This window comes from Taudactylus pleione, unplaced genomic scaffold, assembly GCF_031769625.1.
Source record: "Taudactylus pleione unplaced genomic scaffold, aTauple2 ptg000431l, whole genome shotgun sequence".
In the NCBI taxonomy this organism is placed as follows: Eukaryota; Metazoa; Chordata; class Amphibia; order Anura; family Myobatrachidae; genus Taudactylus; species Taudactylus pleione.
The window spans coordinates 405506-466453 of NW_028284833.1; the positions used below are offsets into that span (position 1 = coordinate 405506).

A 60948-nucleotide genomic window follows, 5' to 3' on the forward strand; every position below is an offset into this window, starting at 1 on the left:
GAGAGATGCATCCAACGGTGTCAACCCAAGTATAATCAGTATTGGGGTGGGTATCCTTTAGAGGATTATCACACCATGGTGGGCAAAATTTTTAACCAAACCGACTGTTGGGTGTGCTGTCACGTGCCCCAAGGACAACATAATGTAGGATTATTGTCATTCCCATTAAATATCTCTGAAATTTTAGAATTGCAAAAAGGGAAGACACTGGACAGAAAATTTCTTAATTCCAAACCACCCCATTTTAAGCTCCACCAGTACCGAGCAGATAAAACACTTTTGTGTTTGAACATCACCAACTCCAATGACCCAGGAAGTTGGGAGGTGACTGGGAATAGCCAGACGATGACCTTCTCACAAAGAGCTGACCGTGAGCCTATGTTACGTAAAATTAGGTCAGGTGGAAGACACTTCCGGTATAAATATACACCGAGTAACACCAAAGAAATGGCTGGTAGAATACCAGAAGGGTACTGTGCTAAGGTTATACAACCAGAAACATGTATTTGCCAGATGGGAGAACATGAGATAGGATCATTTGTGAGGGAAATGTGTTTGATGATCATGATACATACTATTCCTTATGTTCTACCCGATGATGTATATTTTATATGTGGAAGGAGAGCGTATAAGTGGCTCTCTCCAAGTTCCGAAGGTTTGTGTTACCTGGGAAGAGTAGTCCCAGAGGTTATGACCCCCACACATGGTGAAATGCTTGGTATTCATAAAAACACACCATCACCATATCTTCACACACAGTATGAACACAGAGACAAAATAAATATGATACCTGGTGATGTGCATAAAGCCACACAGTTAATTAGTGAGACAACTGGCTTTCAAGTTTTGGTAGCACTGGATCCCACCAGGATCGCTCAGGGTACACTAAATGTTAGATATATCCAAGACCTTGCTAAATTGATAGATAATATCACTGAGATGTATGATGACACATTCAGATATACAGGTAGGGAGTTGCAAGCATACAAGAAAGAACTGGTGCAACATAGACTAGTGTTAAATTATTTAACAGCTGTCACTGGAGGGTATTGCGTAACTTTGGCCACCCAATTTGGGTGTAAAGTCCAATTTGGAGTAAAGTGTTGCACTTACATTACAAATGATACCAGCGACCCCAGAAGACCAGAAGATGGATGAAATTCTGCAGTTAAAATGGGGATTTCAAAATAACCATAATGCTTCAGTGGCTGAAGTAGAGGAGAAGGTAGAGGAATGGGTTTCATGGTTGAACCCAGTGAAATGGTTCTCAGGTCTAGGAGAGTGGGTCCAGGAAATGACTGTGAGTATACGTAAACTCCTGATCCTCATACTGGTTGTCATCACAGTAATTGGCTTATGGGTCAGGTGTGTTCCTACTGTGTTGAAATGTGGAAAATGTAAAGATAAGGTGAATCAAACAAGTGAAATTATGACGGTGGCCAGTAGTAATAATTTGAATACTGAGGTAAATGTAGAACTGCATTACAACCCTGAACTAGAAGGTACCATCATATAAAGTATAAGATTTAGACATACATAAAATGTGTTATTAAAATTTTATTTTAAAACATCTTAAATAATGTAAGTCCCTATTTCCCCTCAAGACTTTCTTTATAGGACTGGTGCATCCCCACATCTTTCCCATGATCTTCCAAGATCCGCGGTGTGTGTGTAAGGGTAATTGTATGTCCCCTCCTAGAGACACATTATTAATGGTTTAAGAACCACCTTGTGCCATCCTATAATATAACATTAAATAATATATCATAATGTAAGCCTAAATTAATTTTTAAATCAGAATATGATAGCATGTTGTTTGCTATCAAAGGGTGGACTGTCGAAGCCGGATAATTGGCTGAGACAGTATCGGTTTAAAATTAGATCGAGGCAACGCCATTTTGTGAATGGCAATGAGATGCCATTTTGCGACTGGCCGCCCAATGCCATTTTAGTGAAACTCGCCATTATAAGTACATACGGCGATGCAATTATTTAGCGTTGTGCAATTCCCACGCAATAGAAAGGAGTTAAAAGTTCCACAACATAAATACAGACAGCCACTAATACATATAAAATGATTATCCCTGCAAAACACGTACCATGGTGTACTCCACAAAACACAGTCGCACAGCTCTAACTAGCGTCTTTTCCCAATTCCCCAATACTTACACACTGCACACTTACATAAAAGGTTCCCTAGCATTAAAGTGTAATATCCAAGGTTTATGCAGTAATTATTAATGTTGTATAATAAAGGTTATTTGATATCTAAGGTTTAGTATATGGTAAGCAGACCGTGTTTGGTGTTGTACTGATCCACTGTGTCTCAACAGATTTCTGGTATTATCGGTGAGAAGATCGCAACATGCGTCTGCAAACTATGGACTATAGAGAGTTAAAACATTACAATGTACTCTGTAATGTTATCAGCTTAGATTAGCATGCAGCGGGATAAAGGACACAAAGGGTTGTTGGAGGCTGTTTGTGTCCATTCAAATTGACCTATGAACTATCCTGTAACAGAAGAAACTTTAAGAAGAACCAATGGAATCGTGCCAAACTTGTCTATTGTATTGCCTATTCCTGTGAGAGTATATATGTGCGCTCTCTGAACCCAGTCTTGAGTCTTCTTGCTGTGCTTTTGACGGAGGTTTCTATTGCTGATGCCAGTATCTGGGTGCAGAGCGCATGTATGTAACAACTGTACCTTGGGTCTGTATGATTTATTTGCGCTAATTGTCTTTAGATCACAGCATGTAACCATCTGTTTTTATATTGAATAATAACTTTTTGTGCTTTGGAACCACACTCAAAGTCTGAAAGCATTTATATAGTGTGCGACTCATTACGCTAAATAGCGAAAATTTTAGAAGGTATAGGCAGGATTTTAGAAGGTATAGACAGGATTGCATAGAGGTTTTAATTAGGTATCCATAATAGCGGGGATGGTAGCGGTGGATGAGGGGGGTGTTCCAGCACATGGGCGCATCCAGCAATTAGAGCCAAGGAGTGCAGGGTGACTGTAGGGGGCTAGCATGGCCAGGAGTGCTTGCATAGATGTAAGGGCTGGCTGGGAGCTGTGGTTCCATGGTAGAAATTAGAGTCGGGAGAGCCACTATTAGAGGGAGCGTCTGAAACTAGACGGAAGCGCTCAGGTCCAGGTGTTCAGGATAGCCGGAATGGTAGCGGTGGATGAAGGGGTGCATTCCAGCACATGGGGGCATCCAGCAATTAGAGCCAAGGGGTGCAGGGTGACTTTAGGGAGCTAGCATGGCCAGGAGCGCTTGCATGGATGTAAGGGCTGGCTGGGAGCTGTGGTTCCACGGTTCAAAGTAGAGTCGGGAGAGGCGCTATTATTGGGCAGCGTGTATTACTATTTGGATTATCATAAAAAATGTGTCGATCTTTGATTTGTCGATCTATTATATGTCGATCTAAATAATTTCGACCTATATAAATTCGATCTAATACTGTTCGACATTTGATATGTCGAACTATTTGCTGTCGATCTAAATATTTTCGATCTGTTGATATGTTTATTTGTGTACTGTCGATCTATTAACTGTCTACCTATTTTGCATCAATATTTTTATTTTGTCTATCCTGTGTTTTGCTTGATTATGGCTATATGCTATGTTACGATCATATGTAATGTCGATCTAATGTGGGTGTCGATGTAGTGTTTGGTTGATCAAGTAGTCATGTCGATCTATTGTTGGTCGATCTAAGGTACTTGTGTAATATACATGCAGCATACATTGTGCGACTTCAGTATGTTTTTTAAGATGTATTGTTTCAGCGTTTCTGAGCAAAACAGATTCCCAACTGAAGGGTTATTATTGTGAAAAATATGTAATTTATATTTAATCACACTTTTAAAAAGGACCTGCCATATTCCAGTGCAGAGTTTAGGTAGTGCTTGGAGATGGCAGCATATAAAAGCCATGTATCCACTTGGCAAATGAAGGAACTTGGGGGGAAGGGCAAGAGTTGTCACATTCTGCGCTACACTCCTCACAGGGTGATCTGTCTTTTGGCATGAGCGCTCACTAGGTTTTAGAAGCTGGTCCTTTGGAAACAGTGCAGAATGTAGGATGACACTCAGAGTCCTTGCTGTACTTCTACACTGAGGGGTATATTTACTAAAGTGCGGGTTTTTAGAAGTGGCGATGTTGCCCATAGCAACCAATCAGATTCTAGCTATTACGTATCTTCTAAAAGGTGTTAGATAAATTTTAATTAGAATCTGATTGGTTTGTTAAGGACAACATCTCCACTTCTAAAAAACTGCACTTTAGTAAGTATACATCTGACTCTTAAAGAATCAAAAATAAGTGGAACATGAATGTGGTGTTTGAATTTTGCTTTTTACACTGCCATAGTGAACTCTGGCCCTGATTCAGAGCCGGATGCTCTGACAGAGCGCTCGCTCTGAATCAGGGCCATCCCTCTTCCTTTTTGAAGCGGCCTCCTGGCGCTCGCATAGCTGTGGGTGACCACCCACAGCTATAGCGAGCGTCCAAAATGATGGTCGCGATGGTCAAGACCATCGCGACCATCGGGCTTGCGACGAGACCCTTGCGGTAGGGTCTCGCTGCCGCAAGCCCTGGAGTGCTTTTGGCTCTATCAGAGCCAAAAGCACTCCAATCACACATCACTAGTGTTGTCAGTGGGGCCGGCCGCAGACGGTAGGCGTTCCCATGGGAATGTCTCCGTCTGGGCAGCCACCCCCGGCACGCCCACCAAAGGGGGCGTGCTGTCAATCACCATCGACAGCACGCCCCCTTTGGTGCGAGACCCATAACGACGGCTTGGCCGTCGTTATTCGGGTCTTGCGCATGCGCACGACAGAGCCGCCTCCGTCGTGCGCATGCGCACTTGGGCAACATCGATCCACTTGCGAGCGCTCAGCGCTCGCGAGCGGGTCTGAATTAGGCCCTCTATACCAAATCAATGTCAAAGTGGAAGAAATATCCTGATACCTGTACCAACATGTCCCTACATGTATGGTGATCTCTCTCACTTTCAACTAGGGATGCGCGCAGGACCATTTTTGCCAGATTTGGAGTCGATTCTAATTTGTCGTCCGACTCTGGATTTGGATTTGCCAAACTGCAATTACTGGATTTGGATTTTTTACAAAAATGGACAAAAAATGCTAAATTCACATAAATTGGTTTTTTTTGTTCCTAGAGTGTTATTAACCTTAATATCATTAATTTCCAGTCATTTACAGTCATTTTAGACGACCTCACAGCTCACAATATTGTTTTCACCATTATTGGCCAAAGGCTGCAGTGAGCTGGCTGGATACTAAGCAACAGAACAGCTGTACAGACACCACAGTTTTTAAAGCACATCTATGAAACATTGCCACACAGCAGTGGCAGAAATGAAAGGTAGCTCAAGATGGTTATGGTGCTTGTATACACAGTGGGCTTATGCCCAAGCAGTCACGGTGCTTTTATAATACACAGTGGTCTTATGCCCAAGCAGTTACAGTGCTTGTATACACAGTGGGGTATGGCCCAAGGAGTCATGGTGCTTGAATACACATGGGGTACAGCACCAAAAAAAAGTGTTTTTTTTTACTTTTTAAACTTTTAACTTTCTTGAAGGTTTTTTTTTTTATTTTTTTACTTTTTATTTAAAGATTTTTTTTGTACACACAGCCACTTGTAAGTGTGGAGTCTTTGGACACAACCACTTAATCAGCAGAGCATAGCGCAGCATACATCAGCTTGCTCAGTGGCCCTATACATAGCCACCTTCAGCAGAGTATAGTGCAGCATGCTGTCAGTGCCCCTATACATAGCCACCATCAGCAGAGTATAGCGTAGCATGCTTTCAGTGTCCCTATACATAGCCATCAGCAGATTATAGCGCAGCGTGCTGTCAGTGCCCCTATACATAGCCACAATCAGCAGAGTATAGCGCAGCGTGCTGTCAGTGCCCCTATACATAGCCATCAGCAGAGTATAGCGCAGCGTGCTGCAAGTGCCCCTATACATAGCCACAATCAGCAGAGTATAGCGCAGCGTGCTGCCAGTGCCCCTATACATAGCCATCAGCAGAGTATAGTGCAGCATGCTGTCAGTGCCCCTATACATAGCCACCATCAGCAGAGTATAGTGCAGCATGCTGTCAGTGCCCCTATACATAGCCATCAGCAGAGTATAGCGCAGCGTGCTGCCAGTGCCCCTATACATAGCCATCAGCAGAGTATAGTGCAGCGTGCTGCCAGTGCCCCTATACATAGCCATCAGCAGAGTATAGTGCAGCATGCTGTCAGTGCCCCTATACATAGCCATCAGCACAGTATAGCGCAGCATGTCCCCTTAGCCTATCAGCATGCTCAGTATCCCTATAAATAGCCACCATCATCACAGTATTGCGCAGCATGCTGTCAGTTCCCCTATACATAGCCACCATCAACAGAGTATAGCACAGCATGCTGTCACAGTGCCCCTATACATAGCCACCATCAGCAGAATATAGTGCAGCGTGCTGTCAGTGCCCCTATACATAGCCACCATCAGCAGAGTATAGCGCAGCATGCCACCTTAGCCTATCAGCGTGCTCGATGCCCCTATACATAACCACCATCATCTGAGTATAACGCAGCGTGCTGTCAGTGCCCCTATACATAGCCACCATCAGCAGAGTATAGCGCAGCATGCCACCTTAGCCTATCAGCGTGCTCGATGCCCCTATACATAACCACCTTCATCAGAGTATAACGCAGCATGCTGTCAGTGCCCCTATACATAGGCACCATCAGCAGAGTATAGTGCAGCATGCTGTCAGTGCCCTTATACATAGCCACCATCAGCAGTGTATAGCACAGCATGTTGTCAGTACCCCTATACATAGCTATCAGTAGAGTATAGTGCAGCATGCTGTCAGTGCCCCTATACATAGCCATCAGCAGATTATAGCGCAGCGTGCTGTCAGTGCCCCTATACATAGCCATCAGCAGAGAATAGCGCAGCATGCTGTCAGTGCCCCTATACATAGCCATTAGCAGAGAATAGCGCAGTGGGCTGTCAGTGCCCTTATACATAGCCACCATCATCAAAATACAGCGCAGCATGCTGTCAATGCCCCTATACATAGCCACCATCAGCAGAGTATAGTGCAGCATGCTGTCAGTGCCTCTATACATAGCCACCATCAGCAGAGTATAGTGCAGCATGCTGTCAGTGCCTCTATACATAGCCATCATCAGCAGAGTATAGTTCAGCATGCTGTCAGTGCCCCTATACATAGCCATCATCAGCAGAGTATAGTGCAGCGTGCTGCCACAGAGCCCCTATACATAGCCACCATCAGCAGAGTATAGCGCAGCATGCTGTCAGTGCCCCTATACATAGTGTCATATAGTCGGGGTAGGGAGTCCCTCTCCTAGGGTAGATGGACACCTCCTTACACACAGCAGCCAGGAAACATGGATGGAGCCCTCCCTTTTCGTCTCACATCCATACCCCAGGACCCTTTATCCAGCTTTTAAAAAAACACGACACTGTTTAGCAGAAAAGACTTTTCCTGAGGGTTTAAAAACACCTATGATAGGAATCTGGGACACATATATATGCCATCCCAGACTTCTCCAGTGCTTCTATCACATATCCCTCCCCTTTGTTTTGTCCTGTGGGGCGGAACAACTGAAGCCCCCAAACAACGAACACGCTACAAAGCACCTGCATTGGCCAGCTGGCTTCCTGGCCTGTGTTCGACTGTAAACTTAAAGTTTGCAGTGCCAAGAAGCACCTTGTTATTCTCCCATTGCTCACTTTGGGGGTCATTCAGTCAATGTTGCCCCACTGCACATGCGCACGACGGAGGGAGCTCCGTCGTGCGCATGCGCGAGACCCGGAGAGCGACGGGCTCTCCGTCGCTCCGGGTCTCGCACCAAAGGGGGAGTGCTGTCGATGTTTATTGACAGCACGCCCCCTTTGGTGGGCGTGCCGGGGGCGTGGCTGCCAAACGGAGGCGTTCCCATGGGAACGCCTACCGTCTGAAGCCGGCCCCACTGACATCACTAGTGATGTCAGTGGGAGTGATTTTGGCTCTGATAGAGCCAAAATCACTCCAGGGCTTGCGGCAGCGAGACCCTACCGCAGGGTCTCGTCGCAAGCCCGATGGTCGCGATGGTCTTGACCATCGCGACCATCATCATGGACGCTCGCATAAGCTGTGGGTGGTAACCCACAGCTATGCGAATGTCCATGAGGACGCTCCTAAAACAGGTAGGAGGGCCCTGATTCAGAGCGAGCGCTCTGGTCAGAGCGTTCAGCTCTGAATCAGGCCCTTTGTTCTCTGATATCCATTTCAAAGGGGCATGGTCAGTGATCAGCCTGAACTTCCTTCCCACCTAGTAGTACCTGAGAATTTCTAATGTCCACTTTACAGTCATCGCTTCTTTCTCGACCGTAGCATAGTTTCTCTCATGTACATTCAATGCCATGCTTAAGTAACAAATAGGGTGTTCTTTACCTTCTTTGCTCTGGGACAGGCAGGATCGCTCCTATGTCTACATCTGATGCATCAGTTTGCACAACAAACTCCCTGTTAAAATCAGGGGTCATCAGAACTGGTTGGGTACACAATGCAATTTTTAACTCCTGAAGAGAGTTTTCTGCTTCAGGTCTCAATTTAACCATGACTTCCTGTTTGCCTTTGTAAGGTCAGTCAGTGGGACTGCAATGGTGGCAAAATTGGGAATAAATCTCCTATAATACCCAGTAATCCCTAAGAAGGCTCTCACCTGCTTCTTATTCAGGGGTTGTGGCCAGTTTTGTATTGCCTCAATTTTATTAAGCTGTGGCTTTATCAAACCTCTGCCAGTGGTGTACCCAAGATACTTTACTTCTTCCATCCCTAGGTAACATTTTTTGGGGTTGGCTGTCAATCCTGCTTTATAGATGGAGTCCAACACTGCTTGTACTCTGGGCAAGTGAGACTGCCAATCAGGACTATGAATGACCACATCATCTAGATAAGCAGCAGCATACTGTCTATGGGGCCTTAGAATTATATCCATCATCCTTTGAAAGGTAGCCGGTGCCCCATGTAACCCAATAAGGTGGCCAAAACGTGATGCCGAAGCAGCATGAACTGAAGACCAAGTGGCCGCATGGCACAATTGTGACGTGGAGGCAATCCCTACCGGCCGCCCATGACGCACTCACAGAATGTGTGGAATGAGCCAAAATGGAAGAAGGAGGCCGACTGTCGGCACTAACATAAGCCTGATGAATAGTCAGCCTGAATCAACGTCTGCTTAGACTGTGTCCAGCCCCTCCGAACAGCATCATAGAGGACAAAAAAACGACCCAGACTTATGAAGGGATGCTGTCCTGGCAACATAGGTGCGGAGAGCTCTAACCACATCCAAGGTAGAAGAACCACCAGAGTCCTCCACCAATGATGGTACCACAATAGGCTGATTGATATGGAAAGCCGACACAACCTTGGGAAGGAATGCGGCTACCATCCGGAGTTCCGCCATATCAGCATGAAACACAAGGTAAGGTGGCTTATAGTACAGAGTACCCAATTCCAAAACTGTATGAGCCAAAGCTAGAGCCAGAAGGATGATCATCTTCCAAGACAAGTACTTAAGATCAACCTCTTCCAAAGGTTCGATCATGGGCGACTGAAGGAACAGAAGCACTAAGTTCAAGTCCCAAGGAGCTACTGAAGGTACAAAAGGAGGCTGCACATGCAAGACCCCCTGAAGAAACATCTGCACCTCAGGAATGAGGGCCAATTTGCATTGAAAGAAACTGGAAAGGGCAGAGACCTGCACCTTTAAAGTTTCAAGGCGAAGGCCAGAATCCAATCCCGTCTGGAGAAAAAAACAGAAACCGGGACAAACGAAAAGTCCTAGACGGAAGACCCCGACTGGAACACCACGAGATATAAGAACGCCAGATATGATAATGTGCAGCTGAAACTGGCTTCCTGGAGCGCAGCATGGTGAGAATAACGGAGTCTGGGATACCTCTACATCTTAAGATATTGTTCAAGAGCCACCCTGTTAAACGCAGCTGCGCTAAGTTGGGGTGGACGAAAGTACTCTGCTGTAGAAGATCTGGCCGCAGAGGAAGGTGCCACAGATTGTCTACCATTAAGGACCGAAGGTCCGAGAACCAACTTCTCTGAAGCCAGTTTGGAGCCACGAGAATGACAGAGGCCGACTCATGTGTTATTCTTTTGAGAAGCCGACGAAGAAGAAGAATCGGAGGAAAAAGGTAGACGAAGTCGTAGATCCAAGGAACTGTCAGAGCGTCGACTGTCTATGCTTGCGGATCCCGAGTTCTTGACACGTATATAGGAGCTGATGATTCAATCGTGACACCATGAGATCCATCTGAGGACACCCCATCGATGAATAAGCATGTTGAACACGTCTGTATGAAGCTTCCATTCCCCGGGATGGAAGTTCTGGTGACTTAGGTAATCTGCTTCCCATTTGTTCACACCCGGGATGAACACTGCCGACAGGATTACTGACTGATTTTTGGCCCACCGGAGAATCTGAGTTACTTCTCGCATGGCCATGCAACTTCGAGTACCGCCTTGTCGGTTGATGTAAGCGACAGCCGTCGCGTTGTCGGACTGAACTCTTAACGGACGAGACTTTAGAAACTCTTGCTTCTGTCAGAGCATTGTAAATCGCTCTGAGTTCCAACACATTTATGGGCCACTTCTGTTCCAGAGGGGACCATCGACCCTGAAAGTGATAGTCGAGGACTACTGCTCCCCATCCTCTAAGGCTGGCATCCGTTGTTACGATGATCCAGTCCCACACTCCGAATTTTTGGCCCGATAAAAGATTGTTGTATTGTGTCCACCAGAGGAGAGCCACTCTGGTAACCGGTTTCAGACAGATCTACCGATGTAGAAGCAGATGAGACCCTGACCCCTGTGACAGCAGGTCCAGCCAAAACACTCTGGAGTGGAACCGTCCGAACTGTAGCGCCTCGAAAGCAGCTACAATCTTCTCCAAGAGACGCAGGCAAAGAAGTAGGGACACTTTCTTTGGTCTGAGGACCAGCTGAATGAACAATCGGATATCCCAGGCATTGTCTATTGGAAGAAAAAACCCCTGTGATGCCGTATCAAGGATCATGCCCAGAAACAGGGTTGAGATTTTGTTATGATACTCGCACGGTTGTGTAAGACCTCTAGAGCCAGGGAGAGGATCTTCTACCAATAACAGCCACCCGCTGTTCCCTTAGTGCTTTATTTATACACCGGTACTTAGGTGGCTGCCTGGATTTACGCCTCCAGCAGTAGAGGCTTACACAACCAATGAGAGACTGCAGGACTGCTGAGGAGTGGCAGTGCTTCCTGTACTGATACTAGCTGGAGTGAGGCTGCAAATGATGAGTACAGGGACAATGGTGCAGCTGGGTAGTCAGGCAAGAAGCGAGAGGACAACCTAAGCAGGCAGCACAGCAGGAATGACCAGGACTCGATACTGCAGGATATCAAGACAAGACTAGACAAGAATGGACTACGACAAGAGTGACAGAAAACAAAACAAGGACTGGACAGACAAGATACATACAAGAACTAGACAGACAAAACATAAGATAACACTAGACAGACAATGAACAACGAAGTGGCAGGACCAGTGGCTGAAGCAACAAGTTCAAGGTGCGGCCTTGTGGGCAGTGGTGCGGCTATAGTGCCGACGTTGCGGCGATGGTGCTGGTGTTGCGGCAATAGCCGTAGATAAACAGCCTAGGAGTTGGAAATGGCTTTGAGAGCCAATGGTGCGGCAACTGTGCCGAAGTTGTGGCGATGGTGCAGTACTTGTGCCGATGTTGCGGCGCTGGAGCGGCTACTAAGCTGTATGATGAATGTTGGCAGCACGGGGGCTGCTACATGAATGCTATATGGTGTGGCTATGACAGCCGAGATGCAGCTTGAGAGCCGAGATGAGATGCAGGTTGAGGTGTGTCTGGAGCAATATGGCAGACAGATGAACTCTGGCATGACAGAAACACAGGCTGGAAGCAGACTGACACGGCTAGGCTGGACTCTGGAATGAAAGTCCACAGGCAGCAGCAGGGTATATTCCACAGGCTAATCCTAAACAGGCAGACAGGTGCAGGATACTGGAAGAATAACTCAGCATACAGGAACTGTGAAACAAGGTAAGACCGGCAATGAATTCAGACTTCTGAGCACAAACACTCTCTGGATGTCAGGCAATATAACCGGCAGTGAAGTGAAAGGCTGGCTGAAACTTAAAGGAAGCAGGGTCCAATCAGAACCAATTCATGGAGAGAGCACTTCCTAATCAAAGGCATGTGTGCACATGAGCTCTGCAGAGAGAGCTAGTTAATTAGTGAACACATGAAACAACACACAGACAGACATGAATGACAGGCCATGAATGGACACAGACAAGACAGGATTTCCAGCTACTTGCAAAAAGCCAGAAAAAGGACAGGACATGATGCAGTATCCCAGTAACACTAAGACTGGGAACTACCACCAAGATGATTTGCTAACCACAAATCCTAACAGATTTGATTTCTTGAAGTTGATTATCCAACCGTGTTGGATTAGAGTGTGATACGTCAGTAAAGCATGGTCTGAGAGAAGGGTTACCGATGGAGCCTTGAGTAATAGGTCGTCCAAATAAGGGATTATGCTCACTCTCAATGACCGAAGAGCACTCATGACTGACATGAGTTTGGTGAAAATGCGGGAAGCGGAGGTTAACCGAATGGCAATGCTCGAAACTGGTAGTGTTCCTGCAGTATAGTAAACTGTAGGAAGGCTTGATGCGGTTCCCAAATGGGAACAAGGAGATAGAAATCCCTGATATCCAGGGACTGCAGAGATTCCATTTTGAAACAATACATCTTCTGATATAGGTTTAAGGACTTGAGGTTTAAGATGGGCCTGACTGAACCATCTGGTTTGGGCACTACAAACAGGTTTGAGTAAAACCCCATACCTCATTGATGCTCTGGAACCAGAACTAGCACAGATGATACTATTAGAAACTGGATAGCCTCCTGGCCCTGTCTGCAGATATTGGCAGACTCGTAGTGAAGAACCGAGGTGGAGGGGGGACTTCGAAGTCTATTCGGTACCCCAGGAAAATTAGTCTGCTAATCCACGGTTCTGAAGAGGTCTGCTTCCAAACTTGTTGAAATTTCTGCAAGCAGGCTCCCACCACAGGGGAACCCAGGTGGGACGGAAGACCGACCTGCCACTTTTTTTTTTTTATAGGTGGTTTAGGCTCCTGTCGATGTGCAACAGTGTGTGGGCGACCTCTACCTGTGCCACCTCTTGCTTGGGTGGGAGCACCTCTGGCTCTACCACAAAAGGAATGTGGCACCCGAAAGGAATGAAACGTAGGTCCAGTGTAAGATCTTCTGGAGCCGGAGCAGTTGACGGGAGGAATGATGACTTACCCCCCCCTCCGCACCCTCCCCGTTGCCTGGGAAATCCATTTGTCCAATTCCGGGCAAAAAAGCATGTCACCAGTGAATGGTAAACCCTCCACTGCACGCTTGGATTCTGCGTTCGCGTGCAAGCAGATGGCTCTGTGGTCCGAAATAGCAGAAGCAGACATGCGAGCACTGATCTAACTGATATCTTTAGAAGCTTCTCCCAGGTAAACTGCCGACTTACGGATGTGTTCTGCTAGTAGACATAATTCTGCTCTGGAAGTACCTGAGTCCAAACCTGTAATCAACTGGTCAGCCCAGTAAACCACAGCCTTGTCAACCCAGATGGTAACAAGGGTAGGTCTAAGTTGAGCTCCCACTGCAGTATAAATGGATCTTAGTGTCGTCTCCAACTTACGATCCGAAAGGTCTTTTAGTACCGTAGCTCCAGGTACTGGAGGGCTGGCTTCGAGTCCCTTTTGTTAGAGAGATGGGAGACAGACGCATCCACAGGAGGAGGTGTTTCCCACTTCTCCATCATAGATGATGGGAAAGGATAGCCAGACGGAAACCAACATGGAATTTGGAACCGCTTATCCGGTTGTTTCCAGGCCACTAAGAGCTGCTGTTGAAGTTGTGGTGAGAACGGAAAAACAGCTGAGCTCTTTGGTTGTACATGAAATAATTCACACTCCAGGGATGCTGGAATTATATCCGCAGGTAAATTAAGGGGCGACTGAATTCCTCGTCCGACTCCACTGACTAGAGAACAGTCGTAAGAGGATGCTTTTGAGATGGTTTTTTGTAGGAAGTTTAGGGTTCAGATATTGCTGTACTTATGCCTGTACCAGGGTGTCTAGAGACTTGGTTAAACCAGCACCAAGGGAGGTTGAGACCTCCATGCCTCAGCCAACTCTGATGTAAAGTCCGACATAACTCCTACCATGTCAGTGGCCCATGGAGGAGCAGGTGAGTCAGTAGTAGCCATAGATGGCTCTATTGCTATACAAGCATCACATAACATGGACCACAGACAAACATCCTTTGAGAAGCCTTTGTTCTGTTTGACATATAAACACAGTCACCCACACAATTGGACAGTACAGATACAGAATACAGAAGGTACTTAGGGAAATAGAGGAGATCACACCACTCCCTTCCCACAGAATTGATTCCCTGCACTATGTACACCCTCTGGTGCTAGTCACAGCCTCTAGGGATATTTCTGGGGGAATCAGCCTTCCGTATCAGTGCTGCACACTCTTTGGAGAGATGCAGGCAGACACAGCAGAAAACGGCAGTCAGGCTGTTCTTAACAGCCGCTGCCGCGCTTATAGGGTTAGAGAGCCCTCGCTGTTAGGCTCCACCCCCTTATTCATGCTCTTAAGAGCTAAGAAATGGCTGTTGCACAGACGTTAACACCTCCCCCCTGCAAGCCTCGCTGTTGAGGAGCACTATGCCGCAAGTGTCAGCGGGGAGAGGGGAGGTGGACGTAAGAAATGGAGCAGCGCTGTAGCGCTGTGCTCCCTGTGTAGTCAGCGTCAGCAGTGGGGCTGGAGACGGGGGATGCGCAGCTGATGTACTCACTGCGCTCCCTCTGGAAGGCTCTGTCAACAGCATTGAACAGCACTCTTTCTTCTTGCTTGTAAGAGTGCTGTGTAGCGATAAGGAGCTGTCAGTGGCTTTTGATGAAACCCTGTGCACTCCTTCCTGTATAACAGGGCACCAGGTTCCCTGGACCCCACCTTTAGAGAGGTGGTGAAGGGCACCAATATAGTGTAAAAAAGATGCAATCAAATAATAAAAGTAAAGAAAAATCTATGTATATTGCTGGAGCACAGCAGATTGTGACCAGCTCCTATAGGCACATTATCTAAACTGAGGGCTGATGGGGCATAGAGGGGGAGGAGCTTCACACTTCTAAATTATTTAAAATGCCAGCTCCAGTTATCCATGCCTCTATACCCCAGTGTAAGCACCTCCAGTGTCCCCTAGTGGATGAAAGAGAAAAATGAAGTGCCATACAAGGACACGTAATTGGTTAGCACAATACTTAGAAAGGATGCACATCCAATGTCATTCCTGGTGCCCAGACATTTGCATTGACACTTCTGTATATTTAACGTCCTTACTCCGACTCTATCTCCTGAGCCAGTGACCGAGTTTCTCCCACTGCCTTGTCCTTAGTGATTATTTTGTGTGGTGTGAATGAGTGGGGAGGGGTGGACCAATGGAATGACAGAGGTGGACACAAGGTGGGAGTAAATGGTTATCTGGACGAGATATATTTGGAAAGGTCCCCTTGACCCCCTTTTCGACTTCATCAAATACATCAATAACTGATAGAAATCTCCTTTTCACCACACAATACAGCCAAACCTCAATAAACTTCCTCGACCTGGAAATTTTCATTGACAACCAACAGATACTCATCAGAAACCGGTAGATGTCAATAGCTACATTCTATCTACCAGTGGTCATCACCCCACATGGCTCGACAACATTCCGACAGGACAATTCAAACGGATCAGACGCAACTGCACGAGACTCACGGATTACAAGGAAAAAGCCGACACCCTTAAACAGCAATTCATTGACAAAGCGTTTAAACCAGACAAGTTAGAACTCACCCTTGCCCAGATAGGAAAAGACGAAAGACAACGACTACTAGACTACAAACCACGAACACTAGACACACACAACAGCATCCCTTTCATCACGCAATACAACACCCACGCACTGGCACCTGCTACTACAGGACGAACAACTCGCAGACATCCTTCCCACCAGACCAAAAGTCATCTACAAAAAAGCACCCAACATACACAGAAAACTGGTACAGAACCACATCCGACCCCCGCAACAAACACAGAGCACCATTGACAAAACCAAACTCACAGCGGGTTTCTTCCATTGCGGAACCTGCACGAACTGCACAACCCTAAAATACTGCAGCACCACCCCCAACACGTCATTCACCTCATCACAAACAGGAAAAACCTACAAAATAAAGGAACACATCACATGCAACACTTCCAACGTCATTTATCTGATACAATGCCCCTGTAACCAACAGTACATAGGAAAAACCACAAGACCACTCAAAACAAGGATAGCGGAACACAGAAACATCACCAAAAAATCAGACACCCATAGCATACCCATACACTTCCAAGAACACCACCAAAGCAACACCCTAGGCATCCGTTTCACAGGCATCAAACACGTCACAAGACACTGGAGAGGTGGCGACCACATCAAAATCCTCAACAAAGAGGAACTCCGGTGGATCTTTACACAAAGGACACTGACACCCAGAGGACTCAATATCGACAAAGAGGTAAAATCAGTTATCAGCAAATAAACCCACCCCATGTTACCAACACGCAGACGGACACCACCTACCCCTGCCATGCCACAAACCCCATATCTCTGCCCATAAAGCATACACGGTACTCACCCCACCACACAAACAGGAGCACCAACCCACTACTTAGGCTGCCCACCCCCCACAACCCCCCCCACCATTACATACCAGGACCCCACCACGGCACACACCCTGCCTAAACACCAACACCACACCAGTACCCCCACCCCACCGTACTTAACACCCCCACATCCACACCACAATCCTGTGTACAGCCTATGTACACGTCCCATCCTCTGCAACCTACACCTCATCCTCCCAGCCCACCTAGGTTCCGTTACACACCGCCTCCCCCTAGGAACCCCCGCACAACCCCATCCACATATTAGCCCCCCCTCACCCCACCAAGAACCCCCCCACACAGACTTTGTATCCCACCACCCACATCCAGCCCGCTTGTATATTAATATCACTTAATGGTCCTTCTACATCAAATCAGCCAACAGCCCTGCAGCTCACACCATAAAAACCCTCTCTTTTTTGCTGGGAATGAGGGACACACACAAAATGCGGCCCCACCACACAGCGACATCCCCCACACAACACATCACGTATCCATCGCCCCATACCAAAGCCATTTCCACGGACTTATGATGTCAGCACTACTCACCACTACACCCACTTCACCTCCCATCCTCAAATATACACATCACTATGTTCACATTACCTTTCCCCCCCACGCCCACACTGTACCGCGCGAGTTGCCACACACACCCCTGTCCTTTAAGCACCCCAGTCAGCGTTACACAGCATGCCCGCACGGTTGCCATGACAACCACCACCCTCACCTACAGGAGCCATCGCAGCACACTCCCCACCTCCGCTACTCAATCAGATCCACCCCACAGCTCACACCCACTCAGCCCGGCTCCACAGCGACCGCTCGCATCATGTGACATTCTACACGGAACGCATGTACACCACAGTTGTCATAAACCCACAACCAAACAGGAGTATCCACGTCACCCGCTCTCCACGCCCCCTGCAGCCTATCTCACCAGATCCTCAAACACACACCCACATCACCCTGACTATGCCCCAGCCGCCCGCACCACGTGACGGCCGTAACGCACATGCAGCCTCAGCCCTCCAACACACAGGCCTAATTACAGTAATCACAGACATCTGTGTAACCACGGCCCCTAATTACAGTAATCACAGACATCTGTGTAACTATGGCCCTTAATTACAGCAATCACAGACAGCTGTGTAAACACGGCCCCTCCCACATGTCACAGCCTATCAACAGATCTGCAGCACACATCACCAGAGGCAGCCCAACCTCCCCTCATGCCTCACCACACAGCGAGTTCAGCAACCTATCCCCACACAGACCTACCCCCCACCTCCCTGTCCACCATTGGCCGCCCACATCACATGACCACCATCAGGCACAGGAATTAAACCCCATACCTGCAACACCATTCTCCTTACCTCCTTGAAGAAGGCAGAACCCCTGCCGAAACGCATTGGAGACCCCATACGCCCACATTCCAGACCAACGGCCTACTCCTACCGAAGCTCCTCATCCCCACGGGGACCTCCGGTTGGCCTCAGCTGTCCCATTTGCATCGCCCCCGCACTTGTTGCTGCAAGCGCCTCCACCCTAACCATACAGACCACAGATCGTCACACATCAAGCCCGTCCCAGGCAGTCCATCAACCTGCCAGAAGGATGACCCATGCTGCACCCCCGGCTCTCACAGGGGGACCCACCCCAGTGACCCGGTACCACTGGCAGTTCCCACAAGCAACTTAGCCCCACTGCTGCATTCACAACCACCAGCACCATCCAGTCGCTGACCGCTGCAAAATAGAAAATCCTCTTGAACAACAGCTACTCATCTTTACCACCGCAGCAGCTCCAATCAGTCAACAAGGAACTGCAGCAAAGCAACACCCCTACGGCCTACCGACCTCAGGCCTTACCTACCGGTAGGTATAAGACTTCGAGACTTTTCATTCATATGCGGGATGCCGCCAGGTGTACTACACCCACCCACCACACCATACCCCTCTCGCTCTCCCCCCCTCACCCACCAAGACTCCCAAGACTGTCGACCATAGTGTCCAGCAGGGGTAACGTGCCGGTCTATTGACCCGCACGGAAAGGAGCCCCCTGAAGGGGTCGACCCACCTCCCCAGTCTCTCCCCCCCACCTCTCTCACCCACCACCACACCCACCTGGTTGCCCGGGACTATATAGAAGCACTGTGACTACTCCAATAAAACCATTTACTCCCACCTTGTGTCCGCCTCTGTCATTCCATTGGTCCACCCCTCCCCACTCATTCACACCACACACACTAGAAACCACATACACAGTCCAACACTCCCCCATCATCATTGCACCCACAGGGCGAGCGCACCTTCCGTACCCCACCGTCTCATGAACAGCGCTGTAGGTCCGTCCATGACCTACAGTGTATACTGTACAAGATCTCAAGCTGTTGCACATTTTGTACACTATGGGGCAGTATAACACCAAATAAACACAAAATACAGTGCTGCAAGCTGACAAATGGCCGGTCCCACTTTATAAGATTTTCCTCTTTACAAAGTATAACCAAATGGGCACTATTATAATTTGTTCTGTATTCTCCATAACATGCACCATCCCCGGGCGCCTGTATATCTGTCATGCACGTTGTATGTATAATAATGACAATCACTGAATAGCTGTACAGATAACGTTTACCTTTAAGAAAGCGAGAGATGTCTTCTAGCTGGTCCTCCCGGTAACCGCAGTGTTTGCTCAGCAGGGGCAGGTTTTTCAGGTACTCCCGGCAGGCGTAGGTTGAATATAACTTGCTCAGTTCACTGAAGACCTTTCCCCAAGTTTTTATCTCCTTTTCTTCAGCCTCACACAGAACAGACAGTGGAAAGCAGCATCTGGCGTTTGCTGCTCCTCCTACTTCCATTTACACTGCAGCACGCCAGCGCCTACCCCTCTCCTGAGTCTCCTCCCCCTCTGCTCCTTGTGTGGTTCGATGGACCTCCAGGATGCAGCTCCAGAGTACAGCGCGACCCATTACATAGGTGGGTGGGCTGGCAGGCAGCGGAGTCTGAGGGAGGGGGACACTGCTTAGGACAGCTTTCGGGTTGTGTTCCACAGGTGAATGCAAATCCCTGAAGTAAGGCAGCTGGCACTGGCTGACATATGAATCAGCCTGTGCCTTGTAGAATGTACTGGTGTAGCAACGGGCCCTGCGCCTCCTACCCTTAATCGGCCCCAAGCCACTGCAGGGTCTGCGGGGGCTGTTGTTACGCCACTGAATTAGGTGCAATAAAGTGAAAGGTTGACGTCGGTGAATTTTTCGCACACTTCGGGGCTTTTGGTGAAATATTTTCGCATCTTTTGTCTATGCGCGCTCCCGTTTTTCGCACTATCCTATAACAAAAGACGCAAATGCGACATTCGCCCGAAAACAGTCTGTAATGTAATCTGTGAAAATCAGTGTAATCAGATTTAATAAAAGTATTTTGGGTTCTTAAATTGTGTCAAATGGCTGTGACATGCATTTTAGTGTAATAATGGAAAAATTATAGAAATCATTTTTTTTGCTAAATAAATGCTGTAGTAAAATTAGGGGTACAATAAAATGGGTCCCATATATTTTTATGTCATAAAAGTGCACTTTTAAATCTGTTTAAAAATATACCTGGTACAGCAACATGCAATGTTTAAAACACATGTCCACCCATAGAGCTCCCCAAAATACCAGACCCACTACTTTAAACCCATTTTCCAACACTTTTACATTTTTCACCCCAAAAATGACATGTCAACACTGGCCAAATTAAGCTATTTCAAAAATTTGTCATTAGGGGGGGTTCAAAGTCCCCGCATGTTTAGTCCAACAATGGGGTTTTGCACAACTTTTCACCTGCTCTGAGGTGGTGAAAGCTTGTTGCCGGTTATTAGCATATGCAGTATTTTCCAGGGCAAAAAATTGGGCAATAGGATTGCACGATACCCATTTTGTGCGAAAACTTCATATCAACTAAAACTTTTCGCAAAAACTGGGCTTTTCGCGTCTAATTGAATATGGCCCTTAGTGTAATCCACAATGAGGTTCCCTACCTCATACTAGGGATGGTCATCGACCATCGCTGATTCAGATTCATCGATGGTTTATGGCCGATGTCGAATGCTTTTACCATCGATGGGGGAGAACCAGATAATTTCCATTCAAAGATAGTAAAGCATAACAAAATGGGGTTTTTTTTGCAAGCTCCTGAGTAAAGCTCTGCTACCAAAACCTGTGAAGCCCCACCCCCAGGTTCTGGTTGGCCCATAGGCCAGTCAGTTAAAGAACAGGGATGACCATTGGTTGGTGAAACCATCAATGGTCATCCACTGCATAGTTGGTCACCATCGATGGCCACATGCTAAATAGCCATCAATAGTAACCATCGATAATAGGACCACCGATGGCCATCCTTACCTCATACTAAAGCAAAGAGAGAACCAGGCACTCTGGACCTCATTCAGAGTCGGTCGCGAGTGCCGATGCGCTCGTAACCGACTCGATAGTTTGGCCTGCACACGCACATCGGCCGCACTGCGCGTGCGCAAGCCCCGGAGCGACAGAGAAACTCTGTCGCTCCGGAGCTCGTTACCAAAGGGGCGGCTGTCGATGTTGATAGACAGCTTCCCGTTTGGTAGGCGGGCTGGGGGGGTGGTTTCCAAAACAGAGGCGTTCCTTTACGAACGCCTACCGTTTTGTGGGCGGCCGCACTGACATCATCAGTGATGTCAGTGTGGAGCTTCCTGCTCCATCAGAGCAGAAAGCTCCCTGGGGCTTACAAGTGCCCAGACCCTACCCTAGGGTCCTTAGAATGCTATATATTATTATTTTCTTTGGTCAGGAATTGAGTGTGCTTCACTTCCGGGTCATTGGACCTTTAAAAAGCAGATGGTCCAGCCATAGATCCCATACAGCCTTGAAGAAGAGTATTCTTTTACTCGAAACGCATTGGAAGCTGAGATCTATCTGCTGGTGGAATCCTTTACCATGTGAGGCGAGTTGACTCAGAGACTTGAAGGGACTTTGGGCAGTCTATCCGGAAGACTCCCCAATAACGCTCTTTAAAAGCACCTAGCTTTGGTGCCACATACAGTACGGTTCCAATTTATACTTTTTTCTGGGTGATCTCAGAATAAAACATTTTTGTGTCAATTTTGTTACTGTTGTGGAAATTATATTCCCTATGTTATATGTATATGTGTCATTAAATTTACCTAAATACTACACTTTATAGTATTTTCTCTTTTTTATTCATGTATATTTTGAAGAGAAATACTGAATTTTCGTCTGAATGGAGCATATGAATATGGACATATAGAAAGATATCCCAAAGACTTCTGTTCTTATATTAATTTTGTATTAATTTGTATGAAACATCTAATCAGCGCCTTATTTATGTGACCAATTCTATTGTATTCATTGTGGAAAGGAGTCACATGATCATATTAAAAAAAACTTTATAGATAAAGTCCTCTAGCCTCACTGGGCAACCAGTATACATAGGTAATCACCTCTATGCGGTTCAACTGAATTTTCCGGATACTACTTGAGCTTCCTAGCTCGTTTCACAGATCAATGGAAATTGCAGTTTATGCGTTCCACTGCATTATTATATTCCTGATATAATTACACCATTGAAAATGTTATCTGTCGACACAGAATATAATATATACAGAGATAGAGAAAAAGAAAAAAGAAAACTAATTGGTGTATGTACAAACAACAATAGTTTAAGATTGACAATAATTTAAAAATTGCCAGTAAAAAAGAGGGGGGAGGGGACAAGGGAAAAAAAGGGGGATAAATATAATCTTAAAACATAACTCCACATATATTGGAATAATCCGTATTCTATTTGATTAAGGTCATAATCTGAATCATTGTTATTAGTCAATAGAGCAGATTGTATTATATATTCTGATCATTTAACTTAAACTGACAGAATACATGTGCTAGAGTGAGATTCCACAGGGTGCACAGCTTATTACTGCAATTACTGCCCCCAAGCAGCTATGACTGGAGTGGGGACACCTATGGTAAGCTCCCTTCTCAGCTATGCTCCTACTTCGCAAATATACATTGCACCTCCTATATTAATGTGAGTACTACTAATCATGTTCTGTGTACCACCATTATTATTATTTCAGGTCTCCTTGTGGTCATGACTAGGAACACCTCATTACTTTATATAGCAACGTAGTGAATTTTTTTTTAAACTCATACCTGCCAATAAGAAAAGGACAGGAGAGGAGAGAAGTGAATGTAATTAATCTGACAGGTAAGGGGAGGTGACAGAAGATGATCACAGAGGAGGGAGTTCCGGAGGGGAAACAATCTGAGCATCTTGAGGGAGCATGAAGTGTAGAAACGGATCTCATATCCGTAACTTATTTAAGATATAGAGCAAACAAACCAAGATAAAACTAACAGGTGGCCATCATACTGTAAAGCACCCCATGAATTCCGGAAACCCGAATGGCGCCCTCTGTCCATTTTGGAGCCCGGAGCTCATGCTCCACTGGAATCACCCTCGCTACTCCCCTGTGGGTACCTCATACTAAGTAATAATAAACAGAAGGGTAGAATCAAGAGCTCTAGGATAGCTGTAGATGGAAGATAGGTGTATGTAGAGTGTGTGGGCTGCAAGGAAAAAAAAAGTCTTATATGCAATCTTGAAAGCTTTTTTTATTAAGAAAAACCAACAATAATTTTTAAGCAAAGAGATGTCAAGTATTGGGAAGAACACATTAACTTTTAGGTTTTCTTCCTGATATTTGACATCTTTTTGCTGTCACCAATTTTCCAATTTCAGGAGAAATCTTATTGGATGTAATAACTTTTAAAACTGAACCAAGATGAAAGTCTGTCAATCTGGATATACAGTAGCAGGAGACTTGTTTCCTTTCATTAATGATAATAATTGCTCACACTGGTAGGTACTTCGAACACAGAAATAATTTCACATGCGAACTAGCGAGTTTCTACAAATCGCGCAGGCAAATACTTATAAAAGTCAGGTACACCGACTTCATTGAATTTGAGCTTCAAATTTGAATCGCACTTGAATCTCAATTACTTCCATTTGCATTCATAGCCTCACACACACACGCTGCCCCCAATTCTATAACTGTGAAAGGTAGGCAGCAGCTGTGTGACTGCACAGACTGTGGCACTTGTCAGAGCATGGCAGCACTTACAGGTGTGATATTATCAGTGACTCCAGTCTAAGCTGCAGCGCTTGTCCTGTCCCGGCTGGCTGAGCTTGTTTCACAGGCTCCTGTACAGAGGGAATCGGTATGAAATACCGCCAGCCGCATGGCCGGCAGTTCGAATCCCGGCAGTGTCAGGCCAACAAAGGAACAGATCCCGACAGCCCAACAGCGCTGGAAATCCCGATCGTCCCCAGGTAAGTACTATCTAACCTACCCCCCTAACCCTCCTTAGGGGTGCCTAACCCTAACCTCCCCCCCAAGTGCCTAACCCCCCCTTCCCCGCTGCCGAAACCTAAGTTCCCCAGGGGGGGTGCCAAACCCTGAGTCCCCCCTGGGGGTGCCTAACCCTAACCCTCCCTCCTTAGCCTAACCCTAACCCTCCCGGGGGGGATGCCTAGCCCTAAGACCCCCCCGGGAGCCCTAAACCTAACCCTCCCCCCCCAAAGGCTGTCCGCTCGTGGTGCCCGGCATCCCTTCGATCGGGATGCCGGGCGCCTGTCTCCCGGCGTCGGGAAAAAGACAGGCGTCTAGATATAGACGCCTGTCATTTAACCCACGCCAGGATAAAGCAGTTGGGAAGCCGGATGTCGGGATTATGTCAGCCAGTTTCCCGATTGCATCCCGTACAGAGGTCTGGGTGTGCAGAGATTCCACTGGGAGTACGGCGGTAGACCTTGTGGCATCTCTAACCATCAGCTCGTTACTTCCGGGAAGGCGGGCTTGCGGGAACACAGGTCTTGTGGGGCGTGGCATCTCTCCCCGGCACTATATAATCACGTGACACTGTTACTGTTGGGCAGCATAATATGTGTATTTGGGCCGCTTGTTTGACATGTCTGATGTAAAATAATATCAGCCAACTAAAATAAAAGCCATACGCATGGTACGCAGCTGAGTAGGGCGCCACATAGTGGAGGGCGCCTCAGCTGCGACCATGTGAGCCGCGGGCAGACTGTGTCTCTGTGACATAGCTCTACGCGCGTGTAGCACTGACCGGACAGAGTTCGGTCAGCACTACACAGTGACAAACACACAGACGCTGGCGCCGGCAGCTGTGTGTTTGTTTTAATTAGCAGCCAATGAGAGTCTGTCAGACTGGAGCCGGGCTGGAGCTGTCCAGCTCCCGCAGTGGGTAATGGGAGAGACGTCATGACGTCTCTCCCATAATGCAGAGAGGCCAGGCCCGGGAGGACGGACTGAGGAGCAGATGGCGGCGGCGGGAGCAGGAGACGGAGCAGGGATTCAGGTAAGTGGGGTTTTTTTTCTATTACATGTGTGTCTTCTCCGGGGGGTCAAAGGGGGGACTACTACTAGGGGCACTACAAGAGGGTGACTACTACTGTGGGCACTGCATAGGGGGGGAACCACTACTGGGGGCACAACAAGGGGGGGACTACTACTGGGGGCACTGCATAGGGGGGAACCTCCACTGGGGGCACAAGGGGGGGACTACTACTAGGGGCACTACAAGGGGGTGGCTACTACTGGGGGCACTGCATAGGGGGGGAACCTCTGCTGGGGGGAACAAAAAGGGAAGGACTATTACAAGGGGGGACAACTACCATGGGCACTACAAGGTGGTGGCTACTACTGTTGCACTGCATAAGGGGGGGAACCTCCACTGGGGGCACAACAAGGGGGGATTACTACTAGGGGCACTTCAAGGGGGCCGCTACTACTGGGGGCACTGCATAGGAGGGGGACCTCCACTGGGAGACTACTACAAGAGGGGGCTACTACTAGGGGCACTACAAGGGGGACTACTACTAGGGGCACTACAAGGGGGGGACTACCACTGGGGGCACTACAAGGGGGGGACTACCACTCGGGGCACTGCATGGGGGGACAACTACTGGGGGCACTATATAAATAGCAATACTGGGGGTACTGCAAAGGGGGGAACTACAACCGGGGCCACTGTTTAAAGGGCACTGCATAAGGGGTACCACTATTGGGGGTACTGCATGGGGGGGACTACTACTGGGGGCACTGCATAGGGGGTACCACTACTGGGGGCACTATATGAGGGGCTTACTACTGGGTGCACTGCACAGAAGGGACCACTACTGGGGGCACTGCATAGGGGGTCGCCAAAAAATATACTCGCTTACCCAAAAATTTAGGCTAGGGCCGGCCCCTATCACATGGGCACACATATACTGTACACTGGGATTAATTTTTTGTCAGAAGCCGATTAACCTTTGGACCATGTGGAGACTCTGGAGCACCTGGAGGTAGCACATACAATAGTGCCTCTATCGGGCATTTAACTCACAACCTCATGGCTGTGAAGTAGTGATGCTAACCACTACGCCAATTGTGCTGCCAGTACAGAGAACAATGTAATATTGTATCAAACCTGGGAGAGAGCTAAAGTACTAACCAACCAGCTTCCAATAGACGTTTTGCAGGCTGTGTTTATAAAATGAGTTAGGAGCTGATTGGTTGGTAATTTATTTTTTCCAATTTTATCTCTCCCAGCTTTGATAAATACCCCCCTAAATGTTTGAGGCACATATAGATAGAAACTGTTCACTTCGAATTACATTTTAAAATCATATTTAGTATAAATCTGCAATTATTGCCAGCTGCCATTACTTTCTAGGGACAGTCCCAGGTTTTATACACACTGTTGTCCATGTTTCCTATACAAACTAGAATCATTTTGTAATTTTTGCATGTTAGCTACAGTTCTCACCATCTATATACTTTAGTTTAATATCTATAATATACAGTAGTTTAATGCAAAAAAAAGTCTAATGACTTCAGAGAGCGTATATAGTATGCGACAACAATTCAGCAGCATTTCACAAACTCTATTTAATCTACTTTAATGTGAGTCGCGACACGACAGGGAATCCACTAATTGCTTTGCGGCCAGGTTTTTCCCCTTTCAAGTTAGACTAGAGAAGTCCTAGCAGCTGTCTCTACAAATAAAGTAATATTGGGAAAACTGTGACTTTGTTAACTGAACTAATAGATGAGCTGATATGTGGCCAGAATTGCAAGAGTTGGAATTTGTGTTGCATTTTCTAATATAGAATACAACAATAACGAAATGACTTGCCCATTGTATCCCTGTTGCTTTATGCAGCAACTAGGACCTTGCTGGACGGTTTTAAAAATGGCGGCGCCCATGGAGGTAAGAAGCGCATGTGCTGCTGCGTTTTATAGTGCAATACTGTACGTTGTTATTGAACCAGGTTAAATCAGCGTGTATTGAGGTGTCCTATTAATGAATGTCATATATATGAGTGCAGTGTAGCAGACTGCTCCTCCCTGAAGCGCTATCGCCGGGTTTCCTTCACAATTATGCCATGTTCCATGCAGCAGTTACTCGGGGTAGTTATTGGGGAGTGGTAGTACTAGTATCCACAGAAGCGGGTTCACCTCTCGATATACGTGTAGCGTAATAGGAGAGACAGCAGCTGGGATGTGTAATATGGTAATATGGTCTGTGTGTCAACACTTCATCTCATGCACATGGCAGATTGTCCCTTTTCTGATTTGCCACTAGTGATATGGTTGCTGCTATTTCCTAGTTGGAGAAAGGACCTCTGTGACGTATCCACCACGTGACCGCTGCAGGAGGCTGGACCGCTCCTGCATTACCATCCACTAGGGCATAGAGGGGGAATAAATATTTGTGGCGATCGCAGCGAGTCACCGTGCCCGAAGCGTGGCGAGCGGCCACTTTTGGTCCCCCGTTAGCATCCCCGCCCCTCCCCCTTTCAGGCCGGATCACGTGGGTGTGACGTCACAGGTCCATCTGCGCTGTACAGTCTAGTCCTAACCCTAGTGAGGGTGGTGTGTGCTCCTGCATTAGAAAAAAGGACACTTGGAAAATGTTTGGTTGTTATGGGCAACACCAGTCTGTACTGTAGGCGGGATGCACTATCCTCAAATATGAGGTCAAACCTCAGAAAATACAGTTTTTGGAGGTTGTACTGCTTTCCTCATACGCATCAATTTCTGGGAGGTGAAACATTTGGGAGCGCATTCCCAATGGGCAACGCCATCTATGGGCATTGCTACTGCTGTCATATACATACATATATATATATATGGATGGTCCGCATGCGATCCCTCCATAGTACATCTGGGGGGATACTTAATATTTGTGGGAAATTTGGTGTTTTCATGGAATTATGCTACAAATATTTAATCTATATAATGAGTGAGAAAGTGTGTCTCTTAGGGCCTGATTCAGAGCCGCTCGTAAGCGGCCGCTCGTTCGCTCCGAGCGATGTTTGCACATCTGCGCATGCGTATGGGTTGTAATGCGCATGCACCAACCAGTCAGTGCGGTCGGAAATCGTGTGCTCGCAAAATAGCGAATGCCTGCTAATTTGAGTGACAGGATGAGGCGTTTGTGGGTGGTAACAAGGGAAGGTGCTTGAAAACGGGGAGTGGAGATCCGAACGCAGGCGTGCCAAACTGTCAAAAAGGGCGTTTTAAGGGTGTTCATAATTAACAAAGCAGCGTCATCGAGCACGTCACTTGGTTGTCTTTTAGCCTGAACTGCTCGCATGATTGTGGTAGGAAAATGCTACCACAAGCACTGCGAGCAGTTCATACGCCTTTCGATGTACTCGATTAATCTAATAAATAGCGGAGATGACGTATGATGTGAGCGGCCAAGGGGCGTCTTTACAAAATAGCGAGCGCATTTTTCGTTCGCTCGTTCAGACATAGAGGCGTCAACATACCTCAAAGAGCGAGCGCTCTATTTAAATATCCGGCCCCTTTTGCTGAACGAGCAAGCGCAAATAGCGTCCGGCTCTGAATCAGGCCCTTAGTCCTTTATGCGTGGCCAGAGTTTTGTATCTAGCTTCACCAAATTTGGCAGGGTGGTGTATTTTGACAGGACTTAGGTTTTTGCCTAGACTTGAACTTTGTCAGGGCCACACACTGTCACACAATCCCATAAAACTGTTACACTTAAATTACACAGGTTCTGGTGCTGAGGGTCTGGCTACACACACACACACTTATACGGATCTCTTCCAAAGTGCTGTGTTACATCACTATTCCAACATACATGGAATACAGAGTTAAGCTGCATACACATGTAAAGATTTTCTGTCCAACTAGTTGATTGGTTGAAATGAAAATCTGGTAACGTATGGGAGTAACTGATGATCAGCAGTTTGCTCCTAAATGCCAGAAAACAGATGAAAATTTTTTTTTAAAGTTTGTGAAGTGTTTGATCTACATAATTTACTAAAACAACAGTTTTTGTCCATTTTCTGACATTCGGGGGCAAATTGCTGATTGTCATTTGCTTTCACACCTTATCAGATTTTCATTTCAACCAATAAACTAGTTGGATGGTTGGACAGAAAATCTTTACGTGTGTATGCAGCTTTAGTCGGCCCCCTGTGTTTGCATGATAAACTTTGACATTAAACAGTGTGTATTATTAGTATTTCACTCACTGTCTCATCTTACAGCACCCGCCCTGGGGGTCTGCAATCCCGCAAGCAGTACGGCAGCAGACTGTCAGTGTGTGGGAGGGGGGGGAGTGGAGTGGAGTGGAGAGGCAAGGCCAGGATCTCTATCGGCTGACTGAGATTTCCTGTTTCCTTTAACTCATCTGCGGCGGCTGGCTTGCGTGATCCGATGGGATAGCAGATAAGCCAATTCTGCGTCCTTGGATGCAACTTGGATCAGTAATTAATGTAGGAGGCGTGACACCTCCTGCTACGTTACCATAATACAGCTAGCACAGCTGCTAACATGTTAGCAGCTCCGATAGCATATCCGTCCGCAGCTGAGTCACCCCCACTGTTTTGCAGTGATTTCTGAAACGCAAGGATTTTGAAAGCTATGCTGATTTCTGTTCGGGAAGTCAGCCTGCTCCTGATATATCCCATTCCAAATATGGTATTAGAATACACCTGCCTGCATTCTCATTTACTCCTAATATGCATAATTATCCAGGTTATAAGCAAGGACTACTTAAAAATATGAAGGCTGCAGGTGTACTTCAGGGTCCAGTCTTCAACCCGGGGAATTGCCGGGTATCTCAGCTAGTGATAAATAGGCCCCTAAATGTATAGAAAAAAAGCAGATCCATACTAAATGTAAAGAAAATAACCATACTAATTTCACACACCAAGAAAAATCTGGATCCACACTAAACTCGCAGACTCCTGGATATTGGCAACTGAATAAGACAGAAAAACCCGTAACCACCCTAAATTCTCGTAATAATTTGTGAATTTACCTTTTTTGGCAGATCCAACAGTTACTGTTTAGTATGAATCGAACGTCATCAGTGTATTACTATATATTCCATAGGATCATGCGTTTCTTCTTCAGGGTCCACAGGGATACCATGGGGATATTATGGGTGGAGAGATCCAAGCACCAAACCGTTAAAGCCTCAGCTCCCAGGATGCCTTGGATCCTTCTCCATAGGCCTTCAGTTGTTCGTTTGATGCGGAAGAATCAAGATGCATCTTTGTAATGGGACTGCTCAGGCGGTCCTAAGCTTTTATTTTCTGTTTTACTTTATGTTTTTGGGTTGGCAGTACTAAGCGTCTGAATTAAGACGCATGTACTGCGACTCCATCTATCTCCGCCAGGCCGCAACACCAGTAACTGGGCTGGTGACTTTGGCGGGTCACGGCTATTTACAGTAGTGTCAACATTTGCAAGTTTTCCATGCAATGTCGGCATGCACGATGTGCTGTTCTAGAATTCCATCTCTTTGAATCTAAGTCCCCACTATCTATAAAGCGTTTTTCTAGATTACCACCGTGGCTGCTGCAAACTTATGATAGTTGTGCTCTAAATTTTAATATGTTAAGTCACTTTTTTTCAGGATGAGTAACACAAATTGTTAGTGACCATTTGGGTTCACAGTTATGTTGCTTGGGATAGGCAGAAGAATATCCTTAATGGAGCATACACACGATCAGATTTTTTCTTCAGATATGGACGATAACGATTTAAAAATCGCTCAGTCGTTCATATCTGATGAAAAATCGTTCATATCTGACATGCCTGAACGATGAACGATCAACGATGCGCGTTCCCGTTTGTCAGATAACGATATCTGACATCTGATGGGTTTGCAGTCAGACTTGGACGATTCCATTCATTTTAATGTAGGTAAAAATCGTTCAATCGTCCAAATCGTTCAAAACTTTGGTCAAATCGTCCAAATCGTTCAAATCGTTTAATCGTTCAGTCGTTCATCTGACAAATCTGACAAGTCTGACAAATCTGACCGTGTGTACGCTCCATTAAGATAGACGTAAGGAGCAAATAGGGTTGAGGTTGCCAAAAGGATAAATGAAAAGGGGCAGACTAGATGGGCCAAGTGGTTCTTATCTGCCGTCAAATTCTATGTCTTTGCATACGAACGATGATGTTAAGTAATATTTTTTGCTTGTGCAAACTTGTGTTTTAATGCAATGACTTATTTTTATGTGATTTCTGTTTCTTGTAGGCCGCCCCACTTAACAAAGACCTGGAAACAGATGATCAAGAAAGTCAACCGGTACAAATATTATTTTATTTTTTACCCTAAATGAACTGATTGTCAGGACGGGTGCTGTTGTGTATGACATTTTCCTATGGTGCCCTCACTCAAATACCTACCCTTCGTCTAAGACTTTCAAGTTGTCAAATATATTGCAGAGAACCTGTTTAATTATCCAGTTAATTGGTTTCTACTGCTACTTGCTCATTGTCTCTCCACTCTCTCGGTCACCCCTGTCTGTCTGCCCCTCCTTTTCGAATGCAAGCTCTCACGAGCAGGTCCCTCTTCCCTCGTGTGCCTTTCCTTCTTCTACTTATACCATCATCTAGTCCCTACTGTCTGCAACCCTTGGGTTCTGCTTATTTGGGTATTATGACTGCTGATGCAGCAATGTTTATATACCATGTCCATTTCCTGCAATTTTCTGTGCTGGAAGTCCCATTTTTTGTTGTCTTGTTCATACTGTTTCTCTCTATGTCCTGGGTAAGGCGCTGTGGACCCCTTGTAGCACCATATAAATAAAGGATAATAATAACATTTAATATCTTGGATAGGTAGGAGAAAGAGTCAAACAATTTAACCTTTTTGCTGCCAGATGTGTGTGTGTGCGCAAGTTTTACGCTTCAGACGTTGAATGAATGTTTTCAAATTTTTTTGCTGCATGGGTTATGCTTACAATAAAGTTTTTTTCATCGACCCATATAAAATTTATATTGTTCTATTTGGGGTTTTTTTTGTACAAATTTTCTATTCTGTTGTGAAGCAGTGGAGGGTCTAGTTTCTGGCAAAGCCACCGGAAAATGCCTCTTAACTTCTGTGCAATTTGCAAAGGGTTAATGCCATAGAAAGGTGCCTTTGTCTCCATTTACCTGTACATATCGATTCTAGATGGTTAACTTGTAACACAGAAAATATATATACTTTTATGGTGTGGATGGGTGTTTCTGAGAAATCAGATCCTCGTAGATTCTATGCAGGTGGCTCTCTGGAACTAGAGGGGAATCTTCATGGCCTGGCATGTAAAAAGATTCAAGAGAGGGTACTAGGTAGCCTAATAAATACCCCATATGCTCAATTTGTACAGGATGAGACTGAAGAGCTTGACGACACCCCAGGCCCCGCAGAACCCAGGGTGAGGGATACACCGGGGGACATATCTTTTGAGGCTGCTGTGAATACCATTGCGTTTCACCCCAGTCGGGATATCCTCGCTGCTGGAGACGTAGATGGAGATGTGTTTGTGTAAGTAATCAAGTAAAAGATCTTTTCTTTTTAAATATTGGACTGGTGAGGCTGATTTCCCTAATGTCCCTCCCCTGACATTGCAGAGCTTCTCACTCAGGACTCCTGTAGCATCCATTCTCTGTCCTATCTGCACTAACCTTTTGCTGCCAAACCAAAGGGATAACCCTTATTTCTGCTCAATAGATCAACCAATAGTTGCTGCACTGGTTTTTCTGTGTTCCCTGCTTCATTCGGAAATCCCCTCCACTTCTTTTCAGCTTCTTAAGTGGTCAATTGTGTTTCATTGTTCCTTATCCGGTGCTGATTAAGCAGTGAGATTTGACGGACTGTTCAGCTGCTTTATATGCACATGTCCGTCCTGTCTAATACATGATATGATGGGCTGTACTTAACATACATTGCAGGGTATTGAAAGGCAGGTGATATTGGAAAGATGTAAACTCTGACACAGATAAAACTCAGAAATGGTGAAGACAAATATAGGAGTCAATTCAATTAGCGGCAGATATAGAGGGATGCCCGTGATGTGCCATTGGAACACCGGCAACAGCACCGTAAATCACACGTTGGCAGACCTGTAGGGGTGCATACTAAAATATGCAATTTAGGGGCTACTGTATGTGCGGCTGATATGCACACTAAATGTGCTAATGCACGTAATTGAAATGCTAGTAGTGTTTAGGAGAATATAATGTGCTGAAGGCAACTGTCCAGCATAAAATGGCTACGCCACTGGTTCCGCTCCAGATAGTTTTTTTTTATTTGTTGTTTTTTGTTTGTATTTTTTACAATGGGAAGGTCATACAAGTGTTGGTGTGATTTGTAATATCACTGGAGACTTCTGTCTCATGACACATGATTTACAGGCCTACAGAAAGGTATATTTATTTTTGTTAAGAAAAAAAAAATCACGTTATTAATAAAATATACTCTTCAGATTTTCTACTGTTTCTTTGTGTGTGTTGTTACTAATTTTAATGGAAACCCCTTATATGAAGAACCACTTCTTAATACTCTATAGTTTCTATTAAAACAATTTTAAGGTTATAATACAAAGAAAAAATGGTAACAGCGCTACACCTTCTGATTCTGTATGTTGTACTTACTTCAGGCAGATGCCTGTGCTACGTGTCCTGATTGTCATTATTGATATTTATCAAGTATTCCACAAACTATCATGATCTATGCAGAAACTTCTGTTTACTGGATTAAAAATGGCATATAGGCAGTATGATACCAGCATGTATTCAATGTAATACAATGTAATCACAATGGTTTGCAGTGCAGAGAACCTACTAGATGCTTGTTAATGTGGTTCAATGGTGATTAGATACAAATTGGGTGCACTTTACTGAAACTCTTGGTGGGAATTAAGGGGGGTGGTGGAGTATTTAAGGCTTGTATGTGCAAAAGTGAGACTAGCGGCGTCCTGCTGTCTCATCAATTGGAATGTAGTTCAATTGTCCCAAACGAAACAGTCTGTAAGCATTGTACTATTAATTGTTGCACGGGATGTCTTCTGGTCAGAAGAGAGGAAAACCACTTGGGCTACGGTGCAGGATCTCCGGACCTGGGTCGTGCAGGGTGTTGATGAAGTGAGTGATACGTCTAATGAAAGACTGTATCCTACACCTCAACTAAGTGACCTGCCATTTCCCTGTCTGGGGAGGGGAATCGCCGGACGCGACCACTCGTGGCCTGATCCGGCTTCCCCCTCCTTGTTCAGAGACTTACCTGTCTTCCTGTCTCCCCGTGTGACTGGATCCCTCCTCCTCCTGCCCGAGTGTTGTATCTTCTGTTTGGTGGTTGCGTCTGTGCCGACCTGATGCTCTGTTCCTTCTCCGATGCTGTTACTTCCTGGTCACGTGTGCAGTGGCCGGTCACGTGATGCGGCTTTGTCCGGATTTGGAATAGCAGTAGTTCTTTGCTTATGCAGTAGTTCTTTACTTGTATAAATGGGAATACAGTCAGGTGCATAAATATTGGGACATTGACAGAATTTTCATATTTTGGCCTCAATTCACCACCACAATGGCTTTGAAATGAAACAAACAAGATGTGCTTTAACTGCAGACTTTCAGATTTAATTTGAGGGTAATTACATCCAAATCAGGTGAACCGTGTAGGAATTACAACGGTTTCTATATGTGCCTCCCACTTTTTAAGGGGCCAAAAGTAATGGGACAAACTAAACAATCCTAAATCTAACTTTCACTTTTTAATACTTTGTTGCAAATCCTTTGCAGGCAATTACAGCCTGAAGTCTGGAACGCATAGACATCACCAGACGCTGGGTTTGATCCCTGGTGATGCTCTGCCAGGCCTCTACTGCAAATGTCTTCAGTACCTGCTTGTTCTTGGGGCATTTTCCCTTCAGTTTTGTCTTCATCAAGTGAAATGCATGCTCAATCGGATTCAGGTCAGGGGATTGACTTGCCATTGCATAACATTCCACTTTTTAGCCTTAAAAAACTCTTTGGTTGCTTTTGCAGTATGCTTCGGGTCATTGTCCATCTGCACTGTGAAGCGCCGTCCAATGAGTTCTGAAGCATTTGACTGAATATGAGCATATAATATTGCCCGAAACACTTCAGAATTCACTCTGCTGCTTTTGTGAGCAGTCACATCATCAATAAATACAAGGGAACCAGTTCCATTGGCAGCCATACATGCCCACGCCATGACACTACCACCACCATGCTTCACTGATGAGGTGGTATGTTTTGGATCACGAGCAGTTCCTTTCCTTCTCCATACTCTTCTCTTCCCATCACTCTGGTACAAGTTGATCTTTGTCTCATCTGTCCACAGGTTGTTGTTCCAGAACTGTAATGGCTTTTTTAGATGTTGTTTGGCAAACTTTAATCTGGTCTTCCTGTTTCTGAGGCTCACCAATGGTTTACATCTTGTGGTGAACCCTCTATATTCACTCTTGTGAAGTCTTCTTTTGCTTGTTGACTTTGACACATATGCACCTACCTCCTGGAGAGTGTTCTTGATTTGGCCAACTGTTGTAAAGGGGTTTTTCTTCACCAGGGAAATAATTCTTCTGTCATCCACCACAGTTGTTTTCCGTGGTCTTCCGGGTCTTTTGGTGTTGCTGAGCTCTCCGGTGCGTTCTTTCTTTTTAAGAATGTTCCAAACAGTTGATTTGGCCACACCTAATGTTTTTGCTATCTCTCTGATGGGTTTGTTTTGATTTTTCAGCCTAATGATGGCTTGCTTCACTGATAGTGACAGCTCTTTGGATCTCATATTGAGAGTTGACAGCAACTGATTCCAAATGCAAATGTCACACTTAGAATCAACTCCAGACCTTTTACCTGCTTAATTGATAATGAAATAACGAGGGAATAGCCCACACCTATCCATGAAATAGCTTTTGAGTTGATAGTCCCATTACTTTTGGCCCCTTAAAAAGTGGGAGGCACATATAGAAACTGTTGTAATTCCTACACCGTTCACCTGATTTTGATGTAATTACCCTCAAATTAAATCTGAAAGTCTGCAGTTAAAGCACATCTTGTTTGTTTCATTTCAAAGCCATTGTGGTGGTGAATAGAGGCCAAAATATGAAAATTCTGTTAATGTCCCAATATTTATGGACCTGACTGTATATTCACTGTGTTGGTCTGATACATCTCCAACGCGTTTCAACCATTAAAGATCTTCCTCTGGGATTAGTAATGATGGGTGATTATTTTAGTGAAACAGTTAAATGTGCTTGTATTCCCCGCCTTCAAATCTGATTGGTCCTCATTGCCATTATTAGATTGGTCGGCTATTCATTCACTCAACCGCTGTATGTTACTGTGTGGCTTTGAATCAGGGCTTTTGAATAAAAATCTGTTCAAATAATTTAACCTACTGTATGGGAGGTTCTGTCAAAAAAAGTGATAAGGTGTTCATCTTAGTATATTCGTTATTCATTGTATAAATAGTGCATTTGACTTAACCAATCCACTTGTAATTGTAATATATTCATTTGGTATAATAAAAGATAACTAAACTAGCTCTGCATGCTACTGTCTAACTAAACTAATTGCACAATAAAGCAGTACATGCTGCAATCTATCTACACTATTTACAATTACATGTACCCCTAGCTTCTGAGGTGAACGTTGCTATAGGTTTTAAGGTTATGTCCGTACCCAGAGCCACCATTGCTTGCTATGAGATTCATTACAGCCAAATAAGGTAAGTTGCGGATATTGCATTTAGGTGCAGCTTTGCCCTAAGGGCTTGATACAGACCCGCTCGCTAGGTGCGTTCGCCCGCAGCCGTCAGCTGCTACAGTATGCAAATCCTGTGATCGCACGGCAAGACATAAGTAAGCCCACTATGTCTTAGCGTTCGATCGCGGTCCGCATGTAAGACGCCCACTTTTCCTTCATAACAATTGTCATCTCTAGTAAGTGTATGCAACTATCAGTAACATCGAGTACCATCGGACCCATGCGCAGCACTTGTGGTTGACCATACCCTACCGTAAGCACTGCGATCACTGCAGTGTGTAACACAGCCAGGTGACATGTACAATGACGCTGCGTCTAAATTATGCACGCCCCTGAAACGCCGTTGAAACGCTCAGGTACGCCTTAGTTTGCACCACCACACCCCCGTTTTCATCGACCTTCCCCTGTCACCACCCACAAACGGCTCGTCCTGTCACTCATTCTAGCGAGCCGTCTGTGTTCAACATGCAATCGCTTCCCGATCGCAGTGACTGGTTCGCGCACGATCACTGCGTCTTGCGCATGCGCAGATAGCGAAAATCGTTCAGCTGCGTACGAACAAAGCCTAGCGAGCGGGTCTGAATCGGGTCCCTAAGCTGTAGAGTTTTGTTAATGCTCTCTCAGCAATTAGATACTAATGTAGACTAACAGAGTAATGAATCGTTATTAATTTCAGGTATTCATATTCCTGCCTGGAGGATGGGAACAAAGAACTTTGGTCTTCAGGGCATCACCTGAAATCATGTAGAGATGCTGCTTTTACCAGTGATGGACAACGTAAGATGTTACTTTCACACCTAATACATTCTGAATTTATGATTTTTATAAAATAAAAAAAATAAAAAATTTAAATTTAATTTTTGTAAGGTGTATTTGGCTAGAGTTCGAGCACCTTATTGTATTCAGTCCCTGGAATGTCCTCTATTTTGAAGTGGGCGGGGATAGAATGACCTGTTACCAATCAGAACATTAGAGCACAGAGTACTTCAGGAGATATGTGTGCTGAACTTGTGGGAGGCAGTATCCTGTCTAGTAGTGTGATATTATATATTATATCCCATTGTAGGGTATGCTGTCACAGGCCAGTTTATCCTCTTACTATAGAACAGGTTAACTGATTGCCTAATGAAAGGGAAACCTATTTAGAATAGGGGCTGTCAACTCCAGTCTTCAAGTACCACTAACAGGACATATTTTGTGGATTTATTTAATCATGCACAGGTGGGTTAATCTATTTCTACTTCAGGGTCCATAGGGGGTCCACAGAGTTGACTTGGGGTATAGCTGGATCTGGATCCATGGGCACCACGCAGTTAAAGCTTTGCTGCTCCCAGGATGCACTTGGGTCCGTCCTCCTCTGTACCCCGGCCACAGGCACCTCAGTTTTAGTTGGTGCCCGGCCGGAGTCGGGTCACCCTGCGCAGTGGGGCTGCATAAGCAGCCCCTAAGCTTTATTCTTTATTTCAAAAAAAAAAAAAAGATTTTATTATTTTATTTTTACTGTCTTCAGAGCGGCAGCATCAGACTGTCCATCTGGACGTCTACGCTGCCGCTCCAACAGCCCCGCTGGCGCTGCGACGCCGGTACTGATCCGGGGATCGCAGCGGGACCCCGGAGTCAGTACTAGCGTGGCTCCGGGACCACCCAAGGACTGCTGCCGGACTGAAGGGGCCAGGTAAGCCGCGTGCAGCGCTGTCAGCGCTGCACGCGGGGATAATGCAGTCTTCATGCCGCCGGTCTCTGGGGACAGACCGGCGGCGCTAGTAGCGGCGGCGGGCTCCCCCTCTTCAGGAATACCCCGCGTGACCTCTGGCCCCCGGGGTGTAAGTACCGGCGGGGAACCGGCTTCCCCGGGGGTTTAGTACTAGCAGGGGAGGCAGCCTTCCCTGCTTCAGCGCTCCTCCCCTCAGCCCAGCGCGCCTTCTCTCATGTGTGCTGGCGTCGCTGGGCTGTTATCTCCTGGCCACTCCTCCCTCAGAGCTCTCCGGCGGCCATCTTCAGGCAGCATCGCAGAGCTCCCAGGCAGGCTTCCAGTGGACCAGTCCCCCTGTGTACCTCTCCCCCTGCAAAGGACAGTGTTCACAGCGCTATAGCCCTCCCAGACACTGAATCTGGGAGGATGATTGTAGCGGAAGGTGCAGTGAGTAATACTTCTCTGCATGGTATGTGACTTTTTGCTAGTGCTGCTGTCTGTGCTTATTTTCTACTTACTGTCAGCTTTTTACCTATCCCAAATGTTCTTTCTGTGTACCTCACTTATATAAATCTACGTATTTGTGAGGTCCGTCACATACTGCGGTGTGCTCCTCAGTACCATATTGTGGGCTGTTTGGGTTGCATACTTGGGAGTGCGTGGGTGTTATACGCCTTACCTTGTTTCAGTGAGACACTTTTATTGCAAAAAAGTTTGTGTCATGTCTGATGAGGGGAATGAGCGCTCCGAGACTCCTGTGTTGTTTTCCTGCCGACGCTGTTCGGCAGGGGTTGACGGGGCAGATTTGTCTCAGGACGGTCTGTGCGGGCGGTGCCAGTTGGTACCTGGACCCTCTAAACCCCCGGTGGCGCAGGATCCTCCGTGGGCAATGTTTACGCAAGTGCTGGCGTCAATCGCGGACCGACTTGCGGTCCCGACTGCGGCCCCTACTAGGGCGTTGCCCCAGCCTACCGTGCCCCGTTCCCCGGGTGTGACTCGTCTGGTGCAGTCTCCTCCTGGGTCTCAGACTGTGGGTCCTTATGCGGGTTTGCCGGTATACGTGCAATCCCCCACGGTGCCGCAGCAGTCGATGGTACCTTTTCAGGGGTATCCTCAGGCAGTACCCCCGCCTTGGGTGGACGTCCTCTCCAGCTCTGTTCAGAGTCTGGCGGCTTCGTCATCGGCTTTTCAACATATGTTGCACAGTGATTTGCCCCCACGGGCGTCCAAGCGTTCCGTTCCGGCTTCACTGGCGGCTCAGTTCACGGACACGGACGTGTCTTCGGATGACGGGGAGATCCATGAAGACTCTGACTCGGATGCCGGGGCCCAGGAGATGGAGGCTAAGTCTTCCATTAATGTGCCGGCATTGGTTAGGGCGGTGCGGGCCATCCTTCACATTGAGGAGGATGTGCCCGCCCCCAGGTCAAAATACCCAAATTTTAAAAAGGCCAAGGTAGCTTCGACTGTTTTTCCCCTGTCCGATCAATTGACGGATCATATGGCAGGGGCCTGGCAGTTGCCCAGCAAGAGGTTCCAACCGCAGAAGCGGTTGGCTTCGAACTATCCGTTTCCGGAGGCTCATTGCAGGAAGTGGGAAACTCCTCCAGCGGTGGATTCCCACGTTACCCGCTTAATTAAAAGCGCTACGCTGCCTTTGCCGTCGATCTCCTCCCTGAAGGATCCCACGGACAGGAAGGTGGAGACTTGTTTGAAGTCTATCTACTCTCTCTCGGGGGCGGTGGCCCGTCCATCCATGGCCATCTCTTGGGTGGCCCTGGCCATCGAGAGCTGGGCCAATGCTTTGGAGGATACCTTTCCGGAAGATGCTCCGGAGATCCAGAGAGCGTTGATAGGTCAAATGAGGGATGCGGCTTCCTACATTGGGGAAGCATCGTTAGACGCAAGCCTGCTAACCTCTCGGGTGTCGGCTGCAGCTGTGTCGGCGCGTCGGTCCTTGTGGCTGAGGTCTTGGAGAGCTGACGCTGACTCCAAAAAGGGACTGGAGGCCTTACCTTTTAATGGGGAGTTGCTTTTTGGTCCAGACTTGGACAAAATTGTGGACACTCTGGCTAAGTCTAAATCAGCCTTCCTCCCTTCGGCTTCTGCTCCTACCAAGGTACGGAGCTCTGCTTTTCGGTCCTTTCGGGTTCAGGGCAAGGTAAAAGGTCAGTCCTTCCCGAGGCAGTCGACGACCAAGGCCGCTTCTAAGCCCAAGAAGCAGCCCTGGAGTGCCAGGCGCCCCTCTTCCAAGCAGGAAGATAAACCTTCTGCCTGATGGGACGGGCCTCCCTCTGGGGGACCCCAGAGTGGGAGGCCGACTTCTTCTATTTGCCCAGTGCTGGCACAATACCACCACGGATGCCTGGGTTCGAGAAGTGGTCTCCCAGGGGTACACCCTGTCTTTTCGGCACAGACCGCCCCACCACTTTTCTGCACGAGTCCTTCTCAGGATACGACCAAGTCTTTACAGGTTCAGGAAGCTATAGAGTCCTTGCTGACAGCAGGGGTCATTGTTCCCGTTCCTCAATTACAACGAGGGACGGGGTACTATTCTTCTCTGTTTCTGGTGCGGAAACCCAATGGTTCTCATCGCCCTATCCTCAACTTGAAGTCTCTGAACAAATTCCTCAGAGTTCCCAAGTTCAGGATGGAAACGTTACGTTCCATCATTCTGGCGATGGAACCGGGGGATTACATGGTGTCCCTGGATATCCAGGACGCCTACCTCCATGTTCCGATAGCACCTTCGCACCAGCGGTATCTGAGGTTCGCTATCCTTCAACACCATTACCAGTTCCGGGCGCTACCCTTTGGTCTCTCCACGGCACCGAGGGTGTTCACTAAGATTATGGCGGTCATGGCCGCACATCTTCGGAACCAGAATGTACGGCTACTACCGTATCTGGACGACCTCCTGTTGCTGGCGAGTTCCCCGGAGGTACTGCTTCATCATCTCCACTTGACGGTCGCTTGCCTGCAAGCGCACAGGTGGCTGATAAATTGGAAAAAGTCCTCCCTGATTCCATCTCAGCGGATGGTTCATTTGGGAGCCCTGCTGGATTCTCGTCAGCAAAGGATCTTCCTGACCCCGGAGAAGGTCTCCTCCCTGCAGCTGAGGATACACAGTTGCCTGAGCAGTTGCCGCCTGTCGGTCCATTCGGCTATGAGGGTTTTGGGCTCCATGGTGTCAGCATTCGACATGGTGGAATTTGCCCAGTTCCATTCCCGGCCTCTGCAGGGGCTGATTCTATCGGAATGGAACGGGTTACCTCACCGGATCCGCTCTCAGTTGCTGGTGTTGTCCCCGGAGGTTCGGCAGTCTTTGGCTTGGTGGCTTCAGACAGCTCATCTGGTCGAAGGGCGCCCCTTTTGGATCCCGGACTGGGTCCTGCTCACGACGGATGCCAGTCTTCGGGGTTGGGGGGCAGTGACTGGCTCGTTGTCACTTCAGGGTTGTTGGTCTGCGGAAGAAGCTCTTCTTCCCATCAACATTCTGGAACTGCGGGCGGTTTATCGGGCCCTGCAGTCGTCCGGTCCCGCTCTTCACGGACGGGCGGTTCAGGTGCAGTCCGACAACGCCACCACGGTGGCGTATATCAACCACCAAGGAGGAACTCGAAGTCGGGCAGCGATGTCGGAGGTGTCTCGCATCCTTGCTTGGGCGGAGTGTCACATTCCAGCGATCTCGGCAGTCTTCATTCCCGGAGTCCTCAATTGGGAGGCGGACTTCCTCAGCCGTCACGACGTGCATCCCGGGGAATGGTCGCTTCACCCAGAGGTGTTTCAGCTACTCGTGGACAGGTGGGGGCTGCCGGAGCTGGACTTGATGGCCTCCCGTCACAATCACAAGTTGCCCGTTTACGGGTCAAGGACAAGAGACGCAGGCGCCAGTCTGGTAGACGCGCTGTCGGTGAAATGGACGTTTCACCTGGCGTATCTGTTTCCTCCGATATCCTTACTTCCTCGGGTTCTGCGGAAATTCAAGCAGGACGGCGGCACGCTCGTGCTGGTGGCTCCGGCGTGGCCCAGACGTCCTTGGTACTCCGATCTGAGGTGTCTCTCCATCGACGCTCCGTACCTTCTTCCTCAGCGTCGGGACCTGTTGTCTCAAGGGCCCTGCCTTTACCCGGATCTGGGTCGGCTGTCTTTGACGGCGTGGCTCTTGAGACAGCCGTCTTGAGGTCTAGGGGTTTCTCCAGTTCAGTCATTGGTACCATGCTTAGGGCACGCAAGCCTGCCTCCGCACGGATTTACCACAGGGTGTGGCGCACTTACTTTCAGTGGTGTGAATCCAGAAACTATGATCCTCAGGTGTTCCGGGTTTCCAGAATCTTGGAGTTCCTTCAATCAGGTTTGGACCTCGGCTTATGCCTGGCCTCTCTGAAGGTTCATGTGTCTGCTTTGTCCGTGTGGTTTCAGCGACGGATTGCTACACTACCGGATGTTCACACCTTTTTCCAGGGTGTTCTCAGGATACAGCCTCCCTTCGTGCCTCCTGTGGCTCCTTGGGACTTGGCGGTGGTGCTACGGGTCTTGCAGGGTCCTCCTTTTGAGCCTCTTGAGGTGGTGGACCTCAGGTGGCTGACGTTCAAGACCGTTTTTCTCCTAGCAATTGCTTCTGCCAGGAGGGTGTCAGAGTTGGGGGCGCTTTCCTGTCGCCCCCCTTTTCTGATTTTTCATCAGAACAGAGCGGTGCTCCGCACTCCTCCTGAGTTTTTGCCCAAAGTGGTCTCAAAGTTCCACATTAATCAGGAACTTGTTGTGCCAGCTTTTCAGTCACCTGATCTTTCAGCTGGTGAGGCTTCCTTAGATGTAGTCCGGGCACTTAGAATCTATGTGGATCGGACTGCTTCGGTTAGGAAGTTGGATTCTTTGTTTGTCCTCTTCGGTTTTCACAAGAGGGGTTGGCCTGCCAACAAGCAAACGTTAGCCCGTTGGCTTCGTTCCGTTATTTGTGAGGCTTATGCACAGGAGGGTTTACCTGTGCCAGCCTCTGTTAAGGCTCATTCCACTCGTTCTGTGGGTCCCTCTTGGGCTGCTAGACGTGGCGCCTCCGCTGTTCAGCTGTGTAAGGCGGCCACTTGGTCTTCAATTCAAACGTTTTTGAGGTTCTATGCGTTTGACACCTTCGCCTCTCAGGATGCATCCTTTGGGCGCCGGGTACTCCTTTCAGCACAGGAGCGTCCCCGCCCTTAGTTGAACTGCTTTGGGACATCCCCAAGGTCAACCCTGTGGACACCCTATGGACCCTGAAGTAGAAAACAAGAGATATGGTAAGAACTTACCTTTGTTATCTCTGTTTCTACGAAGTCCATAGGGTCCACAGGGCGCCCGCCCTGACGCACCTGGCTTCAAATGGGCTGTGTGGCTGGTCACCGGTTTTCCGTCTCCCATTTCTGTGAGTATGGTTTCTTGTGTGTTCCAGTCTTCCTTCTCTCTGTTTAGTCTCCTCCTCCGGCCTTAGCTGCTTACCAACTGAGGTGCCGGGGGCGGGGTATAGAGGAGGACGGACCCAAGTGCATCCTGGGAGCAGCAAAGCTTTAACTGCGTGGTGTCCATGGATCCAGATCCAGCTATACCCCAAGGTCAACCCTGTGGACCCTATGGACTTCGTAGAAACAGAGATAACAAAGGTAAGTTCTTACCATATCTCTTGTTTTTGCTGGATCAGCAATTATCCCACCCGCTTCCACAGACAGAAATCCTGAAAACAAGACCTGTTGGGAAAACTTGAGGACTGAGGTTGAGAGCAACTGATTTTATTGAATAAAGGCTTCTGACCTGAAAAAAACTAGTTGTTCTATATGGATGCATTAATGGGTCAGGAGCCTATAGATTTATACAGACGTGATTGAAAATAAAAGCTAATCTAGAGGAGCTGACCTATACTACATTTGGCAAATCAGACAATACAGAGTAAATGTACGGAAAGGGAGGGGGCTGGTCACAGCATGACCTCACTGTATGGTCCCGGCAGGTGTGTTTATGTACTGTTTACGTACTCTACATGGATAATATAAATGCTGTTTTGTAATCTTTATATCTATTATTCATTTAGAACTTTTTACCGTTTCTAAAGACAAGTCCATTCATATTCTCAACGTGGAGGAGGGAAAGCTTGTGAAGCGCATTACCAAAGCCCATGAGTAAGGATATCCTTCATAACTTTACAGGGTCCTAGAGGTGTTGCAGACCCAGTGGTTGATATCCCCAAAGCCTCCAGGATACCCTAGCACGCTTAGGACCATTGTTTATGAGAGTTGTATTATGCTGCACATTTACAACTCATCTCCTAGTGCTGTAGTATCTGTGTCACCATCACAACCACACCTCCTTATGATGTAGTGCCATTGTCACCATCATAGCCACATTTCCTACTGCTGTAGTGCCATTGTCTCCATCACAGCCACACCTCCTAGTGCTGTATTACCATTGTCACCATCACAGCCACACCGTCTCCTGCTGCAGTACCAATGTCACCATCACAGCCACACCTTCTCCTGCTGCAGTGCCATTGTCACCATCACAGCCACACCTTTTCCTGCTGCAGTACCAATGTCACCATCACAGCCACACCTTCTCCTGCTGCAGTGCCATTGTCACCATCACAGCCACACCTCCTAGTGCTGTATTACCATTGTCACCATCACAGCCACACCTCCTAGTGCTGTATTACCATTGTCAACCATCACAGCCACACCTCCTAGTGCTGTATTACCATTGTCACCATCACAGCCACACCTCCTAGTGCTGTATTACCATTGTCACCATCACAGCCACACCTCCTAGTGCTGTATTACCATTGTCACCATCACAGCCACACCTTTTCCTGCTGCAGTGCCATTGTCACCATCACAGCCACACCTCCTAGTGCTGTATTACCATAGGGCCTGATTCAGAGCCGGACGCAAGTGGCTGCTCATTCGCTCCCAGCGATGTTTGCCCAACTGCGCTTGCGTACGGATCATAATACGCATGCACGAACCAGTCATTGCGGCCGAAAATTGTTTGTTCGCTAAATTGCGAATGCCTGCTATATTGAGTGACAGAATGTGGCGTTTGTGGGTGGTAACAGGGGAAGGTGCTTGAAAACGGGAAGTGGAGATCCAAACGCAGGCATGCTTAAAGGTCAAAACGGGCGTTTTATGGGTGTGCATAATTAATACAGCAGCGTCATTGACCACGTCACTGGGTTATTTTATAGTCAGAACTGCTCGCAAGATTGTGGTAGGAAAAACCAACCACAAGAATAGCGAGCAGTTCATACCCTGGTCGATGTACTCGATTAATCTAATAAATAGCGGACATGACGTAGGATGCGAGTGGCTAGGGGGCGTAGTTATCCAAAAAACGATTGCAAGTTTTGTTCGCTCGTTCAGACATAGAGGCGTGAACAGACCGCAAAGAGCGAACGGTTCATTTGAATAGCCACCCCCTTTTCCTGAACGACCGTCCGCAAATTGCGTCCGGCTCTGAATCAGGCCCATTGTCACCATCACAGCCACACCTCCTAATGCTGTAGTGCCATTTTTGCCATCACAACCACACTCCTAGAGCTTTAGTGCCATTGTCACTATCACAGCCACACCTCCTAATGCTGTAGTGCCATTTTCACCATCACAGCTACACCTCCCAGTGCTGCAGTGCCTTTGGCATTACATATATATATTCTGCTTGCATGAGACAGTAAGTACTGTCACAGCCACACCACCTAGTGCTGTAGTGCGTTTGTCACCATCATAGCCACACCTCCTCCTGCTGTAGTGCCATTGTCAGCATCACAGCCACACCTCCTAGTACTGTAGAGACATTTTTGCCATGACAGCCAGATTTAGTGCTGTAGTACCTGTCACCATCACAGCCACACCTCCTGATGCTTTAGTGCCATTGTCACCATCATAGCCACACCACCTAGTGCTGTGGAAACGGTATGACCCCTGGCCGGCGGTTGAATCCCGACAGCGGCAGTCCGAACAGGATGAAAATCCCGATCGTCCCTAGTTAAGTATTCACTAACCTATGCCCCCACCCTAACCCTCCTTTAGGGTGCCTAACTCTAACCTTCCCTCCCAGTGCCTAACCCTAATCCCCCCTCTAAGTGCCTAAACCTAACCCCCCCTTCCCCACCGCCTAAACCTAAATCCACTGGTGGGGTGCCAAACCCTAACCCTCCCTCCCCCTAGCCTAACCTTAACCTCCCGGGGGGGTGCCTAACCCTAAATCCCCCCCCCCGGGAGTCCTAAACCTAACCCTCCCCCCCCCGCGTTCCCCCCTGTGGCTGTCCGCAGCAGCGCCCGGCATCACTTCGATCGGTCTCCCGGCGTCAGTAAAATGACAGACGTCTAGATGTAGACACCGGTCATTTAACCCTCACCAGGATTAAGCAGTCGGGAAGCCGGCTGTCGGGATTAGGACCGCCGGCTTCCCGACTGCATACCAGTGCTGTAGTGCCCTTGTCACCATCATAGATACACCTCCTAGTGCTGTAGTGCCATTGTCGCCATCACAACCACACCTCCTAGTGCTGTAGTGCCAATGTCACCATCACAGCCATACTTCCTAGTGCTGTATTGCTTTTGTCACCATCACAGTCACACCACCTACCGCTGTATTGCTTTAGTCACCTTTCCAACCTCCTAGAGCTTTAGTGCCCTTGGCACCATCACAGCCACACCTTCTTCTAGTACTGTAGTGCTGTTTCTGCCATCACAGCCATATCTCCTAGAGCTTTAGTGCTATTGTCACCTTCACAGCCACATCTCCTAGAACTTTAGTGCTATTGCCACCATCACAGTCATGCCTTCTAATTCTGTAGTGCCATTTTCACCATCACAGCCACACCTAATGCTGTAGTGCTATTTTCACCATCACAGCTACACCTCCTAGGCTGTAGTGCCTTTGGCATTAGATATATATTATGCTTGCATGAGACATGAGACAGCAAGTACTTATGACAGTTTTTGGTCACTTACCTGGCATTACTGGGCATTGTGTCCACTTATAGGATACATATACACTTATGCGTATGCAGACAAAGCCTGATTAGAGTTCCAGCCTAAGAACATCTAACACTGGAACTGTGTGAAAAACATATATGTTTCTGGGGTAGATTTAATAAAGCGTCTAAAACAGAAGTTACCAATAGCAACCAATCAAAATATGTCTTTCATTTTCTAGGATGATAGCTATAATCTGGTTGGTTGCTTTGGACAACACCAACACTTTTCATTTTTAGAAGCTTTAGTAATACTACACCTCTGTCTCTCTTCCTTTCCTTTTCCCTCAGGAAAATGCAGGGCAGGACTGTTAGCATTTTTACATAGTAATTTACTATAATATAAAGAAGACTCTAGGTGACTGTGAATGGAAGAGCTGTATTCTGATTTATGTCCTTCATGCAGCTCTGCACTGAACAGCCTGCTCCTGATAGATGAGAACCTTTTTGCCACCGGTGATGAGAGCGGATTGCTGAAAGTGTGGGACCTCCGTAGAGGTACGGCTTTTATGGAGATGAAGAATCATGAAGAATACATTAGCGACATGGTCATTGACCAAAACAAAAAGATTCTGCTTACTGCCAGGTACTTCCCTCCATTCACTAACTTACATGCTGACACTCATCTATTTAACCTTAGACAGTGATACGCAGTCAGTACCTTCTTATCAAGTGACCCGACGAAATGGGTGTAAAGTCCAGGAAAGTGTATAAACCACAAAAGCTTCCATTAAAATAACTGAAAAAAAAGCAGTTTATTTATTCCAGCAGGTTCTGTATATTCTATGCCAATGTTACACCATCTACAGACTCCAGCATCCTAGGAAGGACATGCTCCCATCATAGTCTCCTATGATCTTTCTTCTGTAGGGAAGTAAAATTTAGGATTTTGCTTGAACACGCATACCTCCACCCAAAACTGTTGGAATTATCATCTAAACTATTTCCTCTGCAGTTTAATGGTATGTCTTGTTGTGATGTGGTGTGTGTGTGTATATATATATATATATATATATATATATATATATATATATATATATATATATATATTAAATGAAAATGTGTTTTCTATAATGGATGCTTTTCTCCTAGGTGCGTCTCAGTAATCATGTGTCTGTGTTTCCTTATAGTGGGGATGGAACAATGGGAGTATTCAACATAAAGAGACGGAGGTTTGAGTTACTCTCTGAATACCAGAATGGAGATTTGACATCTGTTGCTATAATGAAGGTTGGTTGTGTGGTGACATCCCTATCCCGGTTTTGGGGCGGACGGTCACTATGTGGCCATCAAAGCCATAACTTGGTGCCTGGTGTCAGAACCTTGTTGAAAACCTTTGTTTTCCCGGAAGGTTGTTGTCCAGTTTACATTGGAAGGTGTTTGACATCAACTTAACTTTTATCAGGTCACCTTTGCAGTGTAAGTGCCTGATTGAGAGCTGCGTGTAAGTGGCCGTAATTGTTTCCGCTTTACGCATTCGCAAATAAATGTGGATCTCTGCCTGCGTTCATAATAGGTCACATCTATGCGACCGCACTGCCCCATCCATCCACTGGTGTGAGCAGCCGTCATCATCATCATCAGTGCGCATTTGCACCAGCCCTATCCTTGGTGCAGGAGGTGCCGCTAAAGTCGGAAGGGTCTCTGAATACGCTCACCTCTGATTAGTCTGCCATTCCGTCTACATGTCCATGACATGCCCCTAGAATACTTATCATACCTGCCTACACCCCATTGCCACTCAGTAACACCCACTCGGCTGCAAGCGGCTGAGATGCATACAACTCTGCATCTTCTGTAATTGCTCTAAGTTGGGGATGTAGCCAGGGTCTCGGCGGCCAGAATCCCGACGGTCACAATATCGGCTCCGTGATCCCGACTGTCACAGTACCGGCTCCGTGATCCCGATGGTCAGAATCCCTATGGTGAGTATTAGGGCTAGGCACTAGGGGGAGGTTAGGGTTTGGCTGCCAAAGGGGACGGTTAGGGTGAAACTGGGTGCACACTAAACGAAGTGTATACCCAGTGATTCGAGTGACGACCCTCCCTCTGCCGCCAAGCCGACATATCTGACGGCGGGTACACATTAGACGATCCAGTGCCTGACCACACGGTATGTCTGCCCCTGCCGCATCCCGCTCCATGTGGTCGTCGGCCGCATCGTCTGGTTCATCTGCATGTAGGGCCGACCTAAATATGTGGCTGACGAGCCCACGGGAGCTTGCACCGCCCGTCATAGTGGGTCATCACTGCACGATTTGAACGATTTGTCGTTCCAATCCGTTAGACTCGGGCAAATTGTTCAAAATATCGCTAAGTGTGTACCAAGCGAGAGGGCTTGGTCTGGAGTAGCTGGGAGTAAGCAGCTTTTCTTCAGCTCCCCCACACAAATCCTGAAAAAATCCTGTTTTCCTGGATATATTTGCTTCACAATCGGTGATTTGTTGGTCTATTCATTCCTGTATGTCGCGGCTGGCTCCTGCTGTGTACTTTAAGACATTATTCCCCGGCGTACTGTGGTGGCTGTTTCCTTCTGCTGGCCCGGAGTTTCCATCCCCTACTCCTAACTGCTGCTTCTCAAAATAATACTTTCCTGTTGGTTTGATTCCATTACCCGGCCGCCGATCCTAGTGCTCCGGTCCCTCTGCCGCTGCCTTGCTCTAGCGTGCTGAAGACAGCGCCCGCCATTTTGGGGCACTCCTTACCTGAAGTAGTGACTCTAATGGTCTTGCTGACATGTTGATCCTGCTGCTTCTGATCATTACTCTGCGGGTTTCTCATTGGTATTGGTGCCTCTGATCTCCTGCTGCCAACTCTCCAATCTGTTTACCGGAGACAGGAACCAGGGACTAAAATATATCATGCATCCAGTGCATTGTGTCCCAGCTTGGCAAATCTGCCCTACAGCACGGCAGATCTGAAGATGCGATGTACAACGAGCGGGGACGCGCATTGGCATCGTGATCGTGAGTGGATACTCACGATTTGGGCATATTTTACACGATTTGTAGTCACGATTCGACGAAATCGTGTAAAATATCGCTATGAGTGTGGGCAGCTTAAGGGATCGTGTCCCTGGTTCCTGTTATTTTAATTGCATATGGTGATGGGATTCAGCTTCTCATAACAGGTCCTGACAGTGGCTGCAGAATATAGCTGTTGCTGATGAACATGGGTGGTGTGCTAGCAACCCCCATTTTGTCTGTATCTGCTTACAGATGGCCAATTCCCTTCAGCTGATCCTTCAAGCTTATTGCTGCCTCCACACAAAGGCTTCTCACTAAACTTGGAGAGGTGATGGCTGTGTCCCCAAGTGATGAGGTTACCTTCCCTATGTCTCATAAGAGAGAACAATTTTGGGGCTTATCCTCACCTAGGGAAGTGTCTACAGGGCGGTTTGTTTTGGAGGGTTTTGTTTTGATTTTTGGCAGATTATTCAAATTTGTTAATTTTATTTAGTACTATATTGCAATTATTTTGTATCAGGCTTAAGATGCGAGTTACTTTTGTACTTTTATATGCCTCTAGTAATGGTCATTTATATTTGGTATGCGAGCTCATGTGGTACCTGTGGGCTCTTATTGATTATTGATATACTGTGAGCAGTGATCACGCTGAGCGAAAGAAAATGTGGGTCCCAGGGACTCCTTACTTTAGCAATTTGGGGTCATAATCCACTGTTTATGGGTCCCATCACATATTATGGGGGGTGAAGACAGAGCAGTTGTGACAGAGCTGAGGGGCAGGCAGTGCTGGGGGTAGAGAGGGGGCAAGGGTAGATAGCAGCTGGTCGCAGTATAGGGTGGGCAAGGAGGGGGTTAGGGCCAGGCAGAACTGGGGGTAGGCAAGGGTAGAACGCAGCTGGCACAGTACTGGGGGTTAAGGGCAGGCAGTATTAGGGGTAGGGAGGGGGTAAGGTTAGATAGCACTGCTGGAAGTTGAGGGGGTCAGGATAGGAGCTAAGGCAGCAGTGAGGGTATGTAGGGGGCAAGTTTAGATAGCATCTGGGGCAGTACGGGGGGCAGGGTGGGGGCATGGCTAGATAACAGCTGGAGCAATACTAGGGGGCAAGGAGTGTGTTAGGGGCAGTGCTGGGGGTAGGTGGTGTCAGGATAGGAGCTGGGGCAGTGCTGGGGGTAGGTGGGGTCAGGATAGGAGCTGGGGCAGCACTGAGGGTAGGGAGGGAGCAAGTGTAGATAGCAGATGGGGCAGTACGGGGGCCAAGAAAGAGGTTAGGGGCTAGGGCAGTACTGGGGGGGTAGGGAGGGGGTTTGGGTAGCTAAAACTTGGGGCAGTGGTTACCTCTTTTGCTTCTGCTAGGAACCTTTGGCCGGGTCACTGTTGTCCCCATGCAGCTCCCTTCTGCCCCATGCGCTGTCCACCTCCCGCCTCCTGCGTACAGAGAGCTCAACTGGCTGAAGGAGTGCCAGCTGCTAGAGTGTGCCAGAACCAACGACAACGCTGGGGGTGATGGCGCCACGTGGTGAATAGTTGGGGGGATGCCGCTGCATGGCAATTGGCTGCGGGGACAGTGTCGTGTGATGATTGGCTGAGGGGAGACGCTGCACAGCGATTGGCTGGGGGTGCAGCGCCTCGTGAATGGCTGGGTGCACGCCGCTGCAATGTGATTGGCTGGGAGGACGGCGCCGCGTGGTGCATGGCTGGTGGAACGCCGCTGCACGCTGATTGGCTACTGAGGTACACACAGCACCAGCGCGTCCTCCGGGACCCGATCAGTTTTAAAAACTGGGTCCCAAGTTTCCTATACCGCAGTGTTGGCTAACCTTGACACTCCAGCTGTTGTGGAACTATATATCCCAGCATGCCCTGCCACAGTTTTAGCATGCCCTAATAGCAAAACTGTAGCAGTGCATGCTGGGTTATGTAGTTCCATAACAGCTGGAGTGTCAAGGTTAGCCAACACTGCTATAGCGCATATTTTGCAATCCCTGGTGAGGTGCTCTCTATATCCTGCTATATTGGTTATTGGTCTTTACTTATATTTATCGCCTGATTGTATATATCTTTGCATATAGTATGCTTTACTATGTCTGCCATTATTATTTGGTGTTGGGTGTTTATTTTAAGTTCTCTATTGGAAATTGTGCCATTTAAGATAATATCGAATGTTATGCTTTTGATCTCTACTGATTCTCTATCAGGCATAATTTGTAATGGAGTCAATATATGTGTAATTGTTCTGTTTATGTTATTCTAAAAATAATAAAAATGATTGAATTAAAAAAAAAAAAAAATGTGTGTACCAAGCTTTAGGCTGCTGGAGGGATGGGTAGGGCTAGAAGTTAGGGTTAGAACACTCACCAACATGCGTCAAGATTTTGACTGTCTGGATTCCGGAGCTGGTATTTTGACCATCTGGATTCTGACCTCCAACATATCGTACACAATCTCTAAGTTGCACATGCTGACCCCAACACATATACAGTCTTCTATATATATATAGCGAGGTCAGACAGAATTTGTAGGCAACTCTGTGCACTGTACTTTAAGTTGTTGACCATGCCGTCTTTATTAGAACTATGGCACTTTTGGCCGTTAGATAGAAGAAACCCATGGTAATCCTGGATTACCATGGGCAGTACAAAATGTCAGGGTCTGCTTTGAGAAATAACCGTTTCCGATGTGATGAGATATTTTCAAACCCTGATTATCTCTTTTGCTTCAGAGAGGAAAAAAAGTGGCTTGTGGTTCGAGCGAGGGGACCATCTACCTGTTTAACTGGAACGGGTTTGGGGCAACAAGTGATCGTTTTGCTGTGAAGGCGGAGTCCATAGACTGCATGATCCCGATCAGCGATAACATTGTGTGCACGGGGTCGATGGATGGCATCATTAGGTCAGTGACATTGAGCGTGTGTCAAATGCAACGGTAGCTCTCACGGGGGAGATTTCTCAGACCTTCTAAGGAGGACAAGTGCAGGTGTTCCAAATGCCAATCAAACAGACGTTGGCTAACATTCTGTAGATTGTACGAGATAAATGATAGCCAGAATCTGATTGGTTGCTTAGGGTAACGCCTCCACTTGTCCTCTTTAGAAGCTTTTGATAAATCTCCTCCACAAATAAAGGTGGACAGATTAATGATTTGTAAGTGGACACTTTACAACAGGATAATGATGTGGATTAGTGATTGACACCTGTACAGTTTATAGATATAAGAAAATAAATTATTACATTCTACAATCTGTCTCTTTCTAAACTACTTTACAAAACTAACTTCATTATTAAGGGGGGGGAGCTGTATCCATGTCGGCATAATGATACATGTTCTAAATTCTGATGATTAAGTTGATTGTAAAAATCAGACGTTACACCTGTAACATACGTAATAATTTCCCTTGTGTCTCATTTACTGGAAAATATTGTACATTTAAAGATTACTAAAATTAGGAATATGTCCCTGGTACAAAGACAACTCTGTGCCTTGGACTTTAGTTCTGTGTTTAGGTTAAAAGCCAGCTGATCAGTTTGTCCATAGATACAGTATGAAAGATACAAACCCCAACTATTGCACGACTTCACAAAGATGGCCAGAAATCGACTCCTGTCCGCTTGTATCCCTTTCAGACTTAAGCCTAAAACCCGGGTTTTTGCGACCCTGCTCACTAGCAGGGTTTAAACCCGGGTCAATGACCTGGCTCAAGCGTGAAAGATGTGACCCGGGTCTTGATGATCCGGGTCACCACTAAAACAAATTGATTGGCCCGGGAACAGTGGCACTTGGAGATGAGATTATCTCCAAGCGTCCACTGAATGTCGGAAGACCCAGGTCACTGCAAGTCCTGGGTCTTTTGGGAAGGGTGACGACCCGGAATCAACCCGTGTCGTTGTCCCCCCTCCCCCCCAAGTTTGAAAGGGGTAGCCTTGCTTCAAACTGTTTCCCGGGTCCGAGCCGGGTTGAAGCCGGGAATTTATGCCTGAAAGAGGGTATTGGTGAATCCAAACATTTGGTGAGAGACAGACACACAAGCAAAGTATTTAGCATATGTTTACAACAAAATCATTACAGATGGGCAAATCTGCATTATGGGCCTGATTCTGAGGTGGGAGTAAAGCAAAAAAGAGCAAGTAACTGTGCACCTGGGTTAAACCATGCTGCAATGCAGGTGGGGCAGATGTAAAATGTGCAGAGAGATTTATTTATATGTGGGAGGGGCATGGTCCAAACTCAAATCTAAATAGCAGTGTAAATATAAAGCTGTCAAGCATTTGTGGACTACATGCAAAGGCAGCCAGTATTTACCCCGCATGCAAACACAAATAAATTTATTTGTACCCCTTGCATTGTCACATGGTTTGTCCAGGTGCAAAGTTACTTTGCTTTATTACTTTATTGCTCAGAATCAGCCCCTATAGGCCCAAGTTAGAATAATTTTGTATGAAGAAATATTCTCTTCTTAAATACTGTATTTTGCTTTATAATCAACCAGTATAAAAATTAGCTGTTACCCTAATCATAAATATTTTTAGTTCTCTCTAATCTCCTTTGTTCCAGGGCCATTAACATTTTGCCCAACCGAGTCATCGGTACTGTGGGCCAGCATCCAGGGGAACCCATAGAGCAGCTGGCAAAATCCCGGGATAGCAAACTCTTGGCCAGCTGTGCCCATGACCAGAAAGTGAAGTTCTGGGACGTTTCCACACTGGGCTCCATCGTAGTGGACGTTTACAGGAAGCGGAAGAAGAACCGGCAGCTACCGGCACTCAGCAAGAAGGCATTTGGTGGGGCCGATGACTTTTTTGCTGACTTGAGAGAAGAGACAACTGAAGCCAGGGAAAAGGAAAACGATGATGAAGAGGAAAGCAACAGCGATGACACAGACAGCGACTGAAATGATCCATACTGACAGGAAGTTTGCTGGACTTAAAGTGCACTTATAGCCTATAGGGACTGCAGTTAGATGAATGGGTACTTGGAGAAAATGCCGCCTAGACTGTTGGCTGTGCCACCAGAAGTTATGAGATACTTCCCCAAAAGGCTTAAAAGTTTCATCCCAAATTAAAAGTTTCATCCCACATCTCCTAGGATGCTACAGTTGTCCTGATTGGCAGGTGATGGTGTTGCTGGTCAGGCTGCACGTTGTTACATACATAGGAATTTTAAATATTTAAACATACTGTCCTCTCTACCAAATAACTAGGTGCACATACTTTTATTTTTGGCATTTTAAAGTGACTCTATTATTCCTACTACATTCATAACCAGAGGAAATAAAGATTTATCTTTGTTAAAAAAAATAAAAAAACATTCGATGCCTGTGTTTGCTCTAATAACCCAGTGATTTGAATCATTAATTCAGAGGTCTGGCATGTAAATGGCGTTTCCCAGCAGTCTATGGGGGCGATTCAGTACAACGCTATTCAATTCACTGCGCTGTTTAGTCGGACTTAAGGATTTCTTCTCGCACCCCCCTGAGGATGCGAGGAGAAATCCGACTAAAGTACCGGCCACGCGGCTGTTTTCCTGCTTAGTGCGGCGATGACAGCCACGCGGCCGGCACTTTAGTTGAAGAATGCCGGTTCACAGCGAGCGGCTCTGAATCAGGCCCACAGTACTTAAGAAAAGGAATATCTGTTTTTCGTGTACATCATAGATTTATAAATGTACATTCAATCAGCCAATCCCACATTAACACAAAGATGCATATGAAATTTTACAATATCCAGTATATTATTTGGGATATTGATTATTATACATTCTCTGTGGGGTTAGCATGTTACTTATGATACCTTCTCTAAGGGTCTATCTTTGCTGAATTTATGTACTTGCAGACATTGATGCCAATATGAATTATGAACACCCTTTATTTTACGTATGACCTTTCCTACCTGGATATATAGGACACTGGACCTTACAGCTAGTATCCCTTTTGTGACTTCAAAGTGACAAGAGAGAGATACGAGAGGCGCTAGTGTTGCTACACCTAAAAGAACCAAACTACAACTCCATCAATAAAATATTTAAACTATTAAATACACTGAAATACTTTAAAAAAAAAAAAAAAAAAAACAATATTTCTACTTCAGGGTCCATAGGGTATCCACAGGATACCTTGGGGGTATAGGTGTGACGTCAGTCGCAGGGCACCAAAGAGTTAAGCTTTCAGCCTCCCAGGATGCACTAGGTCCCCCTCCTATACCCCGCCCCCAGGCCAAGGCACCTCAGTTTAGTTTGGTGCCCGGCCGGAGTCGGGTGCACCTGTTGGAGTGGGGGCTAGAAGAGCCCCTGAAGCTTTTTCTTCATGCAGCTGTGGCTGCACATCTGGATGAACAGCATGGACAGTCAGTCCTGACGTCCATGCTGTCTTCCCTACACCCCGCCGGTACCAGAACGCCGGTACTGATCCGGGGATGCTGGTGGGCGTCTGGGGTCACAGCTAGCGGTGACCCCAGATGCTCCGGACCATGGCCGGATTCAAGGGGGACAGAGGTAAGCAGCGGGGTCCCGCGGTGGGTCCCCGCTGATCACATGGTCCTAAGTCCCCAGGCAGGGGGCTCCCTGGGGACTGGCTGCAGCGTGGAGCCAGGCGACCAACCTGCGCTTCCACTACCCCCTGGGACAGCGGACCGCAGCAGAGCGGTAGCGCTGTGGCGTCCCAGGGGTTAAATGCATGCCAGGGGAGCGCGCCTTCCCTGTCTCACAGCCGGCGCCTCCCCCGCTGCACACAGCCCTCTCTGCACTGTGCTGACTGGTCCTGTGTCAGCGCTCCTCCCCCAGGCCAGCTTCTCTCTGCTCCTCGGCGGCCATCTTCTCTGCAACGCATGGTGAACGCTGCTGGAAGTCTGGAAGGAAGCATCGTGGTCTGGGTCCCCCCGCATACCTCTCCTCCGCTGTGGCTCAGGTCTGTGTATGCAGCGCTGTGTCCTACCAGGCCCTGTGTCTGTGTAGTTGAGTGATCAGCGCTGTTAGTGCAGGAATTGTTATTTCTCTGCATTGTATGTGACTGTGCTAGCGCTGCCTGTAACTATTCTCTAAACTGTCAGCTTTATTACTGTCCCTGTTCTTTCTGCTAAAGCCCTTGCGGTGCGGTGCTGCAGGGTGGTCTCTCGCCTATTTAATACTTAATTGGTGAGAGAGGTCACATACGTGGTGCCATCATGTCTGAAAGTGATTTTCCCCTCCGGCTACAGTGTACCACGTGCAAAGTACCGTTAGCGGAGGGGGAGGGTAGCGCGGAGGGCCTTTGCCGGCAGTGTTTGTCCATGGCGCGGCCTATTACGGTTACAGCACCGGTACAGGAGCCGCCCTGGGCTTGTTTCGCTCAGGCGTTAACAGCTTTAGTGGGCCAGTTAGCTCCGCAGCCCGCGTTTACTCCGATGGGTTTGTCCCAGCAGTCTGTGGTGTAGTCACCCATGCAGGGGTTCCCACGACAATTGGTGGTACCCCACAGTCTCCCTATTTTCCCGCTCCCGGGTTCTCAGGAGCCAGCGTGGGTTAACTCCCTGACGAGTTCTTTACAGCACTTGTCGGATGTGTTGCAAGGGGAGTCTGTGATGCGGCCTCATAAAAGGCCGGTGGCGTCTCTGTCCGCTCCTTATGAGGATGACGAAGGGACGTCTGATGATGGGGAGATTCTGGATCCTTACGATCAGGAACCTTTCCATACTAAGGACGCTGATGCTAAGTCCAAAGTATATATTCCTGGACTTATTCGGGCGGTCCGCACAGCCTTGGTGATTGAGGACGAAGTTCCCCCAGTGGCTAAATCTAAGTATGCCTTTTTCAAAGATGTGAAGGGCGATGCCACAGTCTTTCCTCTTTCGGGTCAGTTGGTGGACCATTTAGAGGAGGCGTGGAAACAACCTGGCAAAAGATACCAGCCGCAGAGACGCCTGGCGGTGGCTTATCCGTTCGCGGATAATTATTTTGCTAAGTGTGAATCCCCTCCACAGGTGGATTCTCACGTGACCCGTCTTGTCCGTAGTGCCACATTGCCGATGCCATCCATGTCCTCCCTTAAGGATGCTACGGACCGCAAGGTAGAAATCTGCCTGAAGTCCGCTTATTCCCTTGCAGGGGGGGCAGCACGGCCGGCTATGGCCATTTGCTGGGTTGCCAGAGCGATGGAGCGCTGGGCGGATTCATTAGAGGCTTCTTTTGAATCCGACTGTCCGGCCGAACAAGCGGAGTTGATTGGCAATCTCCGTGATTCGGCCACCTACATCAACGAGGCGGCTCTAGACATTAGTACTCTGGTGTCTAGAATTTCTTCAGCAGCGGTAGCTGCTCGTCGCACCTTGTGGCTGCGATTCTGGAAGGCGGACGCAGATCCAAGAAAGGTCTGGAAGCGTTGCCGTTTACCGGAGAAGTTCTCTTCGGTCCGGATCTGGATAAGATTGTGGCCACGCTGGCGGCAGCCAAATCTGCTTGACTCCCGTCGGCCGCTGCTCCTTCTGGTTCTGGACCATCGTCCTTTCGGTCATCTAGGGCCCAGGGCAGGCCCAAACCACAGTCATTTCCTCGACAGGCTGGCCCTAAGAAATCGGTCAAGCCCCGGAAACAGGCATGGAGTACCAGACGTCCGGCCCCCAAGCCAGATGACAAGCCTGCGGCCTGACGGTCCGGGTCTCCCCTTGGGGGATCCCAGGGTGGGAGGCCGCCTGCTGCAGTTCTCCCGGTGTTGGTCGTTCACTACGACAGACACTTGGGTTCTGGAGGTGGTCTCTCACGGGTACGCCCTCTCCTTCCGGCACAGACCCCCGGCTCGATTCTTCACCACGGGTCTACCATCAGACCGGAACAAGGCTACGGAGCTGCGGAAGGTATTGCACACTATGCTCCAGGCTGGAGTTATAGTGCCTGTTCCATTCTCCCAGAGGGGCCAGGGTTTCTATTCAAATCTATTTTTGGTACAGAAACCCAATGGGTCATATCGTCCGATTCTCAACCTCAAAGCACTCAACAAGTCTTTGCGGTCCCGAAGTTTCGGATGGAGACCCTACGGTCCATCATTCTGGCGCTGGAACCTGGGGACTACATGGTGTCATTGGACATACAGGACGCTATGGCGGTCATGGCGGCTTCTCTGCGGCTGCAAGGAGTCTGCATGTTGCCGTACTTGGACGACCTGTTATTGGTGGCAGGATCTCCAGAGCTCCTGTTACACCACTTGGACCTGACCATTGCACTGCTGCAACGGCACGGCTGGCTAATCAACTGGCAGAAGTCCACTCTAATCCCGTCTCGGAGGATTCTGCATCTTGGAGCCTTATTGGACTCGGGACAGCAAAGGATCTTCGTGACGGAGGACAAGATCTCTGCTTTACAGTCAAGGGTGCGCAGTTGTCTGCACAGCCGCCGGGTGTCCTTACACTCGGCGATGAGGTTACTGGGCTCCATGGTGTCGGTGTTCGACATGGTGGAATACGCCCAGTTTCACTCTAGACCTCTGCAGCACCTGATCCTGTCCAAGTGGAACGGGCTGCCTCAGTCTCTGAAGTTCCAGACGATTGTGCTCACCCCGGAGGTTCGCCTGTCCCTTGCGTGGTGGTTAAAGACGACCCACCTCAACAAGGGACGTCCGTTCTGGGTTCCAAATTGGGTCCTGTTGACAACGGACGCCAGTCTTCGGGGCTGGGGAGCAGTTTCGGGTCCACACTTGTTCCAGGGCAGGTGGACGCCGACAGAAGCGGAGCTTCCAATAAATATCTTGGAACTCCGTGCGGTCTTCAATGCTCTCCTGCAGGCACAGCGGTTTCTCCAGGGTCACCCGGTGCAGGTCCAGTCGGACAATGCTACCACCGTGGCCTACATAAACAGGCAAGGAGGAACTCGCAGTCGGGCGGCTCTCGTAGAGGTCTCTCGGATCCTGGTTTGGGCGGAGCGCAATCTTCCGGCCATATCAGCGGTCTTCATCCCGGGAGTGCTAAATTGGGAGGCGGACTTTCTAAGTCGCCAGGACGTTCATCCAGGGGAATGGTCCCTGCACCCGGACGTTTTTCAACTACTGGTGGACAGGTGGGGTCTTCCAGAAATCGACCTCATGGCGTCCCGGCACAACAACAAGTTGCCGGTGTACGGGTCTCGCACAAGAGACGAAGGGGCGTCTCTGGTGGATGCTCTGTCCGTCCGGTGGACGTTCAGGTTCGCATACCTGTTCCCTCCGGTCTCCCTTCCACGGGTAATCCGGAAATTCAAACAGGAAGGAGGGACGCTCCTGTTGATAGCTCCCGC

At 47.6% G+C, this 60948-nt stretch overlaps 1 protein-coding gene across 3 annotated transcripts; it reads left to right on the forward strand.

The window, feature by feature from the left end:
- Nucleotides 1-26950: 26950 nt before the first annotated feature.
- Nucleotides 26951-56027, forward strand: WDR55 (WD repeat domain 55). Of its 3 annotated transcripts, none has more exons than XM_088447368.1 (9): nucleotides 26951-27233; nucleotides 31551-31601; nucleotides 32668-32825; nucleotides 37740-37840; nucleotides 44818-44905; nucleotides 48161-48340; nucleotides 48885-48984; nucleotides 53441-53610; nucleotides 55270-56027. In XM_088447368.1, the coding sequence occupies exons 1-9, from the start codon at nucleotides 27150-27152 to the stop codon at nucleotides 55604-55606; spliced, it is 1269 nt and encodes a 422-aa protein (XP_088303494.1). In that variant the 5' UTR covers nucleotides 26951-27149; the 3' UTR covers nucleotides 55607-56027. The 3 variants fall into 3 exon arrangements, with proteins under 3 accessions (XP_088303494.1, XP_088303495.1, XP_088303496.1); XM_088447369.1 differs by lacking the exon at nucleotides 26951-27233 and adding an exon at nucleotides 27369-27433; XM_088447370.1 differs by lacking the exon at nucleotides 26951-27233 and adding an exon at nucleotides 27489-27536.
- The last annotated feature ends 4921 nt before the right edge of the window (nucleotides 56028-60948 follow it).

Bases quoted from the DNA above. Each gene is read 5' to 3' on its own strand.
- WDR55 (XM_088447368.1), top strand. From the start codon at position 27,150: ATGACTTGCCCATTGTATCCCTGTTGCTTTATGCAGCAACTAGGACCT. The intron at 48,985-53,440 runs GTTGGTTGTGTG...CTTTTGCTTCAG, and splicing joins CATCTGTTGCTATAATGAAG to AGAGGAAAAAAAGTGGCTTG. The intron at 53,611-55,269 runs GTCAGTGACATT...CCTTTGTTCCAG, and splicing joins TCGATGGATGGCATCATTAG to GGCCATTAACATTTTGCCCA.